At 46.4% G+C, this 69,025-nt stretch overlaps 5 protein-coding genes and 1 pseudogene across 11 annotated transcripts in view; 5 read left to right on the top strand and 1 right to left on the bottom strand.

The window, feature by feature from the left end:
- Positions 1–938: 938 nt before the first annotated feature.
- CRB3 (crumbs cell polarity complex component 3) lies at positions 939–3,644 on the bottom strand. 3 transcript variants are annotated; one of them, XM_036755543.1, is made up of 5 exons: positions 3,572–3,644; positions 3,148–3,306; positions 2,242–2,312; positions 1,778–1,921; positions 939–1,362 (listed from the first exon to the last, which is right to left on the bottom strand). In XM_036755543.1, the coding sequence occupies exons 2-5, from the start codon at positions 3,224–3,226 to the stop codon at positions 1,306–1,308; spliced, it is 351 nt and encodes a 116-aa protein (XP_036611438.1). In that variant the 5' UTR covers positions 3,227–3,306; positions 3,572–3,644; the 3' UTR covers positions 939–1,305. The 3 variants fall into 3 exon arrangements, with proteins under 3 accessions (XP_036611438.1, XP_036611432.1, XP_036611435.1); XM_036755537.1 differs by having other exon boundaries at positions 939–1,921; XM_036755540.1 differs by lacking the exon at positions 3,572–3,644 and having other exon boundaries at positions 939–1,921; positions 3,148–3,408.
- Positions 3,645–7,856: 4,212 nt separating this feature from the next.
- Positions 7,857–17,081, top strand: SLC25A23 (solute carrier family 25 member 23). 3 transcript variants are annotated; one of them, XM_036755510.1, is made up of 10 exons: positions 7,857–8,422; positions 10,689–10,815; positions 11,587–11,674; positions 12,005–12,116; positions 12,823–12,981; positions 13,181–13,333; positions 13,602–13,709; positions 14,290–14,457; positions 14,653–14,803; positions 15,755–17,081. In XM_036755510.1, the coding sequence occupies exons 1-10, from the start codon at positions 8,249–8,251 to the stop codon at positions 15,937–15,939; spliced, it is 1,425 nt and encodes a 474-aa protein (XP_036611405.1). In that variant the 5' UTR covers positions 7,857–8,248; the 3' UTR covers positions 15,940–17,081. The 3 variants fall into 3 exon arrangements, with proteins under 3 accessions (XP_036611405.1, XP_036611401.1, XP_036611409.1); XM_036755506.1 differs by having other exon boundaries at positions 8,128–8,422; positions 14,263–14,457; positions 15,755–16,080; XM_036755514.1 differs by lacking the exon at positions 12,823–12,981 and having other exon boundaries at positions 8,128–8,422; positions 15,755–16,080.
- A 2,177-nt stretch (positions 17,082–19,258) lies between these two features.
- On the top strand, positions 19,259–22,999 carry LOC118846785 (annotated as a pseudogene).
- Positions 23,000–51,930: 28,931 nt separating this feature from the next.
- On the top strand, positions 51,931–57,282 carry LOC118846796 (solute carrier family 25 member 41-like). 3 transcript variants are annotated; one of them, XM_036755522.1, is made up of 7 exons: positions 51,964–52,014; positions 53,447–53,594; positions 53,946–53,995; positions 55,603–55,711; positions 55,991–56,045; positions 56,480–56,599; positions 56,998–57,282. In XM_036755522.1, the coding sequence occupies exons 4-7, from the start codon at positions 55,706–55,708 to the stop codon at positions 57,174–57,176; spliced, it is 360 nt and encodes a 119-aa protein (XP_036611417.1). In that variant the 5' UTR covers positions 51,964–52,014; positions 53,447–53,594; positions 53,946–53,995; positions 55,603–55,705; the 3' UTR covers positions 57,177–57,282. The 3 variants fall into 3 exon arrangements, with proteins under 3 accessions (XP_036611426.1, XP_036611417.1, XP_036611422.1); XM_036755531.1 differs by lacking the exon at positions 53,447–53,594 and having other exon boundaries at positions 51,931–52,014; XM_036755527.1 differs by lacking the exon at positions 51,964–52,014 and having other exon boundaries at positions 53,378–53,594.
- A 2,519-nt stretch (positions 57,283–59,801) lies between these two features.
- Positions 59,802–63,819, top strand: LOC118846845 (solute carrier family 25 member 41-like). The gene is given in 8 exon segments (XM_036755549.1): positions 59,802–60,179; positions 60,559–60,714; positions 60,906–61,058; positions 61,628–61,735; positions 62,114–62,287; positions 62,485–62,527; positions 62,530–62,628; positions 63,027–63,819. Coding segments are annotated over 8 exon segments (984 nt in total). The 5' UTR covers positions 59,802–60,107; the 3' UTR covers positions 63,206–63,819.
- Positions 63,820–65,825: 2,006 nt separating this feature from the next.
- The window catches only part of SLC25A41 (solute carrier family 25 member 41), a 3,422-nt gene continuing 222 nt past the window's right edge, over positions 65,826–69,025 (top strand). The window contains exons 1-6 of the mRNA XM_036739654.1: positions 65,826–66,203; positions 66,583–66,738; positions 66,930–67,082; positions 67,652–67,759; positions 68,153–68,320; positions 68,518–68,665. Coding sequence (XP_036595549.1) covers positions 66,132–66,203; positions 66,583–66,738; positions 66,930–67,082; positions 67,652–67,759; positions 68,153–68,320; positions 68,518–68,665 — 805 coding nt within the window. The 5' untranslated portion in view covers positions 65,826–66,131. The remainder of the gene's footprint in view (positions 66,204–66,582; positions 66,739–66,929; positions 67,083–67,651; positions 67,760–68,152; positions 68,321–68,517; positions 68,666–69,025) is intronic.

Raw genomic sequence — 69,025 nt, 5'->3', positions numbered from 1 at the left:
GAGTTAGCTCCCCTAGAAAAACGACATGCAGGAATCAATGAGGAGTCTGGAAATCTGGGTTTGTTTCAGATGTCACCTAGGGACAAAGGGTTTGCAACTGGTAGACATTCGGTTGTGTCCCGACTCTATGATCCCATTTGGGGTTTTCTTGGCAAAGATAATAGTTTGTCATTTCCTTTTCCAGCTCATTTTTACAGATGAAGAAACTAAGGCAAACAGGGTTAAATGACTTGCCCAGGGTCACACAGCTAGTAAATGTCTGAAGTCAAATTTGGAACTCAGAAAGATGAGTCATCTTGACTGCAGGCCACCACTTTGTGCACTATGGCTCCCCCTAGCAGCTAGCTGGTAGATAAGCTAGTCTTTTAGATCTGAGGAAACCAAGACCCATCTTCCAGCAAGTAGTAAGATAGCAGGGATCTGAGCCCTAGTCCAAACTGAATGGGTTGGTGTAGTGAGCTAGACTGGGAGCCAGGAAGACATAGGTTCAGACGACCAATAGCTAAGCTATTTCACAGGTACAGCAACTGAGTACGTGAACCCGTCTCCTCATCTGTAAAATGAATGTTAACACCTTTGGCATCTATTCCATGGGGTTGTGGGTAGGCTTCGTTGAGATCGTGTGGGTACAGCATTCTGCAAACTTTTAAAAGCACCAGAGAAATGACTATTACTCTTCCCCCCTAGCTATGGTACCCCCTCGAGAGTCACCCATAAGTGGGAATGGCACTGGCTCTAGATTTAGAATCGCTGTAAAGCATTAAACCCTGGTTTGCTTTCATTAGTAAAAGAATCAGGGTTTAGAGCAGAAAGGGGCCTTTGCAAATCAGGTGAGCTAGGGTGTGTGCTTGGAAAAACTTATTACTATCCGCCATTATCCCCCAGCGCATCAGCCCCATACCCCAACCACTACTCGACCAAGTACTGGGTTTGACCTTATGACCATCTTTATAAAAAATACAAATCAAGCAGCCTCTCCCAGGAACAGTTCTAGGGAACTGGAGGTAGTGGCGAAGGAAAGGGAGAGGAAGTTTCAGTGAAAGGAGGTGGGGGAGGTTTTTCAGAAGGGGCGGAAGACTTTTCCAAGCACCTTCTTTTCAGTTCAAATGCCTATTATTATTCACCCAGAGGGGAAGATTAGTCCTGAGAGAGTTAAGTGGCCACAGGGAGAGTGGAATGTTAATCAAATGGCCTGGGGAGGGGGAAGGGGTGCTCCATTTCAGTGCCCACCAAAGTCTCTGCCCCTCCCCACAAAGGGGGCCCAAACCTTTTGCACCCACCCTAACCCCAGCAGGACACCCAGCCCTACGCCTTGTTCTTCGAGTCCTGGGGACCTGGGGCTGCTTCAGTCACGTGGGACAACTGAAAGGCAAGGAGACCAGGGTTGAAAGGCAGAAGCAGGCCACCAGGGGAGAGGGCCAGGTGGCCACCACAGCTAGGGTCAGGAAAAGGAGAAGTAGTAGCCGCCAGTCCCAGGCCAGTGTCCACAGACCAAAGGCAGGAGTCCACAGCAGGCTTGGTGGTGCAGTGAAGGTGACCATGGCCAGCAGCTCAGCCAGCACCCTCCTACCCACTCCCTGCCAGTCCCTAGCATCTGTTACTCCAGATGCTTCCTGAAGTAGATTGTCAAAGTGATTGAGTGCCCAATGGCAGGCAGGTCCAAAAGCAGAAATGGGGTATGGGGTTACGTGCAGGAAGAGGGGGGATGCAGTGCTCAGATGAGCCGCTCCTCGGGGGGAAGCTTCAGGTTGGGGGGTGGTGGAGCCCGGGCACCCACCTGCTCTTCGCTGCTGGGCCGGTAGGTGCCCTCTGTCTGGCGTTTCTCACGAAGCTTGCGGCCCAGCAGGACCAGTGCCACTACCAGGAGGAGGATACCCAGGACTGAGAATACAGTGATGATGGCAGTGACTGCACCCTGGGACTGGGGGAAAGAGGGGAGTCACCGACTGAGAAGGCATGCATGGATCTTCCTTCATTCCCCTCCCCACATATCTACACACACCCCTCCATTTGCCACACATGGAGCTTCTATGTAAAAAGGGTCAGGTTGGAAAGGACATTATAACATTGAACCATTCGATCTGCCAAGGAACATCAAGTCCCACCCCACTCCCATTCTACTCTACAGATGGGGAGATAGAGGCCAAAAGAGAATTTGGGTCAAGGTCATAGAGTGACTAAAATCCTGCTTCCCCTCATCATATATTACTAGGGAAACCATTCCCCCTCCCCCAAACTCACCAGGGCCCCACTGGCTGGTGGTGCTGTGGAAGGGGTAGTAGTGTTGTTTTCATACCCAGCGTTGCCAGTATCTAAGGGAGAAAAGGAATCAAGGGGGAAGGAATGGGTTCCTGCAGTCACAAACAAAACTTAACACCATTGCCCCCTCCCTCTCCCCCCTCAGGCCATATCAACCCCAGGCTGTGGGCATGGCCTTTACTACTTACTTAGACCAGGAGTGCCTGACTCACCTAAGTCCCCCTCCCCCAGGCTCCCGAAACTGGTAGAATGATTAGAGCCACTCCCCAAGAAGGCTCCAGCTAGCTGAGGATCCCAGAATACCTGTGTCCAGTTCATGAGCAGAAACTAGATTTCCCCCTACCCAGTTTCCTTGGCTCTTGTCCCCCTTCAAGCTCCACCCCTTTTCCTTTAAGGGACTTTGCCGGGATACAGTATGGGTCAGAGAGAACCCAGAAGGACAAAACCTAATCCAACCCCTGACCCTCTTCCCCAAACTCTGGCATACTATTCTCCTAGCTCTGAATACCTTCCCCCTCCTCACCCCAGGTATCCTGGCATCCTGCCCTAACCCATTCTCGGGACACAAGTTCTAAGACTTTTCCCAGGAGGAGATCCAAATATCCTGGCTTCCAGCTGGTTTCTCCAACCTAAACTTATCCTTCCTGGGATCCCCAGCTAGGACTACCTCCCTGCTCTCCAGGCATCCCGTAGAGATTCCCCACCCCCCAAACAAAAGATCTATGTCCTTGGGCTCCAGTTCTAACTGTATATCCTGAAAGTTATCCCCCTAGAATCCTACCTCTAATCTGTCCCCCTTCAATCAGGGCTGAGGACCTAAGCACCCTGGCCCTCACCTCTGACCAGGGATATAAGAAAGCCAGGCACCAATACCTTGAAGTTACTTACTCTGGGCCAAGGTGGGCTGGGGGTTCAATAGTTGCAGGCTCAGTGCCAAGCACAGGCCCAGGCCAGGGCTGCTCGCCATGGGCCCCTGGGGAACCGAACCAGGCCTATGCCTCAGCTGACCTGGCTCCCGAACTCCGGTGGCTATTGCATCTCAGGCTACTGTGAAGGGGAAAGGAGAGGGGAAGAAAGGAGAGAGCCCAAGATCCAGGAGGGGGAGGGGAAGGGGAGGGACAGACCCAGGAGCCCTGCAGGGCAGGTGCCCCGAGCCCAGAAGGAACTCAGGAGTCCCGCCTCCCAGCTCCCCCATCCGCTTTTCCCAGCTTGGAATTAAAGATTAACCTAGCTTGGCCCGGAAGAAGGTCTGGGGTCGAAGAGGGAAGCTGAAGGAAGGGAAGAGTTGGGGCTGAACTGCCCCACCCCCTACCTGGCGCCAGCTTTCAGCTCTGGTCCCCAGCCTGGCAGTCAGTCCTTCGGTCCCTCAGTCTTCTCCGGCCGGCTCCACCCGCTCACGTGACCCGGAAAGTTTAGTCACTCACCTGGGAGGGGGAGCGCACTTCCTGTCTGTGCACCTGAGCCCCAGGTAAGGCGGCTGGGCTAAGTTGGACACACCTGTAACAGAGGACACACACCTGTAAGGTGGAATGACTGTACTGGGGTATATAACCCTGTAACAGAGGATACATCTGTAATGGGAAACATCTGTTAAGGAGACATACTGGTGGGAGTGGGGCCACATCTGTAATGGGACACACATCTGTAGGGAGAATCATGCCTGTAGCAGGGAGACATATATCTATTAGGAAGCATACACCTGTAATGGGGGATTAGACCCATGGGGGAATACATCTGTGATGAGAAACACGGGTAAAAATATGTTTTGGAGAGATGTGGACTTGTATTGGGAGAATACACACCTTTAATGGAGTCAAAACATAATGAGGGGCACACTACTGTAACTTAATAGGTACACACCTGGTGAGGGGACATACTTTAAATGGAGAGACAAATTTTTAGGAAAGACACATTTGTAAAAGGGGTTACACCTGTTGGGAAGGACAAACCTGTAAAGGGACCACAAAACTGTCATAGGAGTCACATCTTTTAGGGGGACTCCTATTGGAGAAATAAACACTGTTTGGGAAATCATACACCTGTGATGGAGGAAGCAAAAACCATTAATGGGGGTAAACCTACACTGTTAAGGGAGGTCTAAAGGGCCGCTAGGTGGCACAGTGGACAGAATGCCTAGCCTGGAGTCAGAAAGACTCATCTTCCTGAGTTCAAATCCAGCTTCAGACACTAATTAGCTGTGTGACTCTGGGCAAGTCACTTAACCCGTTTTGCCTTAGTTCCCTCATCTGTAAAATGAGCTGGAAAAGAAAACGGCAAACCACTCCAGGATCTTTGCCAAGAAAACCCGTAAAAGGGGTCATGAAGAGTTGGACATGATTGAAAAAAATGACTCAAAAGGAGAGGGAAAACATGAAGGAGGTCATCTTTGTAATGGGAACATAATTGTTGGGGGAAATACCTAAAATAAGGGACAGATTTGTTAAGAGGAACCATATACCTGTTGGGGAAGACCCATCTGTTATGGGCATAGTTTTATGGACGTAGTTTTAACAGGTAGGGGTCACACACCTGTAATGTGAATGAAACATCTCAGTGAGTGAAACATATCTGATAAGAGGGAACACACCTATATGGGAAAATTCAGGCAAGATTTATCTGACTGAGGAATCACCAGATTCCACCAGTCCTAGGAAATCGCCAGGGCAACAACTGGATAGTTAGAAGATAATGATAAAGAGGGAGGGGAAATGCTTCTGAGCCACACCTGTAAGGAAGGGGAAATTAACTAGAAACACTCTGGCTTGGAAATATGACTTCATGGGAGAACACCTATGTAAAGACACACCTATATGTGGCACATGGGGTCATAAATTCGTAATAGATGATGAATATAGCTTGAAGGAACCTCATCTACTCCAACCCCTCATTTTACAGGCTCAGAAAGGTTATCACACAGGTAGTGGCAATGGCAGGATTTGGACTCATGTACCTTAACTCCAAATCCAGCATTTGTTCTGTGACACTACATTGCCTCTCAATCTGTAGGGACACATTTGTATGGGGGTACACAGTGGCATTCCAAAATTATCTGAACTGAGTTGCCTTATAGCCCCTCTGCTCTCCTCTATTAGCCATCTCTAACTGGATGTCCTATAGACATCTTAAACTCAACACGTCCAAAACTGAGCTCAATAGCTCTCCTCCCTCAATTGACCCTCTTCCTAACATCCCTAATATTGTCAGGAGCACCACTGTCTTCCCACACTTGGAAGCTGGAAACCTAGATGTCATTCTCAATTCCTTATTCTCACCTCCCATATCCAATTAGTTGTCAAGTCCTGTTGTTTCTACCTTTGCAATATCTCTCAAATATGCCCCCTTCTCTCCCTCTGATACTGCCATCATTCTAATGCAGGCCCTCATCACCTCACTCCTGAACTTTTGCAACAGCCCACCAGTTGGTCTCCCTGTTGTCAAAGTGAACTTCCATCCCACCCTTCCCACCCCAACCCCATTCAATAAACTCCCAGGGGGCCCTATTACCTCTAAGGTCAACTGCTTAGCGTTCACAACCTGGTGCCTTCCTACCTTTCCAGTCTCAGCTGGAAATTTTATTCCCCCAACTCCATGTACTCTTCAGTTCCATGATGTTGGCCTCCTTGATGTTCCTCAAAAAAAGACAATCCATTCCTAGATTCCAGGCATTTTTTGCTGGCTGTTTCCCCTACCTGGAACTCTCTTCCTCTTCATCTCTGCCTCCTGGCTTCCTTTGCCTTCCTTCAGTTCTCAGCTAAAGTCCCACCCTCTGTAAAATTCTTTCCTGAACACCTCTAGTCTTGGACCTGACAACTCTCTACCCTCCCCCCCCCCATTATATTCTGTATAGAGCTGTCTTTACATAGTTGCTTACAAGGTGTCTCCCCAGTTAGGACTGTGAACTCCTTGGGAACAGGGACTGCCTGTTGCCTTTAGCTTAGAACAGTGTCTTGCATGCAGTAGGTGTTTAATAAATGCTCGTTTACTGACTGACACTAAACCCGAGGAAATTGTCCAGGGTCCTATTCTTTACGTGAGAAACTGCTTCATTACCCTAGTTCTCATTGACTCCTCCCTAGTGGTGGAGATGAGAAACTGCACCGGAAATTTGGGACCGAGAGGATGGATATACTTCTTCATATAACTTCCACCAGACACGAGATAAACGTGTGGCCTGCATTTGATGGGGATGGAGAGAACCTTGGATACGCTCAGACCCGGGGCGCCCTGAGTACATTGTGGGTCACGGCCCCTTTAAGGAGTTCCGGAGCCGGGCGGGGACTAATGGTTTAGGCTCGTGCCGGCAGGGGGTCAGAGGGAGGAGGCTGAGCTCAGCCTTGGGAGCCTAAGCCAATAGTGAGCGGGAGAAGGAGCCGTGGCCAAGCTTTGATCTTGGGATTCTCGGCCAGAGCTAGAGCCGGGAAAGGCGCGGGCGGGCTCATCCTCAGGCAACAAGGCACCTTTTAACGAGACTGGGGGAGGATTAGCGGTTAAATCAGGTTGGGGCCCCGTGACCCTAATCGGTTGAGGGGGATTATCCAACTCTAGACAGATCCTGGAGCTCTTCCCCTTTACACACCGCAAGTGTTGATTCCCGGGAAGGTGGGAAACTGAGTCACGCAAAACGTTAGAGCACCTGGAATAGCATTGCATTCAGGCACAGGGTTGGTTGCTAGCTTCTTCCCGCACCCGAATTTCCCGAGTTTGGAAAGAACCCTGGGGTCTGGTTTCTCCTGGCCTCATCGTGTCTGCTTCGCGACTCCCAAACAGTCCTTTCCGCCTCTCTCCTAGTTTCCTGCGCCAAAACTACAGGTCCTGAAAGCCCTTCTCCCCCCACCTCGCCTGCGTCTGCACGCGCGCGCGCGCACACACACACACACACACACACACACTCCTCACAATACCCCCATCCCTCAGCCATCTCTCTGCTACTTCGGTGATGAGAAAACCCAAAGCCCAGCAATCCTTCCCCCTCCTAGCTCCTCACCTTCCTAGTCTCCACTCCCTCCAGACTGGGATGGAGGGGGATAGGTCCCAAAACCCAGAGATCTCTCCCTCCCACCCAGCTCCTCACCATCCCCTGCTCGCGGTGACTAGATGATCTCGGATGCCTCTTCCAGCTCTGAATCTATGATCCTATGATGCCCCGGTGCAGGAGGAATGAAGGACCCAGAACCCAAGAGTTCTAGTCTCTCTGCCCCTCACCACCCCTCACTCTGTTCTATCTCAGAATTGGGTCCTTACTTGTCTCCTCACTCACACTCCCCGCTCCCACGGGACTGAGAAGAGAAGACCCAAAATCCAACCCAGTTGTTCACCATCCCCCAATCTCGCTCCAACTGTATTGGGAGGGAGGACCCAGGAGTCCCTGCCCCCGAGCCCTCATGATCCCACGCTTTCTGTAGCGAGTTATCACCCGGTGGGTGAAGATGTGGGGGTGGGGCGGTACAAAAGTCCCATTCCTCACCACCCGCTCCCACGTGGCTAGAGAAGGGAGGGGAGTATCCCAGAACCCAAGAGTGTAGGTTCTTCAGCTCCTCACCATCCCCCGCTCTCCGCTCCCACGGAGCCAACGGTGAGGGTAGTGGGGGCGGGGAGGAGGTGCCAGATCTCCGCCGGGCGGCGACGACAAGCAGCGAAAGGCTGTCTGCTTGCTTGCCTGCCAGCCAGCCTCTCTCCTTGCCTCCCTCCTCTCCGTAGCTCTCCCAGCCCTGGGGCGGTTGTCTGGGCTTTAGCCTAGGGACACGGTTGTTGCTGGGGAGCAGTCCTTGCCTCAGCCCCAGCCTGGCCGGGCCCAGCTGGGTGCCGGCAGGCTGGGAGGGGGGGGGAGGGGGAGCCCCTAAGCCCTAGCTGAGCCCGGGCCACCCCCTCTCTTTTCCCTCCCTCCCTCCATCCCCCTCTCCCCTCCCCTGAGGGCCAGGGGGCCGGGCCGGCCGGGGCATGAGGCAGGCGGCCACTGGGTCAGGCACGGGGTGGTAGCCACGGTGCAGCCATGGCCAAGGCCAGCCCGGGACGCAGCCCCCCTGCCGGGGACCCCGAGCGCCAGCAGCGATGGGGCCTCCTTTTCGATGAGCTGGACAGCAACAAGGATGGCCGCGTGGACATTCACGAACTGCGCCTAGGGCTAGCCCGGCTGGGCGCGAGGACCCCGGACAGCGACGGTCAGGTAGGGCACTCCTGCGGGTGGTGGGCAGGTGAACAAAAGGTCAGTGGCATCCCATTCCCAGCCGGGGAGGTCCTATAAGCTTACATAGACACCCATGGGACAGGTCCTCCACCTCTTCCCCCAGCCTGATGTCTTCTCAGTGGTACCAGTCTGCCCCAGCAGCACCTGCCAGAGCCTAGAATCACCTCCTGGTGGTGTCCATCCCCAGCCTAGCATCTCCCTGGTGGTGCCTAATAGAACAGAACTTAGCACCAGGCAGTGCTCATCAGAATCTGGAGTCATCCCATCTACCTTCTCTTGTTTTGCATGTCCCTGCCGGTGTCTCCCAAAGGTGGGAAGACCCTGAGCAGTGCCCCAGATGACCCCGGGCAGTACTCACTGTGGTGCCCATAAATGCTCTCTCCCAAGCAGTACCTTCCCCCAGCCTGGCATTTCACAAGTCTCTCCTCATGGTTCTCATCAGAGTCTGGAATAATCCTAGGCTACCTGCAGAAACCCCTTGGGAGATAGAGTCCTCTCCATCACCATCCCTAGCCTCTGATGGAATCCACTAGGTCAGGGGAGGGAAAGCCATGTGTTTAAGAGATAGAAGGGCTGAGCTCTGACAGTTAGTTAGTGGCCCCAGGGGACTCACACCAATATATCTGTGAATCAACCAGCATCAACTGAGAGGCAGAGACCCCATCATAGAAATATTATATAGAGCTGGAAGGGTCCTCAGAGACATTCCAGTTCAGCCTCCTCATTTTACAGGGGCCCAGTTGGAGGCCCAGAGAAGTTGTGTACAGGTTATCATTTTTAAGACCCAGGGGCTTGTCCAAGGTCAAACAAGTAATCCGTTGCCAGGTTGGAATTTGAACCTAGATCTTGACTCCAAATCCAGGACTCTCTTCACCATATCATGCTGCCTTTCCAAACTGGGTCAAATGTGGGGGGTGGGGAAAACCTTTAGTGCCATCTAGAGACTGGTCTCCCCTGGGGCATGTAACTCTTCTTAAGGGCCTCCAGAGACCCTAGAGTTTAGCCCTTCCTTTCAACAGGCTACTGTTGGAATATAGCTGAGCCCGTCCCATCTAATAAAAACACAGTTGGCTGGGGAAGCTGTGCCCACTTGGCTTTCCCTTCCTTGAGTCTTTTGGTCATGGGACTTAGTGAGCCTGATGCCTGGAATGTAAACACAGAGCTGGTTGAGGGTGGGGGTGGGGATGGGGTGTTGGTCCACCCTGCCTAGTTTGCATGCAGGCCAGTGTGTGTGTGTGTGTGTGTGTGTGTGTGTGTGTGTGTGTATCTGCGGGTCTGTGTCTGTATCTGTGTGTCTGTGTCTGTCTGTGTGTCTGTGTCTGTGTGTGTTGGAGGTGGGGGTCCAGTCCTGTCCTCCCTCCTTCCTGCTTGGGAAAGGCTAAAGCAAGGGCAGGATGTCCCAGGGAGTGCATCTCTCATGAGCTGGGCTTCATCCCCATGTATATGTACAGAGTGGAAGAGATTAGTTCAAGGCCACACAGCTAACACCAAGTTGTTCAAGGATTTTGGAGGACCTGAGACTTGTTCAAGGCCACTCTGGTAATAATTTGCAGAGCCAGGATTCAAACTCAGGTCTTTTAACTAGAAATCTTTTCAGTTACAACATATTGCTCCTCATTTCTACCCTCTCTGAGTCAATTTTCTCACCTACAAATGAGTATTCCCTAGCTAACAAGACAAGCACTTTGTAAACCTTGAACCACCAGAGAAGTGAGAATGATTGTCATTTTGACTCAGGCCTGTTTCTGTCTCTGAGAGGGGGAATCTAGCTATCCAGAGAGGGCTGGGGAACTTGAACACCTGAGTTTAGGCCCCCAGGAACTGGGAAAGGGGAGGCTAGGGTATACTAATCTTAGGCTTCCTCAATCTCCCTCATCCCCCAAGCAGAGGGAGGAGAAGGGTGGTCTACTGTGCCAGCTGATGGCCCAGTTCCCAGTGACATTCTTCTAGCTCTGGAAGGAACAGGAGACAGTGGGAAAAGCACAGATTCAGTCAGAAAACCTGATCACTTTCTGGATCTGCCGTGTGCTACCTAGGTGACCTGGGGAGAGTCACTCCCACATGATGGACTTGTCTTCTCATTTAAAAGGACTGGGTTGAATGAGATGATCTCTAAGCTACCTTTCATGTCTAAATCCTAATGATTTAAGGACAAGACAAGAGAGGTCCCTCTTTATGAGCCTCATGTTGACTGTTTTCTTTCCCTACAAGCCCCATCTTAACTATCTCCTCCCCCTAACCCCAGGATATCCTACAGGAGGGTGACATAGACCAAGATGGGGGCCTGACCCTTGAGGAATTCACCCGCTACCTGCAGGAGCACGAGAGACGGCTGCTGCTCATGTTCCACAGTCTGGACCGGAACCAGGATGGTGAGGCCAAAACTGGGCTGGGCTGAGGATTCCAATATGGGGGACTCTGCCCCTATCCCTTCTGTCCCAGCTCAAGCTTCAGGGGAGCCATTGGTTGGGCTCAGGCGGCAGACAATCCAGGGTGACAGCCCTGGGGGGAGAGAAGAAGGGGGGTGGCTTCTTCCTGGTGACTCACAGACTATTTTGAGAACAGCCCTTGGGGCCCCTCCTTCCCTCCTTTCTTTATTTTCTCCCTCCTTTCCCAGAGGTTCCACCTACTTCTTTGCTTCCTGGGATGCCCCAGGCCTCAGTTCCTAGAGCTTGTTAAATCCCACATTCTCCTCAGTCATGACCTATGGCTCCCCCTCAATCCCAGCATATGAGAAGCAATGTGGTAGAGTAGAGAGAACGTAGGGTTTTCCATCAGGAAACTCTAGGTTCAAATCTTTTCTCACTCCCTAGGTGACCTTGGATAAGTCCCTTCTCTTCTCTGTGCCTAGTTTCCTCATCTTTAATTGGCTTCCAATGTCCCCCTTTACCCAAATGTTTTGGTCCTCTGTTAGGGCTCCATCCTATCTTGGCCATGGGCTTCCTATTCAGTCCCAGCCTTTGTTCTCCTAGGTCCTCTCTCCTAGGTTCCCACTTTGATCCCAAGCTCCTGGGAAAAGAGTCCTTCTTCCTACTTTCTTTTGTGGGTCTCATGTCTTCCAACTCATCAGTCCCCACTTTCCCCTCACTTAAGATCAAGTGGATTCAACCCATGGAAATCTCTTTCCCCTATTACCCTCCCAGGCCATATAGATGCCTCAGAAATCCAGCAGAGCTTCCAAGCCCTGGGTGTTTCCATTTCTTTGCAGCAGGCTGAAAAGATTCTTCACAGGTAAGTGTCCTAGGTACGCAGAACCTGCATCTACACCCCTACCCACACCATCCTGAAGCCAAGTTTCTCCCCTTTCCCCCCAAAAAACCCTGAACCTGTGTTGTCTTCTCCACTTCCACCATCCTGGACCAAGATGTCTCTTCCCCTACCCATACACACAATGCCTGAATCCATGTGTCTGGGTCTCCCTCTAGCCTGAACCCAGGTGTCTGCCCCCATCCCCAAGCATACATACACAACCTAGACCCAGGTGTCTACCCTACAGCCTGAACCCTGGCATCCACCCCCTCCTCCCAATCCCCAGCCCTCCCTCCCTCCCTCCCTTCCCAGTATGGACCGTGATGGGACAATGACCATTGACTGGCAAGAATGGCGAGACCACTTCCTGCTACAGCCCCTGGAGAACATGGAAGATGTCCTGAAGTTCTGGAAGCACTCAACGGTGCGCTGACTTGGGGAACAGGGCCATGGGACTAGTCAATTAGAAGGAAAGGGTCAAGGTCATGCCCTGGGAGGGGAAAATAGTGCTGCCAATAAGGGGAGAACCAGAAACTGGAAAGTCAGATGCCCTGGTTCCCAAAGAAGAGAGGACAAACAGGGCAGCTAGAGCCCAGGGAAGGAGCCATTCTAGGTCAGATTTCCCCTTTCCTCCCTCCTCCCACCTGTCCCCAAGACTCCTCAGGCCCTAATCCCCTTAGAGGATTTACCATTCTCTGTTTCCTTGGGGCACTGAGGAACAGAGTTCAGAGGTACCAGGGCTCTCAAGCTGGCAAAACTTCTGGGGAAGGCCCTGGATTGTGAGACCCCCTCCCTACTTCCTTGCAACCTGGGGCAAAGGCAAGGATATCCCTGGGCAGGATCCTCTAGTAGGTTTGGGTCAAGGGATGGTGGTGGAGATTTGGTTGGGACTTGATGGTAAAATCTGGTAGGGTTCCTTGATTAGGATCTGTCTGAGGTAGCCTCTGATGGATTTAATCCCTAGGTAGGATCCAATATTGAGATCTTAGCACATCTTTTGAGTCAGATGTCCTAGGCAGGACTCAAGCGAGCTCTGCTGGGTAGGAATTTTTAAGTGATGGATCCCATAGGAGAGGAGGCTCTCCTTACTAGAGTGACACATCTCAATTCCTCTTCCTACCCCTGGTCAGGTCCTGGACATAGGTGAATGTCTGACAGTGCCAGATGAGTTCTCAGAACAGGAGAAGCTATCAGGCATGTGGTGGAAACAGCTGGTGGCAGGAGCTGTGGCGGGGGCTGTGTCACGGACGGGCACAGCCCCACTTGACCGGCTGAAGGTTTTCATGCAGGTGAAGGCCAACCCTTCTCCTGATAATGCCCATCCTCAGCCAAAGTCACGGAACATCCTTTCTTCCCCTACCCTAATTCCCCAACGATTAGGCATGGAGGCCTTAGATCCCAATCCTGGGTCCCGGGTCCTGGGTCCAGAATCTTTTAGAGAGCCAGGGTTGAGAGATTCTAAAGTTGGCCCTGCCTTCCCCTTGTCAGGTTCATGCTTCCAAGACCAACCAGCTGAATGTCCTAGGGGGACTGCGGAACATGGTCAAAGAGGGTGGCATCCGCTCTCTGTGGAGAGGAAATGGCATCAATGTGCTCAAGATCGCACCTGAATCTGCCATCAAATTCATGGCCTATGAGCAGGTGGGTATAGATGTGGGCAAGTGTGGGATTGCTGTGAGCGAGTATGTGGTTGGACTGTGGGAATGTGATTGATGTGGAGAAGCATGTTATGGGCATGAGAAAATATGTGATTGGCATGAGGGAAGAGGTATCTGTTCCCTTGCTTGCTGCCCCTTGGCAGAACGTTGTCTCTCCAGGAGCTGGGCAGGGAAAGAAAGAGGGAGGGCCCCTCCAAGGGGATGGTTGACACAGATGCCAGAATCCTGACAATCCCCTGTGAACACTTCAGATCAAGTGGGCGATTCGGGGGCAGCAGGAGACGCTGCGGGTGCAGGAACGCTTTGTGGCAGGGTCCCTGGCTGGGGCCACAGCCCAAACCATCATCTATCCAATGGAGGTGAGAGAGACTGAGGCCAGGGAAAGGATTGGGCTTTTCACTAGGGAGGGCTATCCAGGGAAGCACTAACAGCCTCAGGCTCCCTGGGAGGTCGCAGCATTGGTGGGGAGGTCTGGGCATCAGCTTCCCTTCTGGAGCCTCTGACTATGTTTGTTCAGAATAGCAGCTCAAGCTGTGGCTACCACACAGCAACAGGGCCCTGGGGGTAGTTAGTCTTCCAGGGTATCTCCTATAGCTTATTCTGGGGATAACTCATTTGGGTGTAGTCATGCTGGGGTTATCTGTTTGAGAAACTAAGTGTGGCAGGCAGAACTTTAGAGGTAGCCACTGGAAAGGAAGAAGGGGATTGCCTAGGATGTAGCTGGCCTGGGGGATCTGTCCTAGGGGTAGTTGTTTCCTATGTACCTGTCGTGGGGTGACCATTTGTCTTAGGGGTAGCTGTGCTATGTGTGTTCTAGGGATACTTGTTGTGGGAGTGGCTCCTTCAGGGGTAGATTATCAGATTCCCTGTGTACTTGTTCTGGAGAAAGCTATCTTAAGGTAGCTGCCCCAGGATAGCTGTTCTGGGGCCTCCTTGCAGGTGCTGAAGACACGGCTAACCCTCCGTCAGACTGGCCAGTACAAAGGACTGCTGGATTGTGCGCGCCAGATCCTAGAGCAGGAGGGGCCCAGGGCCTTCTACAAGGGCTACCTGCCCAACGTCTTGGGCATTATCCCATATGCAGGAATCGACCTGGCCGTCTATGAGGTCAGTCAGTCCCTCCCCTTCTCTATGGGGCCGGACCTCCCCTCAGCCAAGGACCCCCTCGCTATCCCCCTCAGGGCTCAATGCTGCCTCAATTTATCCTCCAGTAGCACAGGAAGACATAACTCCCAGGGAAGGCCCATGAATTGGGCTGTAAAGGCGCTTTGAGATCCCCAGCTCTGGGTCCTCCTCCTCCAGACCCTGAAGAACAAGTGGCTCCAGCAGGACAGCCACCACTCAGCTGACCCAGGGATCCTCATCCTCTTGGCCTGCGGCACCATTTCCAGTACCTGCGGCCAGATCGCCAGCTATCCCTTGGCTCTGGTCCGAACTCGAATGCAAGCCCAGGGTGAGTGAGGCCTGAAGGGAGGGAGGGAGGAAGAGTGAGGAGGAAGGACTGACAGAGGACTCACCCACCCTGGGGCCAGGGTTGACTTCTTACCTCCCAGGGCCAGAGAACCATAGTTATAATATAAGAGCTGTAGACTGATCTCTCAGTTGCTTTTTGCAAGTCTGAGTCCTGGAAAAGACTAGGTGGAAGCCCGGGCAGGAGGAAGTCAATAGGTTCCCGGTTCTCCTGGAGGTGCCTTCATCCTGACTGTGGAATATCATTCTGGCCCCTCCATTCTGCTTTCCCCCCACTGAGTGCTCCTGGTGCCCAAGAGTCAACAGGGTAAAGAAAAACAAAATCTGGTAGAACCACTGGGGCTCCATAAGGCAGCATGGGCAGAGCCAAAGGGCAGCAGGGCTCTCACAACTGCTTTGTTCTGTTTCCAGACTCTTTAGTAGCTGGTGTTTGGGGATTGTCTGTGGGTTTATTTTCACTGTTGTTGTGGGATTTGGGTTTGGGGGTTATCCATATGTTCCTAGTTTTAGGCTTCTTAGTTTTGTGAGAATAGTTATTATGGGTTTGTGTTTTTAGATTATCTACTTGTGCCTACACTTACATGGTGAATCACCCTGAGGTTTCCTTTTCTCAGAGCAATGCGTCCACCCCATTTTCAACCTTTCCCTGTAGGCACAACTAATGGAGGATTATTGAGGGCCAGATAGGAACCTAGCAGCTCACTGGGTCCATCTGTGGTTTCTGGGTCTTCTTGATGGGGTATCTGTCCCCCTGGGCCTAGCTGCTGCTCTGAGTCTGTTAGGCCATGACTTGAGTCTAACCTCCCTCCATCTAAGGCTGCAGCATGAATACTACCCCCAAGTCGCAGAGTCTGGCCCAAAGGAAGGTCAGGGAGGGATTGGACCTGAACCCCAGATCAGAATCTGACTGCTGCACTTACATTGCCTCTCCCAGCTTCCATCGAGGGTGCCCCACAGCTCACCATGCTGGGCCTCTTCCGCCACATCCTTTCCCGAGAGGGGGTATGGGGCCTGTACCGAGGCATTGCCCCCAATTTCATGAAAGTGATTCCAGCTGTCAGCATCTCCTATGTCGTCTATGAGAACATGAAACAGGCCCTGGGGGTTACGACAAGGTGAGGGGCTGGGGGTTCCCCCCTTCCCCTCTCTGCTGGATCCTATCCCTTCTCTTCTGGATCCTGGTGATAAGATCAACCCCCTGTGCCAGATTTCTTGGCTGCTTCTGGAGCCTGCAACCAGCTGATCTACCCCCACCTGGTCACTGACACTGGATCACTAGAAGAACCTGTCCCAGGATCTGCCCTGCATGCCACTGACACTGGATTACCAACTTCTGGTGGAGGTGGGAATGGTGGTGGCACTTCACCCTTACCTACCTGCTGCACTGACTTGGGAATGATCTGGTCTTCTCCCCATACCCCTGCACTGCAGCACCACTGGTTCCCCAATGGGCAGTGCAAATTCCCTGGACCTTTCCCCTCCATCCCCTGACTCCCCCATCCCCCCTCCATGGTAGTGACACTGTTGTGTTCCAGCCCTGACTCTTCCCATCACCACAGACAGATTAGCCCAACACATCTGAGGGGGAATGCAGTACGGGGAAGACACACTAGCCACTCCCAGCTAGAGGAAGGGGACCCCTTGGCCCCAGGCACAGGCCCTCCAGAAACCCAGAGCTGAGGATGAACCCTCTACTGGTTTCTCTCAGATCCCCTTTTCTTCACCTCTTTTCCCATTCCTCAGCCTTAAGTAGGAGATGAGTTTGAACAGGGCTGAAAAGGGACCCCAAGACAGGGCTAGGACCTCCTGCTGAGCCATACTTAGATCCACACCCCTCCCTCCAGCATCCTCCAAACACACACATTCCAATTGTGCAGGAAGATAGAAAGAAGTCTTAAAATCACCCAACCCAGGTCTATTTTTCTATAGGGGTAAGGAACAGCTCTTCTTCCCACCCCCAGCTGGTTCCCCTATCCTCCCCTCCACACACACTCTCCACACCTTTCCCCATGCTCCAAGGAATCTACTTTTTATAGGTGGATTCTGAGGTTAGGGGTGGAGATGAGATCTGGGAATCAAGGTATTAAAAGGTCTCCTCTCTGTGAAAGTGGAGAATCTAGTACTTATGGAGAAGCAGTATCCAAAGGTCCCTCTTCCCCTACTCATGCTGCCTCACCCCCACCCACCCAAAATCTCTCTGCCTGTTTGTGTACCATTTCAAAGGGAAACAAATGAATACATTTTTCTAAGTCCCCAGGGCCAGCCCGTGTGGTGTCTTTATTTGGGAGGGGTTGGGGAGAGAGGATTTAGAGGGGGCTTCAGCATTGGCCTGCGTGAAACCCCTCTGTGCATAACTTACCATCCCCAGGACAGAATTATAACTAGGAATTATTTTGCCTCAGGCAACATCATGGGCAAGAAAGAGCAGAGGATTGGTCCCAGAGTCTAGACCAGGTGTGGGGAAGCTGCAGCCTCAAGGCCACATGTGGAGTCAGTCAGAGGGCCAAAGTGGAGGCTGTAGAGGACCACCTGTGGCCTCGACAACCCCTACTCTGGTCCATGGCCCTGTAGCACCGCCTACCATTCCTCCAGCCCAGAACCCTTCTTCAGGAAGAGGCTAGTGGTACATACTTGTGGGTAATGGCAGCCTCCCTCCTCCCCCTACCTTAGAACTGAGGCTTTTGAGCCAGTAAAGCAGTCAGACCATCTGGCCTCAATGTGTAGGTCAGCAGATAGACTAAGGCTCATGGTCATGGGCTGGAGGATGCTGAGAGGCAGAAAACACCATCCCCCTAGATGTTGGCATCCCAAACCCCAGTTACCTGGCCCTAATTGTTCTGCCCTGGAACATAGATAAAAAGTAGAGGGGCTTCCAATCTCTACCTTTGGGAAGCAGGTGTGTGTGTGAAGCAGAAACATGAAAATGCCACAAAATGCTAGGAGAGCACCATATATATGTGGCAGATAGGTCCCTCGCACTGCCGGGCCACATTTACTCATCATTTATGGACCCCTGAACTACAGGTCAGAGACTCAAAGAATGTCTTGCTTAGAAAGGATCTCAGTGGTCATGCTTCCTCAAAGACGAGGAAACTGAGGGTCAGAGTCAGAAAAGAATATTCTTGAGGAAGGTCATACAGTGATTTAGAAGGAAAGACTTAAACCCAGGTCTTTGGATTTCAAGTCAGTACTTTTTACTGCTCTACAAGATTAGACCTGGGTTTAAATCTCAGATTATGCTTCCTAGTTGGGTGAGGTCAGATAAACCTCTGTTTCCTCACCTATAAAATAAAGGGGTTGGGCAAAACCAGTGGTTCTTAATCTATGGTTCATGGACCTCTGGGGTCCTTGGATAGATTTCAGAGTATTCATTAATTTGGCTTTTAAACAATGTTTTGATAACTATTCCAGTATAATTGGTTTCCTTTGTAATTCTGTGCATTTCATTTTATGCATTTAAAAACATGATTCTGAGAACGGGTCCTTAGGCTTCATCAGACTGACAGTCAAGGCTGGGAGGGGAGACGAGGTGGTGTTTCAGGACACACAAAAATGCTAAGAACCTTTCTAGGTGATCTCTAAAGACCCTTCTAGAAGTCAGTGATATCTTGTGTAAGTGGCACCAAGCTTTTGAGTTAGGAAATAGAAGTTCAAGTTCAAATTGTCACTTGGCTCTTACCAGTTGGGCAAATCTGGGCAAGCCATTTAACTTCCCTAAGCCTCAGTTTCTTCTTCTGTGGAATGGGAATACTAGTGCCTGCAGCACCTGCCTCACAGGGTTATCATGAGAAAAGTGCTTTGTAAATATTAAAGTACTAAACCTGAACTATTATCAACAACGTATGACCCATTTTGAAGGGAAAGGAAAAACATTTATGATCATCTGGGCCGGCCCAAGAGGCTTATAGAATTTTAGTAATATAACTTATTGATAGGAGGGGCAGCTAAGTGGCACAGTGAGAAGAGCACCAGGCCTGAAATCAGGAGGACCTGAGTTCAAAGCCAGCCTCAGACACTTGACCCACTTACTAGCTGGGTGACCTTGGGCAAGTCACTTAACCCCAATTGCCCTGCCTTGCCCCCTTCAAAATATATATATAATTTATTGATAGGATTATTAAATTTTATTAATAAAAATAATAGTGAAGTTGGACTGACTTTTTTTCTAAGAGTCTTCCCACCTCAAACACTCTGTAGGTCTGTAACTTTGGGAAATTTCACTCCCCCAAGTTTGATGTCATACCAGTCCCCAGGGTAACAGTACCTGATGACTTCATCAATGAGTCTGTGACATCATGCCTCCTCCCCAGGGAAAGGGCCAAGGTTCCTGGGGATCCCTCATTTCCTGTGCTTCAGAGTAGCCAAGCGGCAGCAAACTAAAGCCTTGGAAGGAAACCTACTGTCCCAATCCTCTCCTCCCCCTCCTTTCCCCGACATCATGGACTCCCATGACAGGACTCCTAACTCTTACATCCAGAACTTTTGCTACCACCACCAGGAGAAACAGCAGCTGAACTCACAGGGCCAAGTCCAGATGGGGGATCTCCAAGGCCACCCATTCCTGAGGTGGGAGTGGGGGCAAAGGTCACATTGCCCATGCCTTCTCTGTAGACATCTTCTAGGGACAAACAGTGTCTAGCTGCCTGGCTAGGTCCCATTGGGAAAACAAGGACTCATGGGAATGTATAGAGCTTGGGAGATGATGGCAGAGCAGGGGCCAGGGCCCAGCTTTACATCTCAATCCAAAAATGCATCCTAGAAGAGGCCATCACTGAGGAGATAACCAATCAAGGTCCTCTCAACCCCAGTGATTAAAGTCCAGGGGGCAGATTTTTCTGGGTTGGGGTATCGATCCGGTTTATGGAGACCCTGGCACTTGGTCCAACCAGGTGCTGGACACTGGTGAACAGCTGATGGTCCCGGCAGAAGTGTTGCAGGAGACCAACAAAGCAGTCTGGTGGAAGTTCCTGGTCTCAGGGGCTGTGGCCGGTGCTGTGTCACGAACTGGGACAGCCCCGCTGGACAGGGCTAAAGTCTTCATGCAGGTACAGACAGGCATAGGCCAGGGATACATACAGGGACTGGTCTGGGGGCAAGGCTGGAGAACAGGGATGAGGGCAGCATAGTAATGTGGATGGGATGGGTGATGAAGGGTGGGCATAAGAACTGATTAGGGATGGGGATGGGCCAGGGACTGAGCACAGGGATGGGGACATTCTCTCCCTGTGTACTCAGGTCTATGCCTCCAAAACAAATATCATGAATTTGCTGGGGGGCATGCGGAGCATGATCCAAGAAGGTGGAATCAGCTCCCTGTGGTGGGGAAATGGCATCAATGTGCTCAAGATTGTCCCCGAGTATGCCATCAAGTTCTCCGTCTTTGAGCAGGTGGGAGGAGAGACTGAGGCTATACCCACATCCCCTCTCAAGAGCTGGACTCTGACCCTGACCTGGGCCCACCCTCTTACACAGACCCTGAACTACACTTTCACCTGTTCTAGACCCCAGATCTGCACCTGACCCAACTTCTGACCATCACTCCCAATCTTATTTTTATCCTAACTCTCACCTTGTTTCTGATCCAGGCCCAGTCACTCACCCTCAACCTCATGTGTGTACTATCCTTTACTCAACCCCGACTGTGACTCTGAACCTCGTCCTACACCCCTCTTTCTAACAGCCCTCCGAGTGCTCACCCTTTTTATCATCCCCTGTCCAATAGTACCCACAACATGTTCATTTCACCTGAGGTGCCCTTCTACCATTTCTTCTGTCCAGCCTTTTGGGGGGGTTAAAGGAGCAAAAGGAGAAGCAGTATCAAAGGTCCCTCTTCCCCTACTCATGCTCCCTCACCCCCACCCACAATCTCTCTGCCTGTTTGTGTACCATTTCAAAGGGAAACAAATGAATACATTTTTCTAAGTCCCCAGGACCAGCCCATGTGGTGTCTTTATTTGGGAGGGGTTGGGGAGAGAGGGTTCGGAGGGGGCTTCAGCATTGGCCTGGGTGAAATCCCTCTGTGCGTAACTTACCATCCCTGGGGCACAATTATAACTGGGAATTATTGTGCCTGAGTCAACATCATGGGCAGGAAAGAGCAGAGGATTGGTCCCAGAGTCTAGACCAGGTGTGGAGAAGCTGCAGCCTCAAGGCCACATGTGGAGTCAGTCAGAGGGCCAAAGTGGAGGCTGTAGAGGACCACCTGTGGCCTCGACAACCCCTACTCTGGTCCATGGCCCTGTAGCACAGCCTGCCCTTCCTCCAGCCCGGAACCCTTCTTCACAAAGAGACTGGTGGTACATACTTGTGGGTGATGGCAGCCTCCCTCCTCCCCCTACCTTAAAACTGAGGCTTTTGAGCCAGTAAAGCAGTCAGACCATCTGGCCTCAATGTGTAGGTCAGCAGATAGACTAAGGCTCATGGTCATGGGCTGGAGGACCCTGAGAGGCAGAAAATACCATCCCCCTAGAAGGAATTGGGAGAAGGTTTGAGGGTAGGGACAGAACTATTGGCTTTTCCCTTTCCACCTCTTCTCCTGTCACTTCTCTTCCCACAGTTTAAGACTTCCTTCTGCAACCAGAAAACCCCACAAACCTTTCCTGAAAAAAATCCTGGCTAGCTCCCTGGCGGTGACCATCTCCCAGACTCTCATCAACCCCATGGAGGTGAGCTCCTAATCTATGACTGACTCTATCAAATTAGGCAGGATGGGACTAGCTGGGGGACAGGATGCCTGGCACCCATTTCCCCCAGAGTCTTTCAGACCAGGCCAATTTCTCTGGGGCTTCACCTGACAAGGCTGGGGCAAAGATGTCCAATTCCTTCCAAGTCTCATGTCCAACCCCTCCTGTTCCTCCAGGACATTCTCCAGGCCCAGGCACCTCATAGAAACATGAGATTTAGAGCTGGAATAAATGTTAGAAACTGTCTAGTCCAACCTGAATATTTTACAGATGAGGAAACTGAGGGTCAGCAAGATGAAGGCACTCACCCAGAAGAGCACAGCTGGTAAGTGCAGAGCATGAATTCACACCCAGATCCTTTGACTCCAACTGCAGGTGCTGAAGACCCGGCTGATGCTCCGGAGGACGGGCCAGTACAAAGGGCTGCTGGACTGTGCACACCAGATCCTAAGGCACGAGGGAGCCTGAGCCTTCTATTGGGGCTACTTGCCCAACATGCTAGGTATTTTGCCCTATGCCTGCACCGACTTGGCCGTCTATGAGGTCAGGGACTGTAGGGCATAGGCTGCGCTGAGTCTCTCAGCAATGCGACAGAGAATCACTGAGGGAGTGGGGTCTCAGTGAAGGGATGGGGGTTCCTTGAGGGCAAGGGGAAGGGCTTAGAAAGCAGGGGGGCTCTCAATGACACAGAAATCTTTTGGCCCAACACCGCCCCCCTCTACTTTTTCCCCTCCTTATAGTCGCTCAAATGGGTCTGGGTCAACTTAGGGTTTGAGTCAAACAATCCCAGTGGGACCATTGGCCTGTTGTCCATCACACTGTCCAGCACCTGTGGCCAGATGGCCAGCTACCCCCTGACACTGGTGCGGACGAGGATGCAGGCTCAAGGTAAGACACCCTCTACTTTAATCTCTAGCTCCCCACCATTAAAATATCCACTTTTTCAAAATTCCATTTTGTACCGGAGGCCCAACACATCTGTGTTGTAGAAAGGGATTTGAGATCCCTCCAATGTCAGAAGGAAGCTGGGGGTCCAAGATAACAGAATTGTGGAAGGGATGGCTAGAAGCCTATTGGACTTCCAAACTAGGTCACAGACAGGAAACGCTTGAGAGTAGAGATGAGATTGCTTTCATTTCCCCCTTGCTGCAGATTGGCCACATCTTGGGGCCCTGCTAATCAAACCCCATTTCCACTTGTTCCCTTGGTGGGAGACAGAGAAGGGGCCCCTGACTGTACTTGGCTTTCTTGCTCTGATACTGATGCTACCCCTTCTCCTATACTTTCACAGACACTGTGAAGGGCTCAAATCCCACCATGCGAGGTGTCTTTGCGAAGATCCTAACCCAGCAGGGCATGGCTGGCCTGTACCGGGGGGGTGACTCCCACCCTCCTGAAGGTGCTGCCAGCAGTGTACATCAGCTATATGGTGTATGAAGCCATGAAGAGTGCTCTGGGGGTAGTTAAGTAGGCTTCCCTCTTTTCTGGAGGGTTAGAGGACCAGAGAGCCCCCAGCAGGGGCTGGAGAGGATTTAAAGGTTCAGGTACCCCACCCAGGGAGCCTGTCAGAGTCAGGCCAAGGACATGCTAGGCATTTCAGGTCGGCTCAGAGGCCTTTCCAATGCTCTTAGCCCTGGAGCAGGAAAGGCAGGAAGGACTCTAGAATGAGGCCCATTTCCCAAGTCTTCCCAGGGGGCTGGATGGGTTTTCCCCAGGCCCAGATTCAGATTTTTGGAGAAGACAGAAAAAGGGGTCATAAAGGAGCCAAGATGGCGGTTGGAAAGCAGGGACTTGAGTGAACTCCCTACCAGGTCCCTCCAAAAACGTATAAAAAATGGCTCTGAACAAATTCTAGAACTGCAGGACCCACAAAATAGCAGAGGGAAGCAGGGGTCCAGCTCAAGACAGCCTGGATGGTTGCTGAGTAAGGTCTGTTGTGCACGGAGCTGGTAGTGGAGGGGAGTTGAGCCCAGTGTGGTCAGAGACAGGACCAACCAGACAAGGAGCTGGGCAGAACAAGCCCTAGCACCCTGAATCAGAGCTGTGGCAGTTACCAGACTTCTCAACCCACAAACACCAAAGACAACAGAGAAGGTTAGTGGGAAAAGCTGTGGGGGACAGAGTGGAAGGAGTTCGTGTTTTGGCCACCACCCCAGGGCAGTGGGGGTGGTGCAGCTAAGGAACTACAGCTGCAGTTGCTTCTGGCCCCAGGCCCACCTAGTGGGAGGATTTAAGTGGCGCATCAGAGCAGGAGTGCAGAGCCTGCTTAAGATCTGAGTCCATTCCAGGTTGGTGGTTCTTGGGGAAGGAGGAGTGCTGGTGTGGCAGAGCTGGCTGTATAGAAATATCCCTGAAAACAACAGCACATCCCCTCAAGCTTGGAACAAAGTACTCTTTACTCTACAAGCAGTCATACCCTGACGAAAAACTCAAGGGTCAAGTAGGTAGGCTGGGAACATGGCCAGGCAGCGAAAATGCGCTCAGATTCAGTCTCAGACCAAAACATATAGCCAGAAGAAGTCAACAAAGTCAAAGAGCCTACATCAAAAGCCTCCAAGAAAAACATGAATGGATCTCAGGCCATGGAAGAGCTCAAAAAGGATTTGGAAAAGCAGGTTAGAGAAGTAGAGGAAAAATTGGGAAGAGAAATGAGAACGATGTGAGAAAACCATGAAAAACAAGTCAATGACTTGCTAAAGGAGAATCAAAAAAATACTGAAAAAAATACTGAAGAAAACAACACCTTAAAAAATAGACTAACTCAAATGGCAAAAGAGCTCCAAAAAGCCAATGACGAGAAGAATGCCTTGAAAGGTAGAATTAGCCAAATGGAAAAGGAGGTCCAAAAGAGCACTGAAGAAAATACTAGCTTAAAAATTAGATTGGAGCAAGTGGAAGCTAGTGACTTGATGAGAAATCAAGAAATTATAGAACAGAACCAAAGGAATGAAAAAGTGGAAGACAATGTGAAATATCTCATTGGAAAAACCACTGATCTAGAACATAGATCCAGGAGAGATAATTTAAAAATTATTGGATTACTGGAAAGCCGTGATCAAAAAAAGAGCCTAGATATCATCTTTCAAGAAATTCTCAAGGAGAACTGCCCTGATAGTCTAGAGCCAGAGGGTAAAATAGAAATTGAAAGAATCCACAGATCGCCTCCTCCAAAAGATCCCAAAAAGAAAATTCCTAGGAATATTGTTGCCAAATTCCAGAGCTCCCAGATCAAGGCGAAAATACTGCAAGCAACCACAAAGAAACAATTTGAGTATTGTGGAAACACAATCAGAATAACACAAGATCTGGCAGCTTCTATATTAAGAGATCGAAAGGCTTGGGATATCATGTTCCGGAGGTCAATGGAGCTAGGATTAAAACCAAGAATCACCTAAAACCCAGCAAAACTGAGTATCATGCTCCAAGGCAAAATATGGACTTTCAATAAAATATAGGACTTTCAGGCTTTCTCAGTGAAAAGACCAGAACTGAATAGGAAATTTGACTTTCAAAGACAAGAATCTAGAGAAGCATGAAAAGGTAAACAAGAAAGAGAAATCACAAGGGATTTACTAAAGTTGAACTGTTTTGTTTATATTCTTACTTGGAAAGATGATGTGTATGATTCATGAGACCTCATTATTAGGGTAGCTGAAGGGAATATGCATATATATATATATATACATATATATATATATATGTGTGTGTGTGTGTGTGTGTGTGTATATGTGTGTGTGTGTATGTGTATATATATAGACAGAGGGCACAGGGTGAATTGAATAGGAAGGGATAATATCTAAAAAAAAATAAAATAAAATTAAGGGATGAGAGAGGAATATATTGAGAGAGCGAGAAAGGGAGAGATAGAATGGGGTAAATTATCTTGCATAAAAGTGGCAAGAAAAAGCAGTTCTGGAGGAAGGGAAGAGGGGGCAGGTGAGGGGGAATGAGTGAATCTTGCTCTCATCAGATTTGACCTGAGGAGGGAATACCATACACACTCAATTGGGTATCTTACCCCACAGGAAAGAAGAAGGAAGAAGATAAAGAAAGGGGGATGATAGAAGGGAGGGCAGATAGGGGGAGGAAGTAATCAAAAACAAACACTTTTGAAAAGGGACAGGGTCAAGGGAGAAAATGCAATAAAGGGGAATAGGTTAGGAAGGAGCAAAATATAGTTAGTCTTTCACAACATGAATATTGTGGAAGGGTTTTACATAACGATACTCATGTGGCCTATGTTGAATTGCTTGCCTTCTTAGGGAGGGTGGGTAGGGAGGGAAGAGGGGAAAGAATTTGGAACTCAAACTTTTAAAAACAGATGTTCAAAAACAAACAAAAAAAGTTTTTTGCATGCAACTAGGAAATAAGATACACAGGCAATGGGGCATAGACATTTATCTTGCCCTACAAGAAAAAAAGGGAAGAGAAGATGGGAGGGGAGTGGAGTGACAGAAGGGAGGGCTGACTGGGGAATGGGGCAACCAGACTATATACCATCTTGGAGTGGGTGGGAGTGTAGAAATGGCAAGAAAATTTGAAAACTTTAAAATAAATTTAAAACAATGAAAAAGAAGTGGTCATAAAGGAGTGAAGTCATCTATTGTGTGGCATCTGTGTATGTGGGGGAGATGTGGGGTATGGGCCAAGTGTACCTGAATTGTAGGAGTGAAACCAGTGATCCAAGACAGCTGTGGGACAACATTGGAGCCTGGGCCTCTGTGCTCAGGGAAGAAAACTAGTGGCTGACGACAGCTGGACTACAAAAGGGATGCTGGGATCCAGTTTACCTGGAACATGCAAGAGAAAATGGAGCCCAGAACACTTAGGTTGTGGGAGGGGAGCTGAAAGCCCAAGTCACAACATCTCATTTCCATTTTCAGCAGGGTTCCTAAAACTCATACATCAGCATAATTCTGTATCTATAGTCTACCCGGATTTTTAGCAAAGCATTGGGCAAGGTGTCTCATTCTATTTTTGTGGGAAAGATGGAGAAGCATCACTTGTAAAAGCTCTATGAATTCAGAAATGGGTCGAATGGCTGTAACCCAAGAGGAATTATTAATGGTTCAGCATACATTTGGAAGATAGTCTCCAACAGATTAGGGATCTATGCTGTTGAACATTTTTTTATCAATGACTTATTTAAAGAGATGATACAGAGGTGCTTAGGAATAGCTACCACTGGATGACAGAGTTGAGATTCAAAAAATGCCCATCAGGCTAAATCTTTGGGCCTAATTTAATCAGGTGAAATGTTATAGGTAAGGATGAAAACCTAAAAGTCTTACATTTGGGAATGTTGGGCATTTACTCTTAGGTATTGTCCTGGAACCTCTTTGCCACTTCTCTCCGTCCCCCCCCCCCCTGAAGATCAGGATATTTATTCTCCTGTAATCTCATGGTACTTCTCCTTTTTTCCATCATCTTTCCAATATCATTGAGAGTCTCTTAGTGATCAAAAATGGCAGTTCTTTCAGGACCCAGGAAAGTAGTTCATCTGGGCTAGGGGACTGGAATTCATTGAATTCATTCTTCTACTCCTTCAATCAAGGCCTGTCTTGCTATCTCCTTCCTTGTCTCTGGTTTCACCTCCCTATTAGTCATTTTTATTCTGTTATTCCAGCACATAAATAATTCCCTGCACAGAAAACAATTGAAATAAGTTAAGCGGCTCTGCACAGTGTCTTTGGTAAATTACCATCATCCTATACACCCCAAACTAAGGTCCATCCCCTACTCTCTTTTATCTTTTTCTCCCTCTACAGCTAGAAAAAAACAAACCAAACATTAGTAGGTCACTTAAAGGATAAAGAGCTGGGCCTGGAATCAGGAAGACCAGCCTCAAATACTTACAAGTCACTTAACCAACCTCTATCTACCTCAGTTTCCTCAATTGTAAAATGGAGATAAAAACAGCACCTACCTCACAGGGTTGTTGTGAGGATCAAATGAGGGTCTTTGTTTTAAAAGTGCTTAGCACCACGGCCTTTGGCTTCCCTCGCCAGCTTCAATTCACTCTGAGCTTTAGCATTCCTTATGCCATTTTTACAGGCCTGTGCCATGTTCCTCTACTCACTGTTACCTGGCCTTGTTTCTATCTCCTGCATATATCTTTTAAAAACTGGTGATTCAGTCATTCTGTAGAGCACTCTGGAACTGTGCCCAAAGACCTATAAAACCATGCATACCCTTTGACCTAGCAATACCACTACTAGGTCTGTATCCCAAAAGAGATTTAAAAAAAAACACAAAGTAAAAGGACTTATATGTACAAAAATATTTGTAGCAGCTCTTTTCTGGTGGCAAAGAATTGGAAATTCAGGGGATGCCCATAAATTGGGGAATGGCTGAACAAGATATGGCTATGATTGTGATGGAATACTATTGTACTGTAAGAAATGATAAGCAAGAAAAGCCTGGAAACACTTATATGAACTGATGCAGAGTGAAGTGAACAGAACCAGGGGAATATTGTACACAGTAACAGCAATTTTGTAAGATGATCAAATGTGAATGACTTAGCTTTTCTCAGGGATACAATGATTGAAGACAGTTCTGAAGGAAGTATGGTGAAAAATTCTATCCCCAGAGAAGGAACTGATAGAGTCTGAATACAGATCAAAGCATACTTTTAAACTTTAATTTTCTTGAATTTTTTTTGGAGAGGTCTGTTTTTATAACATAACTAATATGAAAATATGTTTTGTGTGACTACACATGTCTGTGTACTCACCTATATCAAATTACTTGCCTTCTCAATGAGGGCGGGGGGGCGGGGAGGAAGAGAATTTGAAGGTAAAAAATGAATGTTGAAAATGTTTTTTGCATGTAATTGGGGAGAAATAAAATAAACGATAAAATAAAAATCTAAGTTTGTTGGAGAGTTCCTTAGTCTCTTCATAAAAATCTTACTCTACATAGAGTGAATGTCCTCATATTGGCCCAGTTTGAATATGAGGGACTGAGCCATGGGCTGTCTTGCAACTGGGATATGCCCTTGGATTTAAACAAGAAAGCAGAGATATATAGACACAAATGGAGAGAACCAAAGCTAAGAGATGTAGATAGGAGAGGCGCTAGACACAGAGACATTGATTTAGGTCCCTAGAAGAGAAGCCTGTGCTCCTGTGAGGTTCTTCCTGTTGTGTAGAAAATAACAGTGAGACAAAATCTGGGATCAAGATAAATTTAGGGTATGGACTTATTGATCAAGGGCTTGACTACCTGGAGTATATACTCAAATCAGGCAGCCCCAAACCGAGGGATTACAATGCTTATAAAGGCAAAAACCACAATTACACAATTAGGGAGGGTTGCTAGCAGAAGCAATGATGTACAGAAGCAAAGATCAGCCATTGGTTAGATCCATAGCTCAGAGCTAATTTGGGAATATGGCGCAAGGATACAGGGCTGCTACCATCTTGTGACAAGAGGTCCCTCTTAGGTCGTGATCAGTGTCCTATAACTAGGTGGAGGTGCAGGGTGGAATTTTCCAGAAAGTAACCCCTACATGATCAGCTATGGTCTGAGTAGAGGGACCTAGCTAGGTCGGCTGAGTAGTTGCACCATAACCCAGGGTGTGGGTCTCTTTGGTAACAGGGGGTTTTCTCCTTAAGATAAACTTATACCCTACCCTGCAACTGATCCTTGCACATAATGCTGATGTCGACAAAGTATGCAGAATGCTGAATCAGGAGAAATGGGGGGGTCAGGGGACTAGCTTTGTGCAATCTACCCAGAACTATGCCTTAAGCTGTTTCAAGCCATTACAGGGTATAGGACAAGGACGAAGACAAAAATATAAAGGGGATTAATGGTGGGCTCAAAGGGGATTAATGGTGGGCTTCAATTTGGGTGCTACACTCCCAGGGAACCATGTGGTCTCAAAAGAAGAGGAAACCCAGCGGTCCCAGAGTTGGCAGCCATTAGAGACAGAAGGAGAACAGCAAGAAGTTCCTATGTCAAGCCAGAAACTAAAGGAGGTGTACTGAGGGTGTTAAGGGTGATGGAACAGTTCCTGAACAAACAGGAATTTCAAGAGCAAACCTGCAGAGCAGAAAAAGTTGTCCTGGACCAAGCAGGACCTACCACCACAGCATAGTAAGAGCCAGAGCCACCACCACCATGTAGAAAAGGAAACCCAGACCTTACCCTCCGCTAGTTCTGTTGGATATGTGGACCGTGAATGTCCAGAGGAAAGGAATTGACTCTCTAATGACCCCATATTTTCTCTTTCAGGGGAACCCCCACACAGGGTACAGCTAAATGTCCTAAAGTCCCTAACGGGAAGGGGAGGCCTACAAGAGAGAAGAAGAGTTTGTCTTGCTGTGAGTCCAGATACAAATGCTTTCTGTTTTGCCTTTTTAAGAAAATAAAGCCTGTCCTGTATTTAGTATATTTCTTACACAGGAGCTGAGAGGACATTTTCTTTTTTGCCTTTTATATAGACACCTGGAAGTATGCCAAATTCTTATGTTCCCAAAGGAAACTCTGGGTGGGGGCACTGGCTAAAGAGAGTATTACTACGTGTTTTTAAAAAGCCCATAAAATTAAACCTAGTCCATGCAAAGCAGTGATACGGTTCTGAATTGTGGTTAGAAATTCAAAAAAATCAACTTTACAAGTATTAGGTGGAGAAGGTATGGCTAAAGAGCAATTCATTAAGAAGGAACTGGGGATTTCTGGGGATACAAGTTCAATATATGTGGGCACTAAGGTGTCAGCAAGAAAACTTGCAATAAAGCTGCAGTAAGATTAGCCCAGTGTCATGGTATGTGGTATGAATGTGATGGAATACTATTGTGCTATAAGAAATGATGAGTAGGCCGACTTCAGAAAAACCTAGAAAGACTTATATGCACTGATGCTGAGTGAAGTGAGCAGAACCAGGTGAACACTGTACACGGTAACAGCCACAGTGTGCCATGAATGATTTTGACAGACTTAGCTCTTCTCAGCAATGCAAGGAGCTAAAACAATTCTGAAAGACTCATGATGGAAAATGCCATTCACATCCAGAGAAAGAAATATGTGCAGATATGGGATGCATATCAAAGCAGATGATTTTCTTTTTGTTTTGTTTTGTTTTACATTTTTCTTTCTCATGGTTACTCCTATTCATACTAATTCTTTTATGCAACATGACTAATGTGAAAATATGTGTAACAGGAATGTATATGTAGAGCCTATATTGGGTTGCATGCTGTCTTGGGAAGGGAGAGGGGAAGGAGGGGGAAAAATGTTAAATTTATGGAAGTGAGTGTTGAAAACTAAAACTAAATGAACTTATTTAAAAAAACAAAAGATTAGCCCAGTGTCCCAACATAAACAAGAAGCTAGCAAGAGGACACTTAGATGTCTTCATGAACCCAAGTGCCCAAGGCCAGGAGTATGGTACTGTAGTGGAATGCTAGACTTGGATCCAAGGAGCCTTGGGTTCAAATTCTGCCTGTGACATGAGCTGCTTGACCAGGGGTAATTCACTTTTACCTTCTCTCACCTCTCTCAGTTTTCCTCATCTGTAATATATGGAGAGTAATACCTGAAGTACCTACCTCCCAGGTAAAGTAAGATAAGACTCCAATCACAGTGTGACTCTATAAACTTGCAAATACTCAAAAAATGTTTGTTATGGTGATAGTTATAATCATATCTTCCTTCAATCATATGTTAAAGAAACTAGCACAGACAATTGCTGAGCCACTGTTTATGATAGGTGAAAGGTATCAAAGGACTGGAGAAGAGCAAATATCCTGATTTAAAAAAAAAAAGAAAAGAAAAGAGGACTTGTGACCTTGACTTTGCTTCCTGGCAAAATTCTGAAATATATAATAATATTTATAATGTGTTATTTACTATTATGTTACTCTTTCAGGTTTGCAAAGCATTTTTCAAATGTTATCCCATTTTATCACAGTACTGAAGATGTGGTCTGTGACTATCCAGAAAAGGGAAGCACAATCACATGAACTAGCAAGGGAAGCACAATCCCATGGAATAGCTAACACACTAGATGACAGATTTATTGTTGTTGTTTAGTCACTTCAGACTCTCCGTGACCCCATTTGGGGATTCCTTGCCTTAGATAACCATAGTGGTCTGCCATTTCCTTCTCCAGCTCATTTCACAGATGAGGGAACTGAGGCAAATAGGGTTGAGTGACTTGCCCAGGTCATACTTGCCCAGTAAGTGTCTGAGACCAGATTGGAACTCAAGAAGATGAGTCTTCCTGACTCTAAGACCAGTGAACAATCCATTGCACCACATGGATCCACAAAGATCTCAACAGTCAAGTGTATTGGGCTGAATCTAACTAAATGAAACTCAATAGGGAAAAAGGTTAAGTCTCACACTTGATTTCAAAAAGTAACTGGAGAAGTCTAAGCTGGAGGTGACATGGTTAAACAGTAGCTTGTTTGGAAAAGATCTGGGGAATTTAGCAGAATGCAAGCTCAAGCTAAGTCAAGTATGACATGATGGGCAACAAAGCTAAGATAATCTGGGGCTGCAAAAGAAGCATAGACTCTAGGAATGAAGAGGTGATAGTTGTTCTGTACTCTGCCCTGGGAGTGTTTTGTTGATGAAGGACTTTGATGAACTAGAGAACATTCAGAGAAGGATAATCAGAATAAGGAAGGACCTCATCTATACCATTATGACGCTCAGTTGGAGGAACTGGAGATATTTAGCCTGAAAAAGAGAAGACTTGGCAGTACATGATAGCTGTCTTCAAGCATTTGAAAGGTTCCCAGGTGGAAGAGGAATTCATTCTGCTGTTTGGCCCTAACAGACAGAACTAGGAGAAATGGATAGAATTTTCCAAGAAACAAGTTCAGATTTGAGGTAAAGAAAAACTTAGTCAATTAAAAGGTAATTGAAATAATAACTTGGTCAAAGTTGCAGGATATAAAATAAATTCACACAAGTCACAAATGTGCCTGTATATTGCCAACAAAACTTAACAAAAAGAGAGAAATTCCATTGAAAAGAACTATAGGATATAAAAAATATTACCTATTTCCTAAAAGAACTATACGAATACAACTATAAAACTTTATAGAGAAAGTTAGTGAATTAGAGAAATATTAATTGCTCACAGGTGGACTAAGCCAGTATAAGGAAAATGAAAATACTACCTAAATGTTTTTATTCAGTGCCATGTCAGAGGATTACTTTAGAGAACTAGAAAGAAAGTAACTATCTGGAGGAACAAAAGATCGAAAAGCTCAAGGCTTTGAAAATGAAAAGAAGTGGGAAGGAAGGAAGGACTAGCAGTAACAGATCTCAAACTATATTACAAAGCAGCAATCATCAAAAAAAAATTTGGAAGTTGTTAAAAAAAATAGGTCAGTCAGTGGAACAGACTAGTGACACAATGTACAAAAAGAAAACCTTGTAACCTCGAGTTCCACAACCCAAAGAACCACAGGTATCGGGAAAATGATTCAGCATTTAAAAAGAAAAAAAAACTGCTGGGAAAACAGGAAAGGAATAAAGCAGAAATTAGGTTTAGACCAATACCTCATACCATACACCAAGATAAGCTCTAAATGGATACATAAGTTAGTTGTGAAGGGTTACAATGTAAACAATTTAGAAGAATAAGGAAGAGACTTCCTTTTGGATCCATGAATAAGGGAGCAGTGTATGACCAACTCAGGGAGAGAGAGGCCCCCAGAAGATAAAATGGACAATTCTGATTCCATAAAATTCAAAAGCTTTTGCATCGGAAATTAGAAGGAAAAAAGTTACATAGAAAAAAATCTCTGCCTCATGTTTCTCAGATAAAGGTCTTGTTTTCCAGCCACATAAGGAATTGCTTCAGATTTATATGACTAAGAGCAATTCCCTGATTAATCAACTGTCCAAGGATACGAGTGGTTTCCAAGTTAAGAGGAAGGAAATAAGCATTTATATAGCACCTACTACGTGCCAGGAACTGTTAAACATTTTACAAATATTACCTCATTTGATCTTCACAACGGCCCTGTGAAGTAGGTGTGATTATTAACTCCGTTATACAGTTCAGGAAACAGGCAAATGAGAGGTTGAGTGACTTGCCCAGGGTTACACAACAGCTAGATTTTAACTCAGGTCTTTCTAACTCCAGGTCCAACATTCTATCCACCACTATACCACCACTGGCCTCCAAGAGGCAGGAGGAAAAATAACTATCATCAGGCATATAAAAATGCTGAAAATCACTAATAATTAGAGAAATGAAAATTCCAACAACTCAGGTTCTACCTCACACCCATCAGAACGGCAAAGATGACAAAAAGGAAAATGATAAATGTTGGATGTCTGAATCATGGGAAAACAGGCACATTAATGCACTATTGGTAGAACTGTGAATTTGGATCTATACCCCCAAACTTCAATATGCAGACCCTTTGACCAAGGACTACCACTACTAGGCCCATGGCCCAAACAGATAAAAAAGGAAGAGGGACCCACATGTACCAAAATATTTATAGCAGCTTTTATTATATTGGCAAAAAACTGGAAACTAAGAGTGTGTATGAGAGCTGAATAAATAAATGTGATGCTGTACTATTGTGCTATAAGAAATAATGAAGGGGATAGTTTCAGAAAAGCCTGGAAAGGCTTATATGAATTGACACAGAGTGAAGGGAGCAAAACCAGGAGAACAGTTTATATAATAACATCAAAAAGACATGGAAAACTTAAAAACTGATTAATGCGATGACCACTCATGATTCCAGAGGACTGATGATGAAGCACGCTACCTACATCCTGAAAGAGAGAGGTAATGATGCATTTCTGGACGTGGCCAATGTGGGAAATTGTTTTTGCTTGATTGTGCACATTTGTTCAAAGGATTTTGGTTTTCTCTCCCTGTCCCCTCACCTGCCAACCAAGGGAGCAGGGAGAGAAAATAAATGTTAATAGAAAAAAAAATTAAGAGAAAAGATTGTTAAAAACAAAAGCTGTCCAAAAATGGAATGGACTAACTTATATGGCAGTTTCCCCTCATTAGAGATCTTCAAGCAGAAATTGGATGACTATATGTTGGATACGTTGTATTGGGTATTTCTTTTCAGGTATAGGTTGGACTATAAGAATTTTGAAGCCTCTTCTAATCTTAAAATTCTGTGATTATGGAGACAGTCTATATACTCCATACAGATAATCCTTCTATAATCTTCCCCAATCAGAGCACCTCTGGAGCACTGTTTAGTTCTAGAGCTTAGCACAGTGCTTGACACATAGTAGGCACTCAGTAAATGCTTATTATCTTCCCCTTATGAGTGCTACATTTTAAGAAGAACATTGATAAGCAGTAGAGTGTAGGGTCTGTTTTATGAGTAAATGAAAAGAAGAGTTAGGAGAGATGAGATCTGTCTTCATGTGTAAGAGGGATGCTCCCCCCTCCCATTCTCTGATCAATTTGAAGAGTTTATCTACCTTCCTATAGAAACATGTCCATATAGAAGCTTGCTATGTGGACATGACCGTAAGCATCTCAAGAGGACAGAGAACTTATAATTAGATTTCAGAAACTCAACCTTCCCTTGATGGATTGGCTTGTCTGGACCTACCCTTTGATTTAGTGACTAAGGTTGCACATAAGATGATTTCATAGGTTAAGACTCAAGATCGTTGCATCCTAAAGGAGGACTCCTCCCTTTGCCAAAGCCTTTAAAAATGAACTGTTTAGCTTCTTTCCACCTTTTTCCCTTGCATCTTTCTTCCAGAATGAAGTAGGGTGGGGGAAAGTGTCTTCCTTCCCATTCCCTCTCCCCAAGCAGTTAATGTTGACTCTAGGCAGAAGCACATAGCAGACGCGGGCCTCTGCTTATCCACAAGGCCAGAGAGGAGAATTCCTGAGAATGGACATTCTGAACCCAAGATAAGTCACCAAGGACTGTCATGAAGTATCAAGAGGTCTTACAGAAGCACATAATAAAAGCTGTCACGTGATTATCCCTATGGCCTAAGAAAGAAAATTCTTAGAGAATGTTCTTGAGCCCTAATCCCTTATATAGAAAAGGGGGGACAGTTTATTCCCTCGCCAGTATGATATCAAAATTGAGGTTTCTAGTTGGAGAAGAGGGATTTCTTGGGTTGTACTAGCCTTGTGGATTGCCTTATGACAAACTCAAGTCCAAGAGTTCCTGAACAACATATCGCTTGGAAAGAAAGAAGAGAATCACCATGTGGTTGCTGCATCCGGAAAACAGTAAGGAAATTCAAACCACGATATAGTTGAAAGAGATTGGCATCGTGCCATCCTCCACAATTACAATAAATTATCCATACAATAATGCAGCTCTGATTGGAAGAGGTTGCCCCAAACCATGCTTGTCTTCTACTGATAGTCCAAATTACAAAGAGTACTATAGATTTGGGAGTGACATTTCTGGACATGGACAATGTGAGAAATTGTTTTTGCTTGATTGTGTATATTTGTTACAAAGGAAAACCTGGGACTTATCAGAATGTTGGATTGTTGCCCTGCTGGAAGCCCCGAACTTAATTCCTTCTGGGGGGAACAACTGTGAAAGCTCTATGTATTTGCTATATCTATTTATGTGTTCTTGTCAGTGCTTTTTGCCTATCAGTACGTTTTCTTCAGGGTGAAAAATTGTCTGTCCTACGTCTGGTATAAATTTGTTAACTTGAGTGCTTTTATGGAAACTTGGGACCCTTTTTATGCTCATCAGAGGAAACTGGACATGTGAAAACATTTGGAGATTTTCCAGAGTAAATTATGGGTGGGGGCACAAAAGGGAAAAGAGAAAATGATTCTTGGAGGTCAACCTTTAGAACAGCCCATAAGAGCCCAGGCATTGAGGCCATGTGTTATAAAATTATCTGAAGGATTGTCACATGGAGGAGGGACAGAATTGGAGGCAATGGGTAAAAGTGGCGAAGTGACAAATTTATCATTGATGTATTTAAAGACATCTTAATATTTAGATCCAATCCTAGCACAATGAGCAGCCTTGGGATGTAGTGGCCTTCTTCTCATTGGAAGTCTCCCAACAAAGACTGGACAATGCCACTTACTGGTTATATTTTTTAAAGCATCAATTTTTAAAATTTCAGTTCTAAATTTTCTCTCCTGGTCTTTCCCCCATCCACTGAGAAGGCAAGCAGTATGCTACTCATTATACGTGTGAAGGTATGCAAAACATATTTCCATATTAGCCATGTTGCAAAAAAAAAAAAAAAGGCAAGAAAAATAGAGAAAGCAAAAAAAATGCTTCAATCTGTACTCAGAATTCATCATTTCTCTCTCTGGAAGTGGATAGTGTTTTTCAACATGAGTCTTTTAGAATTATCATGGATCACTGTATTGATGAAATTAGTTAAGTTGCTGATCATTCACAGTTGCTTATCATGACAATATTGTTGTTACTATGTACATGTTTTCCTGGTTCTGTTCACTTCACTTTGCATCAGTTCATATAAGTTTTCCTAAGTTTTTCTGAAACCAATCCCTTTCATCATTTCTTACAGCACAATAGTATTCCATCACAATCATATGCCATAACTTACTAAGCTATTCCCCAACTAAAGGGCACCTCTTCAATTTCCAATTCTTTGCCACCAAGAAAAAGCTACTATAAATATTTGTGTACATATTTGTACAAAGGATTGTAATGTTAGTGGAATAGGGAGATCTTCCCCATCCATTAATAGGCCTATGTGACTACATGTGTTCAATCACACATGTTCTGCTGCTTTGAACTCTGGCCCAGCTGTGATATATCCTGAGCCACATAGAGCCCATTGAGGGAGGAACTTGCCTAAGGAAGAGCTTGCTTGAGGGGAGGCTTGCTTACAGGGAGGCTTCCTTGTAAGAAGGCTTTCACACCTTTTGGTACTAAGCTAATTAGGCACTGAGGCATGAGGGTTGTGATGCCTTCTGACTCTGAGACTATTAGCCAAAAGTGTATATATATTCTGAGGTGAGATTTTGCTTTGGGGGCTTGCTCATGAGAAGGACCTTTTGATTCTCTGGACAGGACTCTGAGTGGCCGTTTGTTAAGAGCCCCCCAACCACTCAAATGTTGATGCCTGCTCCATCTGGTAGTGTATGTAGATAGTTGTATTGCTTTGTTCAGACAGTTGGACCCCTGTCTGTTGGATCTCTGTGCTAATTTCTCTGCTTGTATTTTCTCCATATTCAGGATACTGACCTTTCCCCTGAATTAGTGAATGATTTATATATGATTGATTAAAGTAAGATTGTTGACACCCTTACAATTGCCTTTCCTTTAAAAAAAGAATACATCAAAGAACCTGTGCTAGCAGGCCATCCTGGGTGTACCAGGGTGCTTGCTGTTAGAAGGACATAGGTCTTTTTTCCTTTTTAATTTTTTTTTATCTCTTTGTGATACAGACCTAGTAGTGATATTACTGGATCAAAGGGTATGTACAGTTTTATAGCCCTTTGAGCACAGTTCCAAATTGTTCTCCTGAATGGTTGGTTTTAGTTTATTACTCCACCAACAGAGCATTAGTGTACCTATTTTCTTACACACCCTTTCACATTTGTTATTTTCCTTTTCTGTCGTGTTAGCTAATCTGATGGGTGTGAGGTGGTACCTCAAAATTATTTCAATTTTCATTTCTCTAATCATTAGTGATTTGGAATGTTTTTATATAATTATTGATAGCTTTGATTTTTTTTTTCTGAAAACTGCCTGTTCTTATACTTCGACTATTTACCTATTAGGAAATGGCTCTTACTTTTTATAAATTTAGCTCAGCTCCTATATATTCAAGAAATGAGACCTTTATCAGAGAAACTTGCTGTAAAATATATTTCCCAGTTTCCTGCTTTCCTTCTAATTTTGACTTCATTGGTTTTCTTTATACAAAAACTTTTTAATTTTACATAATCAAAATTATCCATCTTACCTTCCATGGACTTCTCTATATCTTCTTTGGTGACGAATGCTTCCCTTATCCATGGATCTGGCAAGTAATTTTTTCCATCTTTCTCTAATTTACTTACGGTATAACCCTTTGCTTCTAAATTGTATACCCATTTTGAGCTTATCTTGGTATATGGTATGTGATATTGGTCTATGGCTAGTTTCTTTGAGACTTTTTCCAGTTTTCCCAGCAGTTTTTGTCAAATAGTGAGTTCTTGCACCAAAAGTGTGGATCTTTGGGTTTAACAAACATTATTATGGAACACAAAACTACTGTAGTCATTCACGTCTGTATTTTGTGTACCTTATCTATTCCATTGACTATTCACTCCCTTTCTTATCCAGATTGATTTGATGATCACCACTTCATGCTATAATCTGATATCTGATACTGTTAGGTCACTTTACTTCATTTTTTAAAATTGAGTCTCTTGGTATTCTTAACCTGTTGTTCTAGACGAATTCTTTTTCCTAGCTCAATAAACTAATTCTTTGTTAGTTTGGTTGATATGGCATTGAGTAAGAAGATTAATCTAAGTAATCTTATCATTTTCATTACATTGGCTCAGCCTATCCTAAGCAATTAAGATTTCTCCAATCGTTTAGATGCCTTTATTTGTGTGAAAACTATCTTGTAATTATGTTCATATAGTTCTTGTGCATGTCTTTGAAGGTAGACCCTCAAGTATTTCATACTGTCTTCAGTTATTTTAAATGGATTTCCTCCTTTTTTCTCTTACTGTTGTGTTTTGCTGGTAAAAGAAAAATATGCTGATGATGTATGTGGATTTATTTTATATTCTACAACTTTGTTCAAGGTAATTGTTTAGTTGCTTGGTTATGTTTTAAAGGTGATTCTTTTCCAGGTACTTGCTGTACTAGTGGCCTTTGGATTCCCTTCCCTCTCTGAGATTTTGTGATTCTGATGACCTTGCTCAGAGAGGGGTCATGAAGTCACTTCTTATGAATTGGGTGAATCAAACTCGGCCCAGTACTCTAGAATTGTAGGAGGGAAGAGGGTGCCCAGAATGGCAAGGTAATGGAGAGAAGCTGGAATCCAAAAGTCTTCAGTTGTAAAAAAAAGACATGATGGATCAGAATGCTTAGGTTATGGAGGAGAGACTGGAATCCAAGATGTTTGAGTTACAGAGTAGACATGGGCCTAGGAAGGGGCTACAAGAAGGGAGCTAGGAGCCAGGATACCTGGATTGTGGAAGGGGAACTTGGGGGCACAGGATGTCTAGGTTAGTGACAGGATACTGTGGTTCAAGATTCCATGGTTCTGGGAATAGAGCTGGAGCTTACTTTGTCTGGGCTGTGAGAGAGGAGCTGAGAATCATGATGTCTGACTTCAAAGAGGGGATCTGAAACTTAGGACATCTAGATTTGAGAGGGGTGTTGAGTTCAGGATGCCTTGATTGTGGAAAGGGAACTGGAATTTTTGTGGGAAAGAGAATTGATAGCTGAAAGAGAAGGCATTGTGAAAATTATTTGGAGGCCGTTGGAATTGTGCCAAAGGCCAAAGACTGAACCTAAGTATGGGAAATTTGAGGGGACTTGAGAAAAAAGACTCAAGATGAAGGAAGACTGAAGATAAGAAGAGAAGGGGCAAGATTAAAGGAAACATAAGCTATGGACTAAAGATGAGGAATTTAGTTCAAGGGATAGAAGGACACAGACTAGATCTTAGGAGCAGAAGAAACAAGAAAACCAGATGAAGAAGGTAGAGGACCTGAGGAAGAGATGAAAGAGGAGGAGGGAAAGGAGGAGAAAGAGAATTCAAAGAGGAAGATGAACTGAAAGAGAAGGACCCAAGGAGGAGATAGTAACTGACAAGAGTGTAAATGAGATAAGCTAAGTCAGACTAATTAAGACAAGCTGGTATGACAAGCTTGGTAAGAGCTTGCTTAGAGAAGAGAAGGGAAGTTGGGTATGACTGTTAAGGTGCTAACAAGGTAAAAAACAGAGTAATTTCTGGCATTGAAGACTACTCCAAAAGCAGTTTGTCATAGCGGTTCTCTAAGGAAGCTACTAGCAAAAATGGCAAGGAATGGTGATCTCACTCCCAGTAAGTATGGAAAACAGGGCTAATTCTAATTCTACTGTGACTTTTATTAAATGTGTGATGTTTATATTTCTGCCACCATCAAGTAAGCTATTGCTCACTATGCTAAAAATGCAGGCTGGTCTCCCTCTTAGAAGAGGTCAGGAATGTTTCTCCACCTGCCAAGTTATCAGGAAGGATGACGTATTCCTTTAAAAGTAGAAGAAGGGGAGGCAGAGCCAAGATGGTGGGGTGGTAAGAAGTAGAGTCTAGCTTCCCACTCCCAACTCTTCCACAAAAATCTAGAAAATGCGCCAGACTGAATCCTGATTAGGAAATCTAAGAAAAACTCACTTTGTTATTTTTCTAACCCAAGGAATGCTTAGGAATACAGATAGGTCTTCAACTTCAGGAATAGGGTCTGGCAAGGAGCACATGGAGTATTCCAGTACCTAGGGATTTAAAGAGGGCCAAGACTGGGCAGCAGGTAGGAAGCACCAGAGCAGAAAGAGATCCCAGGGGATCCCTGAACTAGTGTAGAATGTAGGAGTAGATGCCATCTGGCAGTTTGATTGCCCACTATTTAGTTATGTCACAGATCTGGAGCAGACTGAGGAAGGGATCTGCACCAAGGGGTGGCAGAGAGAAGTGATCTGGGCTCTAGTTGTGTGCTGAGCAAGGAACAAGTTCAGAAGCAGACAGTGGCTGTGTGGTTCTCATTCCAGGAGCAGAGCAGAGACTCAGTTCTAGCCTCTAGTCCAAGCAGTGGAATAATATGGGCAAGAATCCTGGATCAAAGGAAAGCTTTAATCACTATGAACCTGCAGAGTCTGGCAGAGGGCTAATAGTGCCTGAGTCCAGCAGTATCTTACATAAACTTCCAACTAGGGACAAATTGACAGACCCAAACTACACCAGGAACTTGTAGATCTCAGACCAGGAAGGCACTGACCAGACTCTGCCCCCAGATCATGTCACTTTGGGAACATTGAAATCTTGTACGTTTCCAGTCAGAGCTGTGAAAACAGCAGATGGAGATGAGATGGCACAAAAACTGAGTCTGGAAATTCCCCCAGAAGTGCACAGAGCTCAGCCCTAACATAAAGTACAAAATGAAAAAATAGACTGGAACAATAAGCAAACATAAAAAGAATCCTACTGTAAAGAGTTCTCAAGGTGACAGAGAAGCTCAAGACACAAGCCTAAAAGAATAAAATAACTATAAAAATACAAGCAAAGCCTCAAAGAAAAATGCATTTTAAACACAGGTCCAACTAGAATTCCTGGAACACATAAAACAAGCATTTTTAAAAAGAGCTAAAATGATTTTTTAAACCAAATGAGAGAGGAAAAAATTAGAAAAGAAATGATAGCTATGGAAGAAAGACATGGAAAGACAATTAACAACTTAGAACAAGAGATACAAAGTGTTGCCCAAGAAAATAACTGCTTGAAAATTAGAACCAATCAAATAGAAGCAAATGGTGAGAAGCTAATGTGAAGACATAAAAAAAAATTACAACTGAGTCAAAAGACTGAAAAAATAGAAGAAAATGTGAGGAATCTCTTAGCGAAAACAACTGACTTAAAAACAGATTGAGGAGAGATCATTTAAGAATTATTGAACTACCTGAAAGCCATGATAACAAAAAGAGCCTAGATATTATATTTCACAAAATCTTTTAAAAAAATGGTCCAGAGCTCTTAGAACCATAGAGCAAAGTCGAAATTAAAATAATGCACCAGTCATCTTGTGAAATAAACCCCAAAATGAAAACTTCCATTGATATGATAGCCAAAATCTGGAGCTTCAAGGTCAAAGAAAGGGTACTGCAAGCATCTAGAAAAAAAAAAAAGAATTCAAGTACTGAGAAGCCATAGATCACAAAAGATTTAGCAGCCACCACTGTAAAGCACCAGAGAGCTTCTCATATGATATTCCAGAAGGCAAAAGATCCAGGCTTACATCCAAGAATAACTTGCCAAGTAAAATTGAGTATAATTCTACAGAGAGCAAAAAAAGGGATTTTTAATAAAACAGAGGACTTCCAAGTATTACTGATAAAAAAGACCAGAGCTTACTAGAAAATTTGACAAATACAGCAGCCAAGAGAAGCATAAAAAGGTTAACATGAGTGAGCAATCATAAGGGACTAAAGATAAAATTGATTATATTTTTATGGAGGGAGATGATGTAGTCCCTCTGATCTCTATAATCATCAGTGGTCATAGAGGGAGTATAATTAGACAGGAGATTTATGAGTAATTATGTTATGTTTTAATGATTTCCAAAAAAAATAGAAAGGGCAGAAAAGAGAAACACATTGGAGAAGGGAGAAAAAGAATCAGGAAAATTATCTCACATAAATGAGATGTGCAAGTAGACATCTATACGATAAAAAAGATGGAGTTGTGGGGCTAGCAAGTAACACTTGAACCTCACTCTCATCTAAATTAAGCAAAGGAGACAAAAATATACGCACACATGTACACGCACATACAGAGCCGGGTACAAAAATACATTTCACCTGCCTGGGAAGGTAGATTAAAGGAGAGATTAGTTAGAAGCAAAACAAATGCTTAGAGAAAAAAAGAAGGAAAAGTATAAGATAATAAGATGGAGGGAAATAAGTTATTAACAATCATAACTTTATATATGAATGGGATGAACTCACTCATCAAAAGGAAGAGTTTAGCAGAATATACTAAAAACTAGAATCCAACAATATATCAATTACAAGAAATACACTCAAATCAGAAAGAAACACACAGAGTTAAATTAAGGGGCTGGATAATATTCTATTATGCCTCAGCTGAAATAAAAAAGGTCAGTGTAACAATCGTGATTTGAGAGAAAGCAACCAAAAAATTTAGACCCAATTAAAAGAGATAAACAAGGAAACTACATTTTGCTGAAAGGTACCATAAAAGGTGAATAGAGTAGTAGCCACTGTACCACCCAGCTACCCCTATCAATATAAACTAAATATATAAACCAAACTGCATAGCATTTAAATTCTTAAAAAGAAAAGTCAAATGAGTTACAGGGAGACATAGACAATAAACTTACAGTTCTGGAATACCTTAATTACTCCCTCTCAGGCCTAGATAAAGAACCCAAAAAGAAATGAATGACCTGAATGGAATTTCATGAAAGATAGATATGATAGATCTATGAAGAATATTGAGTGTGAATACAAAGGAGTATACCTATATTTCAGGCATGCATGAAACCTTCACAAAATTGACCATGTATTAGGGCACAAAAACCTCACAAACAGATGCAGAAAAGCAAAAATATTAAATACATCCTTCTCAGATCATAATGCAATAAAAATTACATTCAGTAGAGGACCTTTTGAAGCATAGATTTAAAATTAATCGGAAACTAAATGATCCAATCCTAAAAAATGAGTGAGTCAAAGAACAAATCATAGAAACAGCAATTTTATTAAGAGTTATGACATCAATGAGACAACATACCAAAATTTGTGGGATGCAGCCAAAGTAATACTTAGAGGAAATTTTACATCTCTAAACACATCAATAAAAAGGAGAGAGAGCAGATCAAGGAATTGAGTGTGCAATTAATAAAACTAGAAAAAGAACAAATTTAAAATCTCCAAACACCAACATAGAATTCCTTAAAATCAAAGGAGAGATTAAATAAAATTTAAATTTTAAAACATACTGAACAAATAAATTTAGGAGCCAGTTTTATGAAAGAACTAATAAAATAAACTATTGACTGATTATTTTAAAAGAAAGAAGTAAATTAAATTACCAGTATCAAAAATGAAAAAGACGAATGCATAATCAATAAAGATGAAATTAAAGCAATTGCTACAAGCCATTTTGTCTAAGTATATGCTAATAAAACTGGCAATCTATATGAAATAGGTGAATGTTCACAAACATTAAAATTGCCTACATTAATGGAAGATGAAAGAGTATTGACATAACACTATTGTACAAAAAGAAACTGAACAAGCCATAAATGAGCTCCCCACCCACCCCACCCCCAAAATTCACCCAGGACCAAATGAATTTATAAACAAATTCTCCCAAACATTTAAAGAATAATTAATTCCAATATTATATAAACTGAAAAAACAGGTAGAGTTCTACAAAATTCCTTCTATAAAACAAATGTGATTTTGATTCCTAAACCAGAGAAAGAAAACTATAGACCAATTTCCATAAGGAATACTGATGCAAAAAATGTAAATGCTATAAGGAGATTACAGCAATATATCACAGAGATCATATATTATGACCCCTGGATTATGAGCCTGAGAGATAGGAGGACAATGTTGCCCTCTACAGTAATAGAAAAGGTAGGAGGAGGAGGAGGAGAGGGTTTGGGAAAAAGATAATGAATTCCATTTTGGACATATTGATTTTAAGATGCCTACACGGCATCTAATTTTTGAGATGTCTGAAAGGCAGTTAGAGATGCAAGATTGGAGGTCAGCAGAGACTGGAGCAGGATAAGTATATTTGAGAATCATCAGCACAGAGATGGTAATTAAATCCATGGAGGTCTACTGACCTCCAATCTTGCAAAAGTATGTGGTGAAATAAAGATTGTCCTCTACTTAGGATGCATGTTACCTTAAGTGCTTACATGGCAGTTGGGATACTGTTACCCACATTTGTAAAAATACATATATTCTCCAGAAAAAAACTGTAAGTAGAGGGATATTAGATAAAGAAAAAAACTGACCTTTTCAGGGAGGTTTATGAAATTGGACCTAGTTTTTCTTAGACCAGAGTTTGGGGAGCTTTGGGTCATAGCTCATCAGGGGTGGGGAACCTGTGGCCTTCCAAGTCCTTAAGTGTGGCCTTTTGACTGAGTCCAAGTCTTATAGAACAGATCCTTTTATTAAGGGTATGTGTTCTGTGAAGTTTGGATTTAGTCAAAGGGCCACACTCGAGGACCTAGAGGGCTACGTGTGGCTTTGAGGCCACAGATTCACCACCCCTAGAACCATTTTGCATCTGATTCAAGCCAACAAGGAAGAATTGATGTCAGGGCTGGAAACGATGGGAGCTTTAAGGAGAAGTGACCACTCCATATTAAACGTCACGATAGAGGAGAGGGAAGTTGTGAAATAATCTCACATTCACTCTAGATTTGGAGAGAGCAGATTTCAAAGGATTTAGATAAAATATATATGGAATCTCATGGATTAAAATTCTATAGGGGAACCCAGCCCAGAAAGAAAGGGAAACTCTTGAGAATCAAAATCTGAAGACACAAAAATAAATAATTCAAGGGAATTATCAAAAGAGTTATGGGGAGGCACAAAGAACTAAGAATCAGATTTTTTAAAAAGATATTTACATTAGATAGAGAGAAAGGAAGGTAATGAAAAAGGAGGACAAAAGCCTGACATGTTTTCGTAAGAAGATCATCACTATCACTAGAGTTCCCAGCCCTTAGCACATTGCTGATTGATTGATGATAAGTAGAGGTCACTGAAGATGACAGCTTGGGCCAACGAGAAGATGTTTGTGGATTTGGTGTCCTTATTGTTCTCACAGAGTTGGTTGATTTGTTTGTTTGCTATATTTCAGAAACAGGAGCATGGAGAAGGGGCCACATAGACCGCTGCTTGGGTCAAACAAGGTGAAGACAACTGGAAGTAGAAAGAAAGCTGAGCTCCCACCTCCAACTTTGCTTCTGTTTTCTCTGCTTAATTTTTTGGTTTGGAAAGGACAGGACAAAAATAGGAGGTTAAAATCCAAGATTAAGTAGGAGACAGTAAGAGATCATTTAATTGTCCTTGAGGAGTCCAAACCACCAGCATGGATGAAAGGTATGATTGCTGAGACATAGTCAATGATTTTCAAATCTTTCACAGAGAAAGGGAAAGATACCTTAGGACTGAAGAAAGAGAAATTTCCCTGATCATCACAACAGAAAAGATAATGGAGAGTGCAAAGCAAAGGCCAGTGAGCTTGAATTATATTCTTGAAAAATCCGATTCTTGAAGGGGTAGTTAGTGAGCCTCTAGAAAAGGAAGTAATGATTCCAAAGCACCAGTATGGCTTCATCAAAAATAGGTTATGCCAGGTAGATTTAACAACAAGGCTACCATCAACTGCTGTGGAGGTGTAAGGCCAATAACACCAGCACACAGGAAGGCTGCTAGCACAAGTTCTTTTGATCTGCTTTTCTAAGGGAAGCAACTTTAAGGGGTTTACAATCTCACTTTAATTAAACATACATATATCATTCACTTAGTTCAGGGGGAAAAGTCAACACCCTTAACTTCAGAGAAAAGTCAAACAGAAATTACAAGCAGAAATTATATAAAAAGGGCACCTAATGCAAATCAGCAGACAGAGCTTCTGACTGTCTGTCCATAGCAATACATACATACATACATAGTTACCAGAGACAGAAGCACCAACATCTGGGTTTTCAAAGCCGAGGTGGCAGGGGGAGGGGAGGGTCACTCCTTAACAGCTACCCAGAGTCTCCTCTGGTGAAATCACAGGAATGCTCTTCCAATGAGTGAACTCCCAAAGCAAAATGTTAACTTCAGAGTATAACTACATACTTCTTCAGGGTCAGCCCACAGAGGGCATCACAACAATGTGACTCTAACTCGTGTGACTTAGGCTTTCTTGTGACTTAAGCAGCTCATCAAAGACTCTTGATTGAAACAAAGGCAAGTCTCAATCCAAGGCACTTGCTTACCTTAGTGCTCAGAAGCACTAGAACTCCCACCAAAAAAGGGCAAAACAAAAAGTCCCACTTTTGCTTGTCGTTACAACAGAATACATCAAACACATGGTGGGGTGCAGTAGAGAGGGTGCTGAACTTGGGATCACAGGGCCTGTGTTCAAAATCCAGATGTGCCACTAGATTACCCACAAGACCCTAGGCAAATCATTTCACCTTTTGGGGCTGCAGTTTCCTCATCTGTAAAAGGAAAAGTCTGTACTAGAAGACCCCCAAGGTCCCTTTCAGCTCCACATCTCTGACTAACTTTATTTCCTTTCTTGACAGTGGTGGACCAGGATAACATTGTAGATATAATTTATCCATGAAGCACCACAAGGACCTTAGCAGACACACAGTCAGACCCTTCATTTTACAGATGAGATGACCCTACAGAGGTTACTTTATGCACCTTGTCCAGTCACATAGCTAGCAAGTATCAGAAGCAGGATTTGAACCTGAGTCCTCTGACTGAAGCCAGTAATCTTTCCCCTTTGCCATGATGCCTCTCTGTGCCTCTTCCTGTGTGTTCTCCACCTGCAATTTTCCAAATCTTTAGGCACCAAAGAGAAACAGAAGTTTGGAGCAGAATAGTCTCAGGGCTATCTTGAAGGGTCATGTTGTAATAGAGTTTTGTTTCTTTGTTTGTTTTTAAAGGTCCAGCCAGTACCTTCTGGCATCTCATTCTGGCTGACTTGGACTCCCAAGAAACAGCATCAACACTGAGAGGCGTATGGCATTGAGTCAATGCCATATGAGGCAATATGGGGCCAGATCCAGGAAATGGAAATGCTGAGTGACTGATTCACTCTTAGGGATCTGGCTGTTTGGGAAACTTCAGGAGGAGATGTAGAGAAGGAAACTGAGCCATGTTGAGTAGCCAAGAGGAATCTTTTTTTCTGGGACCATTAACTGACATAATGGCTAAAGGTTATAACTGTGTCCAGTAAGCAGACTCAATGACCCCTATCAGTCAAACATGGAGGCGTGCATTATGGTAAAATTACTCTCCTTTCCCAACTACAATCTTGAAGTTGAGAATGGTTGATGGTAGCCAGCACTTTGAGAGAAAAGAAGCCTGACGCCAAAGAGACAGTGCAAAAATCTAGAAACTCAAAGTATTCTACAAGTAGCACCAATGGCTTACACTCAGCCACTCTGGTACTAATAATGTTATACTTCACTTTCTATCTCATAGTAGAAAATACTTGTTAGGCTATATGTGTCACGAACAAGTTCTATGGGGGATTCACTGAGAAGAAAGATGGGAATCCAAGATGAGTGAGAGACATAAACTTGGAGAGAATTATTTATTTTTTGAATATATCCATTCCCCTCAACCTTAAATGTGAATCCCAAGGGTATTAGGGATGCACAGTTAGCAGTGAACCTAAAGACTAAAACAACTGGTTATATTTGGGCATGCTCCGTTGAATGACCTGCAATAACTCAAACTTTGAGCACCACCTGGTGGATTTTCCAAACATAGCACACACCCCCAATGGGGGATTCAGTCATATCCTCTAAAGCTAGTGTAACACTCTTTCTGGGGCTACTTCAGCAACTTGTTTGAGGTGTTGGGTCCCCAGAATGCACCTAATTAATCCTCCCATCAGGGTTGTAAGAGTTAACCTTAGGGATTGGAATTTCCTGATGATGGACTATGAGCTTCTAAAGTGGCTTGTTGTATTATACATAGCTCCATGGAGCATGGCTGATTTTCTTCAAGGAAACACAAAATATTTCCTGTGTGGGCTATTCACTCCTCACGTACTGGTTAAGGAATTCTTTACACCTACTTTTAAACTTGTTTAAACTGATTAATTGATTGACTGAACTAGGAGTATGGGCTTTCCGTATTTATATAAAATGGGGTGAGAATTTCTATTTCCACTCTTCTACTAATAATTATATTAGTATACAATTAGTACAATCAAGAAACAAGCTGTTCCACTTTTTGTGGGTACAAAGATGTTTCAACGTTGTTGTTTACTCATGTCTGACCCTTTGTGACCCTGTGGATCATACTGTCCATGGGGTTTCCTTGGCAAAGATACTGGAATGGCTTGCCATTTCCTTTTCCACTGGGTTAAAATAAATACACGTTAAGTGACTTGCCCAGGGTCACATGATTAGTAACTATCTGAGGCTAGACTTGAACTTAGGTCTAGATTCTGACCCCGGACCCAGTACTCTATCCACTGACCTACCTGGCTGCCCCCTTCAATTGGATTTAAGCAAAGCATCTGGCAGGTTCTTACCTGCTATTCCTAAGGGAGGAAAAAGGGCTTCCAGTAACAAGAGTGATAATACAATTAGCTATATTTGAAACTCATTGAATAGCTAGCTGCAAAGAGTAGTCATTAAGAGTTTAAATATCAAGTGAGAAAGAGGTTTCCCATGGGATACCCCCACCTAGCTACCAGTGTTTGGCCTTGTGCCAATTAACATTTTTATCATTCATTTGGATAAAGACATAGATAGCAGGCTCCAGAGATTTGCACATGTCACAAAACAGGGGTAATTTAGTAAGGATTCTAAACAATCTTGGGTTTTACATTTTTTAAATAAGAATGATAAATTTTTATTGCTAAAATAAACACTCATCATTCTTAACTCATGCTTAAGCAGGCTATGGACTGGATTCAGTCCTTCTGCTGGCTGTACTCTGCTGGCCTCTTGGCTAGACTGTGTAGCCAAAGATGAAATGTAATGAGGACAAGTGTAAAACTGTTGTACTTGGCTTAAAAAATCAATTTCACAAGTACAAGATGGGAGTAAGTGGGGAGGGGAAGAGAAAGATAGTCTGAAACAGATCTGGGGGTTTTCCTGGATCATAAACTCAACATGAGTCAACAGGGTGATCTGGTAGCCAAGAAAGATAATACAAATATAAGACTGCATTAGGAGAAGGCTTTTGTTTAAGATTGGGGAGTGATGTCCACTGCCCCTCTGCCCTGCCAGACCACATCTGGAATGTTCAGTTCTTTATAACACATACTAGGAAAGATGGATATTCATGTGCTGGAAGCCATCCAGAGAAAGGAAATCAGTGAAGGGTCTCAAGTCAAAACCATAAGAGGATTCATTGAAGAAATTAGGGAGATTTAAGCCTAGAAAAAAGATGCTCTAGGAGGGGCATGGTAGCTGCCTTCGAGGATTCAAAGGAATAGACTATTCTGCTGGAGCCCTACAGAGCTAGGAACAATGGTTGATAAAATGTAACCTCCCTACACGCAGGGCCTGTTCAGTTTTTGCCCTTCAATATCCAGCAAGTTACTTAATGCTTGTCGACTGTGTGCACAGAGCTGGTGGCCTAGGATGCCCTGGTGGTTACAGAGAAGAGCCCTTGAAAATTCAGTATGCCTTGAGTGGAGAGAGGTGGGATGTGGGTTGGCTTGGGGAGCTGGGGACCCTCGGCTCAAGTCACTCAACTTAGGTCCAAGCCACTAAGTGTAGGAGACTTTTGGTCTAAAGGTTCTTGGAGTGCCTGGGTTGTGGGCGGGGAGCTGGAGGGCCAGCATCCAGGGTTTTCCCGGCTTCACACCCCAAGGCTGGCTTCATTTAAGGCCCTGTAGCCGCAGACCACGTGCTCGAAAACTCCTGCAGACCCCAGGCGCCAGCACATTTCTACAACGCAGGGGAGCGAAAAGAGCCCTTCATCACATTGGTCAGTAAAGCTATCAGTCATTCCTCTTCCGCCAATTTTGGCCCGGCGGTTCGGCCCGCCCTGATGCAGCTATCCCTCCACTGGCTCCCATCAAAATTGATTTTCCTTCTGTCTCCTTTCTCTACTTGTTCGGAGAGATGCCAATCAAGCAGGTCCCGCCTGTGCCACCTAACCTTTCACTTTGTTTGGCAGTAGGAATGCTGAAAGACGAGTGGGTATCGTGGCTATCAATCATGAGAAAGACCCACCCCATCAAGCCCGTATTCGTAAGAGTTTGGTTTATATTCATGGCAGTCATTAACAGAAACTTGCCCCCTACTCTTATGTGAACCTGATTGGATCTTATAAACATCAATCATTTCGGAAGCCAGCTCCTTCCCTTCTGGCGCTCACGGGAGAGTTCACTTTGGCCGTCCTTCCCGTCCGATTGCCTTGTCGTGGTTGTCAATCTTCCCTGGAATCCGCCTCCCGATTCTGGAATGCTCGCCTAATTGGCCCCCTCGTCTTCTCTGGCGGCCCGGAATTCCCCACCTTCTCTCGGAGTACTCATCGTGGATTGATTGTGCGAGCTGTCCATCTGCCTGCATCTCCCGCCTTCCCTTCACTCCACCCCACCCCCCACGTCCCCGTCTCCTTAGGATTGGTGACAGTGTGCCCCGCCCCATGCCTTCCACCACTCACTTCCCGGGGCCCTCCCTATTTGCCAGCCTACGCTGCCCGGTCTCGCCCCGCCGCCCTTCCCCCGCCCTCCTCTTCCCAGCCGCTCTGCTCCCAGACTCCTTTGCGACCGTGTGGAGCGAGGCTTCATTCCGTCGTTGAGTTGCCGCCGCCTCAGGCGCGTCCCGGCTGCGTCGCATCGCCTCGTTCGCCCCCCTACCCCCTGAGGGGACGCCCTGCTCGGCCGCCATGTCGGACTACAACACTGGGGGCCCGCCGCCGCCTGCCCGAGGAGGAGGAGGCTCCGGGGCCGGAGCCGGAGCCGGGGCTGACGCTAGGGGAGCCGGGGACCGCCACCGGGAGTGCCGGGCGCCGAGGACGGGGGAGTTGGAGGGGGCCGAGGGCGAGGCCCGGGCTCTGCCCCGCCGCCCGGAGGGGAAGCCCCGGGGATCCGGAAGGACGCCTTCGCCGATGCTGTGCAGCCGGCCCGGCAGGTGAGGAGGAGGCGGCGGCGGCGGCGGCGGCGTCAGTGTTGGGGGGCGGAGGGGAGGAAGGAGCGCGAGGCCGGGGTCACGGGAGGGCCTGAGGAGGGGGGGCATGTGCGCGTGCGCGGGGGGCACCTGGGGCCTGGGGGGCCTCGGGGGCCGGGGACCGGAGACCGGAACTGGGTCCTCGAAGGGGGCCTGGCCTCTGGAGTCTGTCCAGACGAGGGCCCGGCACCCCCCGGACCAAGCTCATTCCTGTACTTTGGGAGCAGGGGGAAAGTGGGGAGGAAGAGAGTGCAGCGATCCTCACTAATTGCTCCTTCCTCGCAGGGGTGCGTAAAGGGGAAGGGGACAGGCACCCACACTCCACTGAGCACCCCTCCATTTATTGTGTCAGTGCGAGGGGAGACCAAAGTGAGGTGTGGGAAGGGGCACCGTGACCTTCCCTCTTACATTTTGGCACGTGGGGGGAGTGGGAGTGGGAGTGGGTGCAGTGACTCTTTCCCATTCATTCTTACTCCCCCATGGGAGGAAGATGGGGCTTGGGAAGGGGCACAGCTCCACCTCTCCCCGACTTCCTTGTGGCGCCCTCCCCTAGCCCCCAGGCTTCTGGGCAGCGGCTCAGGAGCTGGCCGTGGGTGGGGCCCCCCTCCAGGGCTTTGGGACCCTAGGGTGGGACGTATGGTTCGAGAGCCCCCCAAGTCCGGCTCGGAGTACCCAGCTGCTTCTAACGTTTTCTCTAGTGGGTGGGGGGGGGGCGTTGTTATGGTTAGTTTCTGCACAGTAGAAACACATGTTGGACTTTTTTTTGTGTTTGAAGGTTGAGTCCCTTGTTATTTCTCGTATGGACCCTATGGAGGGAACATAGTATCTGTGGGTCGTCTGAAATGGGCCCCTGTGTGTGATGGGGCAGATTTACCGAAATTGGCTGCTAGGGAAGGTGGTCTTGTCTGCTGCAAGTCTTGCAAGTGGTGCTCTAAAGCACCCCCAGATGGGTGACCCACTCCTCTGCCCCCCACCCGTTTTCCAGCCTGGTGTTTTGGGAAAGATGCGATAACATCATGTCATGACAGAATCAACATTGTCTTCCACATGGACTAAGTGCCAACCTTGGGGAAGGCAATGGGCTCCAGGACTAATGAAAACTCAGAGCTGTCCCGTTAGGGGAACGCCCACATGCCTGCCTCTGTGGTTTGTGGGCATAGCCAGTGGTGGAAGGAGGAGGATTAGGTGCTACCAGGCTTTCCCTGAGTGGTATCTTGAAGGACTTGAGGGCCGGAGGCATAAGTTTAAGCTGTGTGAGGAGTGGCTAATTGAATGACCAAAGCTCTGGCTTCTTATTCCTTGGACTGCTTGACAGTTATTCCCACAAACAGACCCTAGAATGAAGGTTAGTAAGGCTGAGTTTGTTTGAAGTGGTTTTTTCTTGGTTATGAACCAGCCTCTAGGAAGCGTTGTGGCCGTGGAGATTGGAATCCTAGGAACATAGGCTTCTATACCAAACTTCAAAACTGAATATTCGAAGGTGAAATTGAACTGAGGAACAGCCTACTCTTGAGCATCCTGGGAGAATTTAGCAAAGTGAGAAGGTTAGCAAAGAGTTTTACATGTTATCTCATTGATAAAGTGGCCTCATTTGCCCAAGGATATATGGTCTGGGGAGGGGGGAGGGGGAGGCATATTGATGTCGTGGTAATGCCATGGCTTGAGGCATCACAGATGCCCACATGTTCTCCTTGCCTTTGTGTAGGCAGCCAGTAGAACCTCAAGAAGCTCTTCGTATTATGTAGGTTGGCTAGTGCATGTATTTTTGATTTGAGCAGTCCCTGCAGTTCTGTGTATCAGGGCAGCTGTTCTTTTTCCAGGTGATCCTTCAAGTCTTTTGTCCAGATTCTCTATTCACATTTGAATCAGTGATCTCCTCATTTATCCCATTGCAGATCTTCAATGACAGAAGAGTACCGTGTCCCTGATGGCATGGTGGGACTAAGTAAGTGTAGGCCAGGGTTGGGCTGGGAGCATGGTGGGCGTATAGAAGCTGCCAGTCACACCTTGGTCATGGATCCTATTTTCTTGGCTTCTAAGGGCCAGCTTCACCCACACCTACCCATTGCACTGACTTGGGAATGATCTGGTCTTCTCCCCAGCCCTCTCCCCATACCCCTGCACTGCAGCACCACTGGTTCCCCAATGGGCAGTGCAAATTCCCTGGACCTTTCCCCTCCATCCCCTGACTCCCTAACCCTCCCCTCCATGGTAGTGACAGATTAGCCCAACACATCTGAGGGGGAATGCAGTATAGGGAAGACACACTAGCCAATCCCAGCTAGAGGAAGGAGACCCCTCTGCCCCAGGCAGAAGCCCTCCAGAAACCCATAGCTCGGGATGAACCCTCTACTGGTTTCTCTCAGATCCCCTTTTCTTCCCCTCTTTTCCCATTCCTCGGCCTTAAGTAGGAGATGAGTTTGAACAGGGCTGCAAAAGGGACCCAGGACAGGGCTAGGACCTCCTGCTGAGCCATACTTAGATCCATGCCCCTCCCTCCAGCATCCTCCAAACACACACATTCCAGTTGTGCAGGAAGATAGAAAGAAGTCTTAAAATCACCCAACCCAGGTCTATTTTTCTATTGGGGTAAGGAACAGCTCTTCTTCCCACACCCAGCTGGCCCCCCTATTCTCCCCTCCACACACACTCTCCATACCTTTCCCCATGCTCCAAGGAATCTCTGTATAGACTACTTTTTATAGGTGGATTTGGAGGCTGGGGGTGGAGATGAGATCTGGGAATCAAGGTATTAAAAGGTTTCCTCTCTGTGAAAGTGGAGAATCTAGTACTTATGGAGAAGTAGTATCCAAAGGTCCCTCTTCCCCTACTCATGCTCCCTCACCCCCACCCACAGTCTGTCTGTCTGTCTGTTTGTGTACCATTTCAAAGGGAAACAAATGAATACATTTTTCTAAGTCCCCAGGGCCAGCCCCTGTGGTGTCTTTATTTGGGAGGGGTTGGGGAGAGAGGGTTCAGAGGGGGCTTCAGCATTGGCCTGGGTGAAACCCCTCTGTGCATAACCTACCATCCCTGGGCCAGAATTATAACTGGGAATTATTGTGCCTGAGGCAACATCATGGGTAGGAAAGAGCAGAGGATTGGTCCCAGAGTCTAGACTAGGGGTGGGGAAGCTGCAGCCTCAAGGCCACATGTGGAGTCAGTCAGAGGGCCAAGGTGGAGGCTGTAGAGGACCACCTGTGGCCTCGACAACCCCTACTCTGGTCCATGGCCCTGTAGCACATCCTGCCCTTCCTCCAGCCCGGAACCCTTCTTCACGAAGAGGCTGGTGGTACATACTTGTGGGTGATGGCAGCCTCCCTCCTCCCCCTACCTTAGAACTGAGGCTTTTGAGCCAGTAAAGCAGTCAGACCGTCTGGCCTCAATGTGTAGGTCAGCAGATAGACTAAGGCTCATGGTCATGGGCTGGAGGACCCTGAGAGGCAGAAAACACCATCCCCCTAGAAGGAATTGGGAGAAGGTTTGAGGGTAGGGACAGAACTATTGGCTCTTCCCTTTCCACCTCTTCCCCTGTCACTTCTCTTCCCACAGAGTAAGACTTCCTTCTGCAACCAGAAAACCCCACAAACCTTTCCTGAAAAAAATCCTGGCTAGCTCCCTGGCGGTGACCATCTCCCAGACTCTCATCAACCCCATGGAGGTGAGCTCCTAATCCATGACTGACTCTATCAAATTAGGCAGGATGGGACTAGCTGGGGGACAGGATGCCTGGCACCCATTCCCCACAGAGTCTTTCAGACCAGGTCAGTTTCTCTGGGGCTTCACCTGACAAGGCTGGGGCAAAGATGTCCAGTTCCTTCCAAGTCCCATGTCCTGTTCTTCCAGGACATTCACCAGGCCCAGGCACCTCATAGAATCATGAGATTTAGAGCTGGAAGAAATGTTAGAAACTGTCTAGTCCAACCTGAATATTTTACAGATGAGGAAACTGAGGGTCAGCAAGATGAAGGCACTCACCCAGAAGAGCACAGCTGGTAAGTGCAGAGCATGAATTCACACCCAGATCCTTTGACTCCAGCTGCAGGAGATGAAGACCCGGCTGATGCTCCGGAGGACGGGCCAGTACAAAGGGCTGCTGGACTGTGCACACCACATCTTAAGGCACGAGGGAGCCCGAGCCTTCTATTGGGGCTACTTCCCCAACATGCTGGGCATTTTGCTCTATACCTGGCTATCTATGAGGTCAGGGACCGTAGGGCGTAGGCTGCTCTGAGTCTCCCAGCAATGCGACAGAGGATCACTGAGGAGGGAGTGGGGTCTCAGTGAAGGGATGAGGGTTCCTTGAGGGCAAGGGGAAGGGCTTAGAAAGGAGGGGGCCTCTCAAGGACACAGAAATCTTTTGGCCCAACACTGCCCCCCTCTACTTTTTCCCCTCCTTATAGTCACTCAAATGTCTGGGTCACCTTAGGGTTTGAGTCAAACAATCCCAGTGGGACCGTTGGCCTGTTGTCCATCACACTGTCCAGCAACTGTGGCCAGATGGCCAGCTACACCCTGACACTGGTGTGGACGAGAATGCAGGCTCAAGGTAAGACACTCTCTAGTTCGTATCTCCCCACCACTAAAATGCCCACTTTTTCAAAATTCCATTTTGTACCAGAGGCCCAACACATCTGTGTTGTAGAAAGGGATTTGAGATCCCTCCAATGTCAGAAGGAAGCTGGGGGTCCAGGATAACAGAATTGTGGAAGGGATGGCTAGAAGCCTATTAGACTTCCAAACTAGGTCACAGAGAGGAAACACTTGAGGGTGGAGATGAGATTGCTTTCATTTGCCCCTTGCTGCAAATTGGCCACCTCTTGGGGCCCTGCTAATCAAATCCCATTTCCACCTGTTCCCTTGGTGGGAGACAGAGAGGGGGCCCCTGACTGTACTTGGCTTTCTTGCTCTGATACTGATGCTACCCCTTCTCCTATACTTTCACAGACACCGTGAAGGGCTCAAATCCCACTGTGAATGTTGTCTTTGCAAAGATCCTAGCGCAGCAGGGCATGTCTGGTCTGTACCGGGGGGTGACTCCCACCCTCCTGAAGGTGCTGCTAGCAGTGGGCATCAGCTATATGGTTTATGAAGCCATGAAGAGTGCTCTGGGGGTAGTTAAGTAGCCTTCCTTCTTGTCTGGAGGGTTAGAAGACCAGAGAGCCCCCAGCAGGCGCTGGGGAGGATTTGAAGGGTCAGGACAGTAAAAATGGTCATAAAGGAGTGAAGTCATCCATTGTGTGGCATCTGTGTATGTGGGTGAGATGTGGAGTATGGGCCAAGCATACCTGAATTGTAGGAGTGAAACCAGTGATCCAAGACAGCTGTGGGACAACATTGGAGCCTGGGCCTCTGTGCTGAGGGAAGCAAACTAGTGGCTGAGGACAGCTGGACTACAAAGGGGCTACTGGGATCCAGGTTACCTGGAACATGCAAGAGAAAATGGAGCCCAGAACCCTTGGGTTGTGGGAGGGGAGCTGAAAGCCCAAGTCACAGCATCTCATTTCCATTTTCAGTAGGGTTCCTAAAACTCATACATCAGCATAATTCTATATCTATAGTCTACCCGGATTTTTAGAAAAGCGTTGGGCAAGGTGTCTCATTCTATTTTTGTGGGAAAGGTGGAGAAGCATCACTTGTAAAAGCTCTATGAATTCAGAAATGGGTCGAATGGCTGTAACCCAAGAGGAATTATTAGTGGTTCAGCGTACATTTGGAAGATAGTCTCCAACAGATTAGGGATCTATGCTGTTGAACACTTTTTTATCAATGACTTATTTAAAGAGATGATACAAAGGTGCTTAGGAAAAGCTACCACTGGATGACAGAGTTGAGATTCAAAAAATGCCCATCAGGCTAAATCTTTGGCCCTGCTTCAATCGGATGAAATGTAATAGGTAAGGATGAAAACCTGAAAGTTTTATATTTGGGAATGTTGGGGGTTTACTCTTAGGTATTGTCCTAGATCCTCTTTGCCACTTCTCAGTTCTTTCAGGACTGATGCCCTTGCCCATGCAGATAGCTTCCAAGGGGCCTTTGCAATTTTGCAACATAAAAAGATTTGGCAAGGATCCCAGGAAGGGGTTAATAGGAAAACCTTGGGTCTTTCTGCTGTTCTTCTTGGTTTCTCTGAGCACACTAGGAAGAAAATTTTAAAATGTCCAGTGCACAGCAGTTTTGGCCCTAATTGTTATCACTGTCAAATTGCTACAACAGATTAGCTCACAAATAGAAGCGTAGTAGGCCTTAATTTAGTTATGTACCATTTTTGAAAACATTTTTTAGAATGTGCACTCCCCACTCCAATACCTACTGGCACTCCAGTACTCCTCCAATACCCTGTTGTATTATTCCCCCCTTTAACTGGATAGGACCCAAAATCATTTGGGGTAAGGGACGAAGGTCTCAATTTCTGAAACTTCTTCATGCTGAAAGGGGGCGTAGAGCTGTCCCTACCTCACAGGGTCCTTCCATTAAGGAGTAGGGATTTTAGCCAGTGTCCGGAACTGGGTTGGTGCCAGGTCCAGGGGGTGATGGGTCACGGTCTTGGACCTGCGGGGTGCAGTTTGCAAGTGTAGGGTGCAGTAGAAACAAATCTGACCAAGTGTTTAAACAAACTGGTAGAAAAGTTGATTGCACTAAGCCTAATGGTTTTGATGACTCTTATCATCCTTAGCAGTAATTTGGTTGAACTATCCCATTTTTAAATCTAAAATACTTCTGCATACTCTCTCCAACATACTTCCTTATATCTTCTCAAACATTTTCTCGGAACAAAAAGGGCTAATCTCCTTTTGTCCCTAAACCTTCTTATCTGCTTTTCATATTTCCAGTCAAACCTTTAGTTATCTCTCAAATCTCTCAAACCCATCATTCAACTTTCCTTTACATTGCAACCATAAGACAAAAGAGCTCATAAGTTGGATTCCTTCAGCTTAAAGTGGTGGGCAAGAACGCAAACCAAACTCACTACATTAATTTAGAATAGGCCTTTTAAAATCACTAACATATCTTCCCAAAGTGTGTCCCTTTCGAACAATTTCATGTTATGCATTTAAAAACATGATTCTGAGAAGGGGTCCTTAGGCTTCATCAGACTGACAGTCAAGGCTGAGAGGGGAGATGAGCTGGTGTTTCAGGACACACAAAAATGCTAAGAACCTTTCTAGGTGATCTCTAAAGGCCCTTCTAGAAGTCGGTGATATCTTCTGTTAAGTGGCACCAAGCTTTGAGTTAGGAAATAGAAGTTCAAGTTCAAATTGTCACTGGACTCTTACCAGCTGGGCGAATCTGGGCGAGCCATTTAACTTCCCTAAGCCTCAGTTTCTTCTTCTGTGGAATGGGAATACTAGTGCCTGCAGCACCTGCCTCACAGGGTTATCATGAGGAAAGTGCTTTGTAAATCTTAAAGTACTAAACCTGAACTATTATCAACCATGTATGACCCATTTTGAAGGGAAAGGAAAAACATTTATGATCATCTGGGCCAGCCCAAAGAGGCATATAGAATTTTAGTAATATAACTTATTGATAGGAGGGGCAGCTAGGTGGCACAGTGAGAAGAGCACCAGGCCTGAAATCAGGAGGACCTGAGTTCAAAGCCAGCCTCAGACACTTGACCCACTTACTAGCTGGGTGACCTTGGGCAAGTCACTTAACCCCAATTGCCCTGCCTTCCCCCCTGCAATATGTGTGTGTGGGTGTATATATATATATATAATTTATTGATAGGATTATTAAATTTTATTAATAAAAATAATAGTGAAGTTGGACTGACTTTTTTTCTAAGAGTCTTCCCACCTCAAACACTCTGTAGGTCTGTAACTTTGGGAAATTTCACTCCCCCAAGTTTGATGTCATACCAGTCCCCAGGGTAGCAGTACCTGATGACTTCATCAATGAGTCTGTGACATCATGCCTCCTCCCCAGGGAAAGGGCCAAGGTTCCTGGGGGTCCCTCATTTCCTGTGCTTCAGAGTAGCCAAACGGCAGCAAACTAAAGCCTTGGAAGGAAACCTACTGTCCCAATCCTCTCCTCCCCCTCCTCTCCCCGACATCATGGACTCCCATGACAGGACTCCTAACTCTTACATCCAGAACTTTGGCTACCACCACCAGGAGAAACAGCAGGTGAACTCACAGGGCCGCGTTCAGATGGGGGATCTCCAAGGCCACCCATTCCTGAGGTGGGAGTGGGGGCAAAGGTCACATTGCCCATGCCTTCTCTGTAGACATCTTCTAGGGACAAACAGTGTCTAGCTGCCTGGCTAGGTCCCATGGGGAAAACAAAGACTCATGGGATGGTATAGAGCTTGGGAGATGATGGCAGAGCAGGGGCCAGGGCCCAGCTTTACATCTCAATCCAAAAATGCATCCTAGAAGAGGCCATCACTGAGGAGATAACCAATCAAGGTCCTCTCATCCCCAGTGATTAAAGTCCAGGGGACAGATTTTTCTGGGTTGGGGTATCGATCCGGTTTATGGAGACCCTGGCACTTGGTCCAACCAGGTGCTGGACACTGGTGAACAGCTGATGGTCCCGGCAGAAGTGTTGCAGGAGACCAACAAAGCAGTCTGGTGGAAGTTCCTGGTCTCAGGGGCTGTGGCCGGTGCTGTGTCACGAACTGGGACAGCCCCGCTGGACAGGGCTAAAGTCTTCATGCAGGTACAGACAGGCATAGGCCAGGGATACATACAGGGAACTGATCTGGGGGCAAGGCTGGAGAACAGGGATGAGGGCAGCATAGTAATGTGGATGGGATGGGTGATGAAGGGTGGGCATGAGAACTGATTAGGGATGGGGATGGGCCAGGGACTGAGCACAGGGATGGGGACATTCTCTCCCTGTGTGCTCAGGTCTATGCCTCCAAAACAAATATCATGAATTTGCTGGGGGGCATGCGGAGCATGATCCAAGAAGGTGGAATCAGCTCCCTGTGGCGGGGAAATGGCGTCAATGTGCTCAAGATTGTCCCCGGGTATGCCATCAAGTTCTCCGTCTTTGAGCAGGTGGGAGGAGAGACTGAGGCTATACCCACATCCCCTCTCAAGAGCTGGACTCTGACCCTGACCTGGGCCCACCCTCTTACACAGACCCTGAACTACACTTTCACCTGTTCTAGACCCCAGATCTGCACCTGACCCAACTTCTGACCGTCACTCCCAATCTTATTTTTATCCTAACTCTCACCTTGTTTCTGATCCAGGCCCAGTCACTCACCCTCAACCTCATGTGTGTACTATCCTTTACTCAACCCCGACTGTGACTCTGAACCTCGTCCTACACCCCTCTTTCTAACAGCCCTCCGAGTGCTCACCCTTTTTATCATCCCCTGTCCAATAGTACCCACAACATGTTCATTTCACCTGAGGTGCCCTTCTACCATTTCTTCTGTCCAGCCTTTTGGGGGGATTAAAGGAGCAAGAGGTTACAGGGATGGCCCTGAGGGTTTGGGAGGTCAGGAAAAGAATTTGGGGGAGGGGACTCTGGGAAGGAATTGGGAGAAGGTTTGAGGGTAGGGACAGAACTGTTGGCTCTTCCCTTTCCACCTCTTCCCCTGTCACTTCACTTTCCACAGAGTAAGGCTTCGTTGTGCAGCCAGAAAACCCCACAACCCTTCCAGGAAAAAATCCTGGCTAGCTCCCTGGCAGTGGCCATCTCCCAAACACTCATCAACCCCATGGAGGTGAGCTCCTAATCCATGACTGACTCTATCAAATTAGGCAGGATGGGACTAGCTGCGGGACAGGATGCCTGGCACCCATTCCCCACAGAGTCTTTCAGACCAGGTCAGTTTCTCTGGGGCTTCACCTGACAAGGCTGGGGCAAAGATGTCCAGTTCCTTCCAAGTCCCATGTCCTGTTCTTCCAGGACATTCACCAGGCCCAGGCACCTCATAGAATCATGAGATTTAGAGCTGGAAGAAATGTTAGAAACTGTCTAGTCCAACCTGAATATTTTACAGATGAGGAAACTGAGGGTCAGCAAGATGAAGGCACTCACCCAGAAGAGCACAGCTGGTAAGTGCAGAGCATGAATTCACACCCAGATCCTTTGACTCCAGCTGCAGGAGATGAAGACCCGGCTGATGCTCCGGAGGACGGGCCAGTACAAAGGGCTGCTGGACTGTGCACACCACGTCTTAAGGCACGAGGGAGCCCGAGCCTTCTATTGGGGCTACTTCCCCAACATGCTGGGCATTTTGCCTTATGCCTGTACCGACTTGGCCATCTATGAGGTCAGGGACTGTAGGGCACAGGCTGCGCTGAGTCTCCCAGCAATGCGACAGAGAATCACTGAGGGAGTGGGGTCTCAGTGAAGGGATGGGGGTTCCTTGAGGGCAAGGGGAAGGGCTTAGAAAGCAGGGGGGCTCTCAAGGACACAGAAATCTTTTGGCCCAACACCGCCCCCCTCTACTTTTTCCCCTCCTTATAGTCCCTCAAATGGGTCTGGGTCAACTTAGGGTTTGAGTCGAACAATGTGGGACAGTTGGCCTGTTGTCCATCACACTGTCCAGCAACTGTGGCCAGATGGCCAGCTACACCCTGACACTGGTGCGGATGAGAATGCAGGCTCAAGGTAAGACACTCTCTAGTTCGTATCTCCCCACCACTAAAATGCCCACTTTTTCAAAATTCCATTTTGTACCAGAGGCCCAACACATCTGTGTTGTAGAAAGGGATTTGAGATCCCTCCAATGTCAGAAGGAAGCTGGGGGTCCAAGATAACAGAATTGTGGAAGGGATGGCTAAAAGCCTATTGGACTTCCAAACTAGTTCACAGAGAGGAAACACTTGAGGGTGGAGATGAGACTGCTTTCCTTTCCCCCTTGCTGCAAATTGGCCATGTCTTGGGGCCCTGCTAATCAAACCCCATTTGCACTTGTTCCCTTGGTGGGAGACAGAGAAGGGGCCCCTGACTGTACTTGGCTTTCTTGCTCTGATACTGATGCTACCCCTTCTCCTATACTTTCACAGACACCGTGAAGGGCTCAAATCCCACCATGCGAGGTGTCTTTGCGAAGATCCTAGCGCAGCAGGGCATGGCTGGCCTGTACCAGGGGGTGACTCCCACCCTCCTGAAGGTGCTGCCAGCAGTGGGCATCAGCTATATGGTGTATGAAGCCATGAAGAATGCTCTGGGGGTAGTGAAGTAGCCTTCCTTCTTGTCTGGAGGGTTAGAGGACCAGAGAACCCCCAGCAGGCGCTGGGGAGGATTTGAAGGGTCGGGACAGTAAAAGTGTTCATAAAGGAGTGAAGTCATCCATTGTGTGGCATCTGTGTATGTGGGTGAGATGTGGAGTATGGGCCAAGCATACCTGAATTGTAGGAGTGAAACCAGTGATCCAAGACAGCTGTGGGACAACATTGGAGCCTGGGCCTCTGTGCTGAGGGAAGAAAACTAGTGGCTGAAGACATCTGGACTACAAAATGGATACTGGGATCCAGGTTACCTGGAACATGCAAGAGAAAATGGAGCCCAGAACACTTAGGTTGTGGGAGGGGAGCTTAAAGCCCAAGTCACAACATCTCATTTCCATTTTTAGCAGGGTTCCTAAAACTCATACATCAGCATAATTCTGTATAGTCTGCCCGGATTTTTAGCAAAGCATTGGGCAAGGTGTCTCATTCTATTTTTGTGGGAAAGGTGGAGAAGCATCACTTGTAAAAGCTCTATGAATTCAGAAATGGGTCAAATGGCTGTAACCCAAGAGGAATTATTAGTGGTTCAGCGTACATTTGGAAGATAGTCTCCAACAGATTAGGGATCTATGCTGTTGAACACTTTTATCAATGACTTATTTAAAGAGATGATACAAAGGTGCTTAGGAAAAGCTACCACTGGATGACAGAGTTGAGATTCAAAAAATGCCCATCAGGCTAAATCTTTGGCCCTGCTTCAATCGGATGAAATGTAATAGGTAAGGATGAAAACCTGAAAGTTTTATATTTGGGAATGTTGGGGGTTTACTCTTAGGTATTGTCCTAGATCCTCTTTGCCACTTCTCAGTTCTTTCAGGACTGATGCCCTTGCCCATGCAGATAGCTTCCAAGGGGCCTTTGCAATTTTGCAACATAAAAAGATTTGGCAAGGATCCCAGGAAGGGGTTAATAGGAAAACCTTGGGTCTTTCTGCTGTTCTTCTTGGTTTCTCTGAGCACACTAGGAAGAAAATTTTAAAATGTCCAGTGCACAGCAGTTTTGGCCCTAATTGTTATCACTGTCAAATTGCTACAACAGATTAGCTCACAAATAGAAGCGTAGTAGGCCTTAATTTAGTTATGTACCATTTTTGAAAACATTTTTTAGAATGTGCACTCCCCACTCCAATACCTACTGGCACTCCAGTACTCCTCCAATACCCTGTTGTATTATTCCCCCCTTTAACTGGATAGGACCCAAAATCATTTGGGGTAAGGGACGAAGGTCTCAATTTCTGAAACTTCTTCATGCTGAAAGGGGGCGTAGAGCTGTCCCTACCTCACAGGGTCCTTCCATTAAGGAGTAGGGATTTTAGCCAGTGTCCGGAACTGGGTTGGTGCCAGGTCCAGGGGGTGATGGGTCACGGTCTTGGACCTGCGGGGTGCAGTTTGCAAGTGTAGGGTGCAGTAGAAACAAATCTGACCAAGTGTTTAAACAAACTGGTAGAAAAGTTGATTGCACTAAGCCTAATGGTTTTGATGACTCTTATCATCCTTAGCAGTAATTTGGTTGAACTATCCCATTTTTAAATCTAAAATACTTCTGCATACTCTCTCCAACATACTTCCTTATATCTTCTCAAACATTTTTCTCGGAACAAAAAGGGCTAATCTCCTTTTGTCCCTAAACCTTCTTATCTGCTTTTCATATTTCCAGTCAAACCTTTAGTTATCTCTCAAATCTCTCAAACCCATCATTCAACTTTCCTTTACATTGCAACCATAAGACAAAAGAGCTCATAAGTTGGATTCCTTCAGCTTAAAGTGGTGGGCAAGAACGCAAACCAAACTCACTACATTAATTTAGAATAGGCCTTTTAAAATCACTAACATATCTTCCCAAAGTGTGTCCCTTTCGAACAATTTCATGTTATGCATTTAAAAACATGATTCTGAGAAGGGGTCCTTAGGCTTCATCAGACTGACAGTCAAGGCTGAGAGGGGAGACGAGCTGGTGTTTCAGGACACACAAAAATGCTAAGAACCTTTCTAGGTGATCTCTAAAGGCCCTTCTAGAAGTCGGTGATATCTTCTGTTAAGTGGCACCAAGCTTTGAGTTAGGAAATAGAAGTTCAAGTTCAAATTGTCACTGGACTCTTACCAGCTGGGCGAATCTGGGCGAGCCATTTAACTTCCCTAAGCCTCAGTTTCTTCTTCTGTGGAATGGGAATACTAGTGCCTGCAGCACCTGCCTCACAGGGTTATCATGAGGAAAGTGCTTTGTAAATCTTAAAGTACTAAACCTGAACTATTATCAACCATGTATGACCCATTTTGAAGGGAAAGGAAAAACATTTATGATCATCTGGGCCAGCCCAAAGAGGCATATAGAATTTTAGTAATATAACTTATTGATAGGAGGGGCAGCTAGGTGGCACAGTGAGAAGAGCACCAGGCCTGAAATCAGGAGGACCTGAGTTCAAAGCCAGCCTCAGACACTTGACCCACTTACTAGCTGGGTGACCTTGGGCAAGTCACTTAACCCCAATTGCCCTGCCTTCCCCCCTGCAATATGTGTGTGTGGGTGTATATATATATATATAATTTATTGATAGGATTATTAAATTTTATTAATAAAAATAATAGTGAAGTTGGACTGACTTTTTTTCTAAGAGTCTTCCCACCTCAAACACTCTGTAGGTCTGTAACTTTGGGAAATTTCACTCCCCCAAGTTTGATGTCATACCAGTCCCCAGGGTAGCAGTACCTGATGACTTCATCAATGAGTCTGTGACATCATGCCTCCTCCCCAGGGAAAGGGCCAAGGTTCCTGGGGGTCCCTCATTTCCTGTGCTTCAGAGTAGCCAAACGGCAGCAAACTAAAGCCTTGGAAGGAAACCTACTGTCCCAATCCTCTCCTCCCCCTCCTCTCCCCGACATCATGGACTCCCATGACAGGACTCCTAACTCTTACATCCAGAACTTTGGCTACCACCACCAGGAGAAACAGCAGGTGAACTCACAGGGCCGCGTTCAGATGGGGGATCTCCAAGGCCACCCATTCCTGAGGTGGGAGTGGGGGCAAAGGTCACATTGCCCATGCCTTCTCTGTAGACATCTTCTAGGGACAAACAGTGTCTAGCTGCCTGGCTAGGTCCCATGGGGAAAACAAAGACTCATGGGATGGTATAGAGCTTGGGAGATGATGGCAGAGCAGGGGCCAGGGCCCAGCTTTACATCTCAATCCAAAAATGCATCCTAGAAGAGGCCATCACTGAGGAGATAACCAATCAAGGTCCTCTCATCCCCAGTGATTAAAGTCCAGGGGACAGATTTTTCTGGGTTGGGGTATCGATCCGGTTTATGGAGACCCTGGCACTTGGTCCAACCAGGTGCTGGACACTGGTGAACAGCTGATGGTCCCGGCAGAAGTGTTGCAGGAGACCAACAAAGCAGTCTGGTGGAAGTTCCTGGTCTCAGGGGCTGTGGCCGGTGCTGTGTCACGAACTGGGACAGCCCCGCTGGACAGGGCTAAAGTCTTCATGCAGGTACAGACAGGCATAGGCCAGGGATACATACAGGGAACTGATCTGGGGGCAAGGCTGGAGAACAGGGATGAGGGCAGCATAGTAATGTGGATGGGATGGGTGATGAAGGGTGGGCATGAGAACTGATTAGGGATGGGGATGGGCCAGGGACTGAGCACAGGGATGGGGACATTCTCTCCCTGTGTGCTCAGGTCTATGCCTCCAAAACAAATATCATGAATTTGCTGGGGGGCATGCGGAGCATGATCCAAGAAGGTGGAATCAGCTCCCTGTGGCGGGGAAATGGCGTCAATGTGCTCAAGATTGTCCCCGAGTATGCCATCAAGTTCTCCGTCTTTGAGCAGGTGGGAGGAGAGACTGAGGCTATACCCACATCCCCTCTCAAGAGCTGGACTCTGACCCTGACCTGGGCCCATCCTCTTACACAGACCCTGAACTACACTTTCACCTGTTCTAGACCCCAGATCTGCACCTGACCCAACTTCTGACCGTCACTCCCAATCTTATTTTTATCCTAACTCTCACCTTGTTTCTGATCCAGGCCCAGTCACTCACCCTCAACCTCATGTGTGTACTATCCTTTACTCAACCCCGACTGTGACTCTGAACCTCGTCCTACACCCCTCTTTCTAACAGCCCTCCGAGTGCTCACCCTTTTTATCATCCCCTGTCCAATAGTACCCACAACATGTTCATTTCACCTGAGGTGCCCTTCTACCATTTCTTCTGTCCAGCCTTTTGGGGGGATTAAAGGAGCAAGAGGTTACAGGGATGGCCCTGAGGGTTTGGGAGGTCAGGAAAAGAATTTGGGGGAGGGGACTCTGGGAAGGAATTGGGAGAAGGTTTGAGGGTAGGGACAGAACTGTTGGCTCTTCCCTTTCCACCTCTTCCCCTGTCACTTCACTTTCCACAGAGTAAGGCTTTGTTGTGCAGCCAGAAAACCCCACAACCCTTCCAGGAAAAAATCCTGGCTAGCTCCCTGGCAGTGGCCATCTCCCAAACACTCATCAACCCCATGGAGGTGAGCTCCTAATCCATGACTGACTCTATCAAATTAGGCAGGATGGGACTAGCTGCGGGACAGAATGCCTGGCCCCCATTCCCCACAGAGCCTTTCAGACCAGGCCAATTTCTCTGGGGCTTCACCTGACAAGGCTGGAGCAAAGATGTCCAATTCCTTCCAGGTCCCATGTCCAACCCCTCCTGTTCCTCCAGGACATTCTCCAGGCCCAGGCACCTCATAGAATCATGAGACTTAGAGCTGGAAGAAATGTTAGAAACTGTCTAGTCCAACCTGAATATTTTGCAGATGAGGAAACTGAGGGTCAGCAAGATGAAGGCACTCACCCAGAAGAGCACAGCTGGTAAGTGCAGAGCATGAATTCACACCCAGATCCTTTGACTCCAACTGCAGGTGCTGAAGACCCGGCTGATGCTCCGGAGGACGGGCCAGTACAAAGGGCTGCTGGACTGTGCACACCAGATCCTAAGGCACGAGGGAGCCCGAGCCTTCTATCGGGGCTATTTGCCCAACATGCTGGGCATTTTGCCCTATGCCTGCACCGACTTGGCCATCTATGAGGTCAGGGACCCTAGGGCATGGGCTGCGCTGGGTCTCCCAGTGATGCGACAGAGGATCACTGAGGGAGTGGGGTCTCAGTGAAGGGATGGGGGTTCCTTGAGGGCAAGGGGAAGGGCTTAGAAAGCAGGGGAGCTCTCAAGGACACAGAAATCTTTTGGCCCAACACCGCCCCCCTCTACTTTTTCCCCTCCTTATAGTCACTCAAATGGGTCTGGGTCAACTTAGGGTTTGAGTCAAACAATCCCAGTGGGACCGTTGGCCTGTTGTCCATCACACTGTCCAGCACCTGTGGCCAGATGGCCAGCTACCCCCTGACACTGGTGCGGACGAGGATGCAGGCTCAAGGTAAGACACTCTCTACTTTAATCTCTAGCTCCCCACCATTAAAATATCCACTTTTTCAAAATTCCATTTTGTACCAGAGGCCCAACACATCTGTGTTGTAGAAAGGGATTTGAGATCCCTCCAATGTCAGAAGGAAGCTGGGGGTCCAAGATAACAGAATTGTGGAAGGGATGGCTAGAAGCCTATTGGACTTCCAAACTAGGTCACAGACAGGAAACGCTTGAGAGTAGAGATGAGATTGCTTTCATTTCCCCCTTGCTGCAGATTGGCCATGTCTTGGGGCCCTGCTAATCAAACCCCATTTGCACTTGTTCCCTTGGTGGGAGACAGAGAAGGGGCCCCTGACTGTACTTGGCTTTC

Source organism: Trichosurus vulpecula, chromosome 1, assembly GCF_011100635.1.
Source record: "Trichosurus vulpecula isolate mTriVul1 chromosome 1, mTriVul1.pri, whole genome shotgun sequence".
Classification (NCBI taxonomy): Eukaryota; Metazoa; Chordata; class Mammalia; order Diprotodontia; family Phalangeridae; genus Trichosurus; species Trichosurus vulpecula.
This window is presented reverse-complemented; position numbering and strand designations above follow the sequence as displayed.

Bases quoted from the DNA above. Each gene is read 5' to 3' on its own strand.
- SLC25A23 (XM_036755506.1), top strand. From the start codon at position 8,249: ATGGCCAAGGCCAGCCCGGGACGCAGCCCCCCTGCCGGGGACCCCGAG. The intron at 12,117-12,822 runs GTGCGCTGACTT...ACCCCTGGTCAG, and splicing joins AGTTCTGGAAGCACTCAACG to GTCCTGGACATAGGTGAATG. The intron at 14,804-15,754 runs GTGAGTGAGGCC...TGCCTCTCCCAG, and splicing joins AACTCGAATGCAAGCCCAGG to CTTCCATCGAGGGTGCCCCA.
- LOC118846796 (XM_036755531.1), top strand. The intron at 56,046-56,479 runs GTAAGTGCAGAG...GGGTCACCTTAG, and splicing joins CACCCAGAAGAGCACAGCTG to GGTTTGAGTCAAACAATCCC. The intron at 56,600-56,997 runs GTAAGACACTCT...ATACTTTCACAG, and splicing joins GACGAGAATGCAGGCTCAAG to ACACCGTGAAGGGCTCAAAT.
- CRB3 (XM_036755537.1), bottom strand. From the start codon at position 3,226: ATGGCGAGCAGCCCTGGCCTGGGCCTGTGCTTGGCACTGAGCCTGCAA. The intron at 2,313-3,147 runs GTAAGTAACTTC...TTTCTCCCTTAG, and splicing joins CCAGCCCACCTTGGCCCAGA to ATACTGGCAACGCTGGGTAT. The intron at 1,922-2,241 runs GTGAGTTTGGGG...TCTTTCCCCCAG, and splicing joins CACCAGCCAGTGGGGCCCTG to TCCCAGGGTGCAGTCACTGC.